Source organism: Thermobia domestica, chromosome 16 (genome assembly GCF_964235325.1).
Source record: "Thermobia domestica chromosome 16, izTheDome1.hap1.1, whole genome shotgun sequence".
NCBI classification, from domain to species: Eukaryota; Metazoa; Arthropoda; class Insecta; order Zygentoma; family Lepismatidae; genus Thermobia; species Thermobia domestica.
The window spans coordinates 188,842,552-188,914,640 of NC_137469.1; the positions used below are offsets into that span (position 1 = coordinate 188,842,552).

The 72,089-nt window shown below is 35.2% G+C and overlaps 1 protein-coding gene across 1 annotated transcript; it reads right to left on the reverse strand.

Annotated features, from left to right (window-relative positions):
* Positions 1-10,369: 10,369 nt before the first annotated feature.
* Positions 10,370-48,744, reverse strand: LOC145673572 (uncharacterized). Its single transcript, XM_081743413.1, has 2 exons — positions 48,173-48,744; positions 10,370-15,920 (listed from the first exon to the last, which is right to left on the reverse strand). Exons 1-2 carry the CDS (start codon positions 48,532-48,534, stop codon positions 14,657-14,659), a joined length of 1,626 nt encoding a protein of 541 aa, XP_081599539.1. The 5' UTR covers positions 48,535-48,744; the 3' UTR covers positions 10,370-14,656.
* Positions 48,745-72,089: the final 23,345 nt, after the last annotated feature.

Consider the following 72,089-nt stretch of genomic DNA (forward strand, 5'->3'; position numbering starts at 1 on the left):
AGATAGAATAATGCTATTCTTATGAAACTTAGAGGGCTTACTAAGTATAAACCAAGCTAACATACAATATAATTTGTGCGTTTATATACCTAAGGTACCCGAGCTACAGGTATGAAAATATTTAAAAAATCGAGGGAAAATTTCCCGAAAACCCCTCTGTCACGGAAAAAGTGAGGGTGATGGAGAAAAACTGATTGCAGATTCGAATTCTACGTGAAAAGTTCTATTAGAATCAGGTATCAAAGATTTTTTGTCGACTAGTGTAATAGGTACCATTTTCAATCTCAGCAACCGTTACTCAAATCGGTTAACGTTGATCGCAGATATTAAAAATACTCACATCCGTATATCATTTAATACAAAGGAAAATTTTACCTATACATTTCTGCACAAACGATGTATAAACTATCGCGACAATTTGTGGTTTAATCGAACATGGTGGGGCTAGCACTTAGACAACTCCCCTTTTTTTCGTTCTGTCGACGCACCTGATAGCGTAGAAACAAAACTTTCGCCTGCGCATTGCTGCTCAAACGATGTACAAAAAATTGAAATAATTTTCTTTTGACTCGGACGTAGGGAGGTGATACCAATTAGGCAGCTTATACTTTGTTATCGTTTTGGCGCGCCCCCAATTGTGTACAAACGAAAATTTCGCCTGCAAATTTCTGTACAAAACCGCACAAACAAGTGCGCAGTTTGTGGTGGAATTCGATATGGTGGGAGGACTATCAGAGAGTCCATAGTTTGTTATCGTTTTGGCGGGGCCACATTTATGTGAAAACGAAAATTTCAGCTACACATTTATGTACAAAGGCGTATAAACAAGTGCGACAGTTTGTGGTTGAATTGAACATGGCGGGAGGGCTACCATTTAGCCAGCCCCCACTTTGTTTTCGAACTTGCGGGGCCCCTAATTGTGTACAAACGAAAATCTCGCCTGCACATTTCTGTATAACTATGTTCAAACGATTGCGACAATTTGTGATTCAATTGCACATGGTGGGAAGACTACCATTTAGACAGCCCCTACATTGTTTTCGTTCTGGCGTAGCCCCTAATTGTGTACAAACGAAAATTTCGCCTGCACAGTTCTGTACAAACGATTGCGACAATTTGTGATTGAATTCGAAATGGAAATGGGGGGCTACCATTTAGACAGCCCTCACATTGTTTTCGTTCTGGCGTCGCCGTTAATTATGCACAAACGAAAATTTCGCCTGCACATTTCTGTAAAAACGATGTAGAAACGGTTCCGACAATTTGTGATTAAATTGGACATGGTAGGGGGGCTATCACTTAGACAACCCCCACTTTGTATTCGTTCTGGCGGCGCCCTTAATTATGTACAAACGAAACTTTATCCTTCACATTTCTGTAGAAACGATGTGGAAACGATTGCGACAATTTGTAATTGAATTGGACATGGTGGGGGCCTACCATTTAGACAGCCCCACTTTGTTTTCGTTCTGGCGGTGCCCCTAATTGTGTACAAACGAAAATTTGGCTTGCACATTTCTGTACAAACGATGTAGAAACGAATGCGACAATTTGTGATTGAATTGGACAATGTGGTGGGCTACCACTTAGACAGCCCCCACATTGTCTTCGTTCCGGCGGCGCTATTAATTGTGTACAAACAAAAATCTCGCCTGCTCATTTCTGTACAAACGATGTAGAAACGATTGTGTCAATTTGTGATTGAATTGGAAATGGGGGGCTACCATTTAGACATCCCTCACATTGTTTTCGTTCTGGCGGCGCCACTAACTGTGTACAAACGAAACTTTTGCCTGCACATTTCTGCAGAAATGATGTACAAACGATTGCGATAATTTGTAATTGAATTGGACACGGTGGGGGGCTATCTCTTAGATAGCCCCCACTTTGTTTTCGTTTTGGCGGCGCTCCTAATTATGTACAAACAAAAATTTTGCCTGCATATTTTTGTACAAACGATGTAGAAACGATTGCAACAATTTTTGCTTGAATTGGACATGGTGGGGGCAACCATTTAGACAGCCTCCACTTTGTTTTTGTTTTGACGGCGCCGCTAATAGTGAACAAACAAAAATTTGGCCTGCACATTTCTGTACAAATGATGTAGAATCAACTGCGACAATTTGTGATTGAATTGGAAATGGGGGGCTACCATTTAGACAGATCCCACTTTGTTTTCTTTCTGGCGGCGCCCCTAATTGTGTAGAAACGAATATTTCGCATGAGCATTTCTGTACAGATGATGTACAAACGATTGAGACGATTTGTGCTTGAATTGGACATGGTGGGGGGCTATCACTTAGACAACCCCCACTTTGTTTTCGTTCTGGCGGCGCCCCTAATTTGTACCAACGAAAATTTATCCTTCACATTTCTGTACAAACGATGTAGAAACGAATGCGACAATTTGTGATTGAATTGGACAATGTGGTGAGCTACCACTTAGACAGCCTCCATATTTTCTTCGTTCCGGCGGCGCTATTAATTGTGTACAAACGAAATTCTCGTCTGCATATTTCTGTACAAACTATGTAGGAACGATTGCGACAATTTGTGATTGAATTGTACATGGTGGAGGGGCTACCATTTAGACAGTCCCCCACGTTGTTTTCGTTCTGCTGGCGCCATTAATTGTGTACAAACGAAAATCTTGCCTGCACATTTCTCTACAAACGATGTAGGAACGATTGCGAGAATTTGTGATTGAATTGGACATGGTGGAGGGGCTACCATTTAGACAGCCTCCACTTTGTTTTCGTTCTGGCGGCGCCCCTAATTGTGTACAAACAAAAAATTCGCCTGCACATTTCTGTACAAAAGGTGTAGGAACGATTGCGATAATTTATGATTCAATTGGGCATGGTGGGGGGCTACCATTTAGAGAGTCCCCCATTTTTTCGTTCTGACGACGCCCCTAATTGTCTAAAAACCAAAATTTTGCTTGCAGATTTCTGTACAAACGATGTACAAACGATTGCGACAATTTCTGATTCAATTGGACATGGTGGGGGACTACCACTTAGACAGGCCCCAATTGTTTTTTTTCTGGCGGCGCCCCTAGTTGTGTACAATCAAAAATTTCGGCTTCATATCTCTGTATAAACGATGTACAAATGATTGCGACAATTTGTGCTTGAATAGTACATGTTCGTGGGGGCTACCATTTAGACAACCCCCACTTTGTTTTCGTTCTGACGGCGCTCCCAATTGTGTACAAACGAAAATTTTGCCTGCACATTTGTGCACAAACGATTTAGACCATTTCCGATTGATTCTGATAAGGTGGGGGGGGGCTGTCTAAATGGACGTCTCCTTGTCACCTCTACTGTAATTAAATTCTTCCTCGAGGAAATCTGTAATCAACACTGTCAGTAGCTACGTCCTCGACTAATATACCTTTACAAGTAAGCTTTATTTTCGTATATTTTTCAACAGTTAACCAATTTAAAACTATCGCAAACAAGAATATAATAGTCAACTCTGTACTTCCTCTCGCAGGAACCCGTTCAGCGCGTGCAACAAGTAAAAACAACATGTTTGGCGTCTCACAAATGACAAAGGAGAAAAAAGAAAAGCAAAAGCAGCACGGCTGTGCCTTATCGCAGTCAGAGCTGACAACATAGTTTCGGTCGTCGCATACGCCAATAGTCCTACAAGAGGTGAACAAGAGTTATACAGTTACAATATACGTTGTGCCACAGTAGCGCTACAGGCGGAATGTGCACGAACTACAAATAAATATGCTTCTTACAAGCATCAGTCACTGTTGCACCCTCTTTACATTCTACACATCCTTTTTCCTCCCAGTTTTTGACCTTGACAAGCAGAAGTACCAGGCTTTCCGAGTTCACAGCCATAAACTGTTTGTGTACAGAGTACGTTTTCAGTTCTTCGAATGACTGTGCGCGCGAACAAGAAGGGGGATGATCGGGCTACCGTATACGGGAGTCAGAAACACCCGGTTTCAATAATAAATGTAAAATACAAATATAGAGGAGCCTTGACAATGCCGTGAGGATATATATGTGTGTGTGTGTGCTTGTGTCAGATTATTATCTAGATCATGATCAAAGGGATTGGATAAACCGTAGTTTGCGGCTTTATCCAGTGTAAAGTTGGATTGAAGCCCATTTTATCCCGTGTATACCTGAGCGTCAAGAGGGACTATATCCTCTAGAGCCCCCCTTGGATCAGCCTATAATATATATATATATATATATATATATATATATATATATATATATATATATATATATATATAGGTATGTTGGTGCACTAGTAAGCTCCCAAGAGTACAGATTAATTCATTCTTGATTTTAATCTACAGAACATATGCTTTTTATGAAAGCAAGGGGACTGCTACCAATAGATGGCTAAATGCCGTAAATAAAATTTAAATTTCAAGTGGAACTGGGGTGGATCGCAGACAGTGGCTAATTTAACACGCTTGATTCTAGCGGGTGTAATGCCTGATTTAAAAGCCTACTTGATATGGCCTCTGTAGCTAAGTGGACAGCATGTGTAACTGTCATTCTGTGGGTCCTCAGTTCGAGTCTCCATTTTTTTCAAGGAATTAAACACTATAAATGATCGCGTTTGATACTGAAAGAGATTCATCCTATGAAGGAATTAAAACCAAGACAAAAAAGGGGAAAGACGGACACTGTTTATCCTTAAATGTTAAGATTTGATTTATTTCGATGTCTTTTGCTCTTTCCTTTCCCTCTTTCCTTCTTCTCATTTTGTTTAGCTTTACATACTTTTTCGATCTCTGCATGATGCGTATTGTTATTTTCGTTTTCTTTGCATTAATTCCTATCTCTTAGAACTTAAAGTGAATGGAATATCTGCAGATTTATCTCGTGATTGTTTCCCTCGTGAGTTACCCCAGTTACACTTCAAGTTTGAATTTTATTTACGACCTTTAGCCATCTACGACAACAGGCCCCATGTTTTCATTAAGAGCATTTGTTCTTGTTCTGTAGATTAAAATTAAGAATAAATTATTCTATACTCTTACTTACTGTTCTCAAAATATTATATATATATATATATATATCGGATTCATTGAGGATTAAAAAGAGTTATTTCGGAAATTTACGAAACGGATCTTGAAGAAAGTCGTCACAACAGTACTGACATCTGGTAGCGTTGTTACGTAACACACGCAATATAAATAAAGCTTCAAAACCCACCGATCCACTCTCTCACCGACCCATTCTGCTCAGTGCATTGTAGACAAATTCTTCTGAGGAATGATGAAATTGTCTACGTTTTACTTTCAGGGCCTTCCTTTTTCTTCTTTTTTCATTTGTTTCTATTGAAGAAAGAACTTCAGGCAATTGACCATATTTGCAATTGGTCATATTTATTATTATTACTTTCTTTCTTGCAATATTTCCTACATTATCTTAGATTAGTTACCGCGGTTTATATAAAGTCAAGTACGGTTATGTATGTTTACACTTTCGTCTCTTCCTTTTAAGATACATCTCTATCTGTTTACGTAGTCCAAAAGTAGGCATATACCTCTGCATTGTTCAACTATAACATTCTAGTTTATGAGTTTACTTGGTTTGACTCTTCTGAGCTCAAAATGTAAGTAAAAACACATTAAAACAAATAATATAGAAACTAAGTCTACCTGATGGATAACAATAAGAAATTATATAAAGTGCAATGAGCTGATCAGTACGGTACTTTTTCCCTTTTTTGGTCCACCCTGTATATTATTAATAATTTATATCTTGCATTTATTAATAACTAGCTGAAATACCCACTTTTCGCAAGGGTCAGATAAAATATCTATGTAAACAAACTGAACAACGAAACGATAAAATATCGGTAATTTTCTACTACTTTAACATATCACTGTAAACGCGCCCTGAGACACCCCTGTTTGAAATTTAAAAAGAACGTCTCTGGTCCCCAGGCGATGGGAGTTGTATTTAGAAGTCAACGCCTCTGGAAGAATCGCCATTCATCTCAGCGACCGTGAAAACTAAGGATTTGACACTAATATTGGTCATTTTGGATTACTTTTATATGTTTCGATATTTGAGCCCCCACCCGGTGACCCCTGGCAAGGAGCCGAATAGCGTGAATTGGGAAGTTTATTGCGAGAGGAGCTTCATTATTGATTTCAGCGACCGCGAGAACTATGAATTCGACACTAATATCGGAAGTTTTCTACTACTTTTACATGTCCCGAAAAACGCCCCCCTGGTTCGAATTTTGTGAAAAACGTTTAACTTTGATCTGGAGCGTAGACCAAGGTATTTGTGACTAAAATTTTGCAACTCCCGGTGTATTTTTATGGTTCCCAAGCCGGTTCCGTTAAAAGCCCCCCTGAGACCACCGCTGTTTCGAAATTTGAAAAAACGGCTTCGTCTTGATCTGGGGCCTGGGCTAGGTACCCGTGACCAAAATTTGGTAACTCTCGGTCCACTCGTCTGGTTCCCAGGTCGCACACAGACAGACAGACAAACAGACATACAAACAAACTGTTTATTTTATTTATATTAAATAATGAGTTAATATACTGCATATCAGCTCTCCAACTTGAACGGCTTGCGAGATACTAAATTTTTCGCAAAAATTCGGACCCTCTTAGAATATGTAATATAATGAAACCGATACATGTATGATAACTTCCTAATTGAGATTGAGGCTTCAGTATATACCAAAAATCATTTCATTTGACTTTGCAATTTGGATATGATGATCATGCACATAATCACATTCAATTTTTTATATAATAATTCATATATTACACATGATTCAAACATTTTCCCCAGTACTTAGCTCCTCTATGAAATCACAGGCTGCGTCTCAAATAAGTCCTATTGCTATTATTACAATTGCAAATATCAATATCTAAAATTGCCTGAAGTTCTTTTGTCAATAGAAATAAAAAGAAAAAGGTTGCCTTGAAAGTAGACAAATTCACCAGTGTTCAGAAGCTGTCTACAATGCACTGACTAGAATGAGTCTGTGGGCCGTAATACGTTGTTAAGTCAGAGTGGGTCCTGGTGGGTGGGGGTTGCAGTGGATCACGTTCTGTTGACCCGCGGCCCCGCGACCCGCTCCATCTCTGGACTGTACATACGGATAAAACAATCATATATATGTATTTTAACCTTCTTGATTTTACTGAACCTTCACTAATTTAAGATAATGTACCAAAATGCAAGAAAGCAATTATTAATAACATATATAAAAACACGGTATAGAAATGTATTTTGAAGGAAAAAGTAATTGGTGTACTCGAGACTCGAACTCAAGTGGCCTACTCAATAAGCAGACACCTTACCGACTTATGCACGGCACAACGTACAACTTGTCGTTTCGAAGCTTTATTTCTAATGTGTGTGTTACGTAACACCGCTACCAGATGTCAGTAGTGGTGCCATCACCGTCTTGGAGACCCATTTTGAAGTTACAAAATCACTCTTTTAACCCCCATTAATCCGATGTTTATATACCTATCTCTCTCTCTCTCTCTCTCCCTTTATATATATATATATTGGCAACAGTAAGTAAGAGTATAGATTAAGTTATTCTTGATTTTAAGCTACAGAACAAATGCTTTTAATGAAAACATGTGCCTGTTACCGTAGATGGCTAAAGGCCGTAAATAAAATTCAAACTTCAAGTGTAACTGGGGTAACTCCCCAATTTGGCTTATTTATGACGTTTGATAACAGCGCGGGTAATGGCTGGTTTATAAACGCAGTTACTATAGCGTGTGTATGTAAGTGGTTACAGCGTCTGAGTGTCATTCTAAGGGTCCGGGGTTCGAGTCTCGGCCTGGACTGAGTTAACTTTTTTCAAGGAATTAAACACTATAAATGACGTTCGCGTTTGATGCTGAATGAGATTTATCCAATGAAGGGAGAAAAACCAGGACGGATACAGGGGGCAGGAGGAAAGACGGACACTGTTTATCCTTAAGTGTTACTATTTAATTTATTCCATATCTTTTGCACTTTCCTTCTTTTCTAATTTTGTTTAGCTTTCCATATTTTTCGGTCTCTTCATGATGCGTATTATTCTTTTCGTTTCCTTTGCATTAATTCCTATCTCTTTGATCTTAAAGTAAATGGAATTTCTGCAGATTTATCTCGTTGTTGTTTCTCTAAGTGATGTTCTCAGATAGTAATACTTTTTCCTCCAAATGGAAGTATTCTTTAAAATACTTCAAAAATAATATTGGTCAGGACTTTCACAGAAATACTCCATTGTGCGATGCTGTTAATAAAGTTGTAACATTGCTATTTAGAGATGTTACTTTAGTAAAGAGACACGAACTTTCCCACGATTGGTACGTTTTTCTTTAGAAGGGAGGGGGAAATATTCTTAGTTTCTCTCCGGGTTTGCCTATATTGAAGCTTGAATTCATCACTCTTATATTTGCCAATATTGTCGATGAGCTTCTGTGGCTTAACGTTTCCTCAAGTGTGTTCGCACGTTTGGGTGCAACTCGGTCGAAAAATGCATAATGTTTCTCAGACCAGTCATCATGACTGTGGATCTCCCTGGGTTTTATTCTACCTACATTCGTATGGCTTTGTATCAATACATAGCAAAATTTACGTTTTAGTTTTCGATAACAGGTATATAGCGCGAATTTCAGTGTAAATACCAAGTCACTAAGCTGTCATGATTCCGAGATATACCGAATTGCAGTTGGAGTTTACCACAAATTTTCTCAACGCCAACGCAAATCATTACGGAATCAGTGTTGTAATCAACGATATCAACATAGAATTTTATGCTTACTACGTTTTCCTTTTCATATTGCAATCCACAAATTTTGCGAGTATCGTTATGGAATAGAAATTCCCTGAAACTTCCGGTTCTAGTTTAACCTACATCATAAAGCAAAGATGCATAAAGGAGTTGTTTTGGGGATCAATTTAGCGTTGTGGGAGTATTTATCATCCTCTCTGTTAAACTCCTAATCAAACCACAAGTGGTGAAAAGGAAAACACTTCCGATTTTTAGTGTTGATAACAATCGGTTTGCCTAGATCAAAAACGGTAAAAGATATCGAAAAGCAGTTTTGTGTAATCAAGTATTTCAAGAATGATCTATCTCGACTCTAACCTTGTACTAAAGCCGAAGGTGGGGAAAATAAAAAAGTTTTGGTTTTAACGTTAACCTCTGAAAATCAATAACAGAACGGACCAACTAAGAGGTACATATACGTACAAGCGCATAGCATGAATTTGGTTAAAAGGAGGGCATAGATAAGTTTTTTGTCTCTCTCTTTGATACATACATATATATATATATATATATATATATATATATATATATATATATATATTCATATGGTGTGTCGGGTATGAGAGAGAGAAAGCTTAATGCTAACCTTCTTGATGATCTTTTAACATGCTTTACGCACTTGGTACCCATGGGTCCTGGCTTGATTCTTCTCAGGAAATCAAGAATTTAGGTGCTGAGACAGTTTAAGTGCTACTTAGAAAAAAAAAACGAGTTTCAGACCGAAGATTTGATAAGACGGGAATTATGGTTATTTTAAGAGAAATAATGTTCTAAACTTGATTTCAGATTGAGTCAGAATTCACACAAAAATATACTCCCATGGAACTACTCTTACAGGATCACCGGAATAGATAGCCTGCTGGGTTATTTGTATCTCAAAATTAGTTCTGATTGTGAACTAACACATGTTCAACATTTAACAATCAAAAGTATATTAATAGTACTTCTTATGTCCAGATATAAAAATTGTGCTACTATTTTTACATTGAAAATTCTTAATAAATAAACTCCATGGTTCTGGATAATCACAATAATAATTTAAAACACATTTTTCTGTTTATTAAATAATTCATTTTGTTCTGGTCAGAAAAATGTGTTTTAAAATGAAAATTCTTGTTTCAGTTTTTGTATAGATAAAAAATCATTTCTGATTATTTACTAGGTAAAATAATGGAAAGTCAATTATTTTCCTAAGGCGATTGAAGTTTTCGACATTTTTTGAAGACTAAGTTATTGGATGCTTGGTCTATACCTAAGCAGACACGTGATCTTCAAACCTTACAACAAGTGTGCTACGCAAGGAGTACAAAATATGCTCTTGCAAATGCTAGGAAGCAATATACGATATGTTTGAAATAGCTACTTCTGGAGTACGTAGGTCCGCATCCAGGATATCTGAAAAGGTGTTTGATTCTCTTAGACCAGCTTTTTATATCTTGTTGAATAATCACCTACATAAAGAACAAAGATGGAATCCTGTCCTTAGCAATTAACTGATATAGGTTACCAATCATAAACGGAGAAATATAACAACTAGGGTTCGAATCTCTATGACCACCAAAGTTGGAAATGTGCATGTTTTATGACCGAAAAAATAGCAAACTATGACTTAAAATGTGCTCAAATACACACGAAGTAAATCTTTTTTACTGAAAATTTATTTAAACTTGAATTTTTAACAAATATATTTCTAAGAGTATCATTTGTTAAGACATTTACGTAGTTAGTTTGGCCTGAATGAATATCTGTAAGCTCTGAAGAATAGATCACAGCATATTACTGACATTATAAGACAAAAGCTGGATGACCATCTGCTCATTCCTAATGATGAGAGATATCTATTTGAACGAAAATGAAACCCGTCTAAAATATGATCAAAAATAAGCATTTGTATCACTTCAAGCCAACAAGACGTTACGCCAAAATATGGTTCAAATATGTGTATATATAACAAACAAAAACATTTTTTTGATGACAACATTCCGAAATATGTTGATATCTAATTATACATATAAAAGGATAACAGGATGATGATATCACCTCATAGAAATCCGAGCGTTAATGAAAAACTGTATTTGTAATTTGCATCTTAACTCCGATGTTGTGACTGCTTTTACAACATAATATTCAGCCGACGTTTGTCTCTGATGAGGAGACAGAAAATATTGTACATTGATTTCAATGTCACTGTTCGTTGAAAAGCGTCTCAGATTATTTACTGTGTCCTCTGTCATAGAAAAGAATGGTATGCTATGCTTATCTTCATAATGTACCCGCAAACTCTTTCCGTAATAATTTACTTTTTTCCGCAAATATGGAGCCAGGCAGTATTTGGGCATGGAAATATAGGAAGAATTCGCACTATACACAGCTCATTTACAATAGACGATTCAATTTTTAAAGTTGAAAAATACAGAAGGAAAGTATTTTATTAATAACTAACAGAACAACTAAATGCTCTTAATTTTTCATATATGATTGTTTGGCAAACTTATGAATCTCTGGAAAAAATGATGTACCCGGTAAATAAGAACTAAGCCGTGGTGAGGTGGCACGTTCTTGGGTGTCCCAAACCCCTTGATTAAGGCACTGTATTCGTACATTGAATCTCCACTCGACGTATTTAGGCATATGTATGCTGCATGTGTTGTGTCTTCTTATTCATGCCAATTATCTGTTTAATTTCAATTATAACTATAATAATGAATGTGTATGTGTAACTGAATGTGCAGAAATTAATGACATTATCGATGTCTTAATAAGCGATTTTTTTTAGTTCAGTTGGTGAAGGCAGCCAGTTGAAAATCACAAAAAAGAAAAAAAATCCTTTCGAGGACATTTTTGATGTTTAAGTATGTTTACTATATTTTTGACAAAAAAAAGAAAGGTTTATTTGTAGGTCAAAAATTGTGAAGCAAGTGGACAAAATAACCAAAATTGAAGTCAATTTTGTACATTCAATCACGTAAACACAGTCACTCCTATTATAATTTAATTACATGGAATCTATGTATTCATAATTATACAATCACGCTTTGCCTGCACGTGTTCTAGAATTACACGTATTATAGGCGCGTGTAATTGGTGTTTAATTCTTGGTTTTGTAGTAGATATTTTCTTGAAGAGTAAAGCCAAACCATAGCGTATATACTTTTTTCTTTGTTATGGAAGATTTTTAAAATGTAGTTGAGTGATTCTTAACAGTCGTTTAGTTATTTAAGGTATTCCAGAGTTAATGTAATACAAATATAATATCCGCGTAAAAATCAAAAATCTGATTGCTGAACTACATTTTACAATGTTTCTACAAGTACTGCTCGATTGGTATCCATTTTTATATAGCTTTTATTGTAGAATTTAATATTCTTATTATTTGATTTTTGTTTCCAGAGGTATGTTGATATAACGAGCTGTGTTTTACCTGTACAGACGTCGGATGTAGCCAAAATTAGAGGCGTCTTTTAAGGGAAAGCATTTCGGTAAAATCAAAAGGTTTTTTGACTGGATTTAAGGAAAGAAAAGCAACCTCTTCTACTGAATTAATGTTATATATTGTAATATTAAAATATACGTTTAGTGGATGAGTTCGACGCGAGAAAATTTTAGTTTTCCAGGTATGATTTCCCTTACGATCTGCCTTTAATTTGGACATTCGACGTCCATTCACATTCATAGCCACACACACACACATATTGTCTAGTAGACGTCCCTCTATATACTTATGAAACGTCCCTCGATATAAATATGAATCGTCCAGTGGACGTGCCTCTACATACCTAGGAACGTCCAGTGGATGTACACTAAACGTTCTTTTTACCTGCGTTTTACGTCTATGGCAGAATAATGGCCGTCTGTGTACGTTCATAAAACTGTTACTGACATCCACACGCCATACATTGCACTTTTATACAGGTACGTATCGGGTGTCGACTGGGCACACATTTGACTTTTTGAAGGTTTACTGGACAAATTTTTGACAAAAGATTTACCTCTATTAAGGTTCACATCGATGACAAGTGAACGTCTATAAACGTACACATTGATGTCTTCATGGCATATACTGAATATCTACTTACGTCCGTAATGTCCCTCACTGAAGCACTGGCTCTCCAAAAAGCGGACATGTAATGGACATTACATGTGGTACTATTAAGATCTATACAAACTTTCAGTGGAGAAGCTCTTAGTGTTCTGTTAAGGTACACTACATGTTCATGGTGAAGTATTAAAGGATGTTTACTTTCTCATACACGGAGTTTGCACGTAACATGTTGATCCATCTTACATTCATACGACCTGAATCGGCTAAATTCCTGGATCATATTTGGACGTTCCTGTGCTGTGTGTGTTTTGCAAAATTTGAATTTGCGAGCAAATTTTATAAACTCATGGCACTTGTGAGCTTTATAACCTTCATCTTTTAATATCATTTGCAGTGTTTCATCTTTTCCAAAATCTTTCTTCTCCAAACTCCTTCGATATCAGCTATCTCATTAGTGTGTGCTAACATATGCTTTGCCAAAATTGAACTTAAACTAAATCTTTTTTCACACACTGAGCTCTTTTTCGTTTGTTAATTAACGCCTTCTGCCGAATGTTAGTTTTGGACAAATTGTTTCCTACATTTTTGGCATGGGAGCTCCCTCGTGGCTAAGCGGTTACCATACGCACCTTTTTTGTGGGAATCCCGGGTTGGATTCCCGGCGGTAGCTCGTCGCTTAGATAGCACGCTAATAAGAAGGTCAACATAGTCTCCCTGCCGAGCGGGACGTTGAAGTCAAAATTAACTCCCAACTCTTTGCTTGGATGAGAATTTTCATCTATATATAGTAACGTATGTATAAACAATCAAGCTTGCCGAAATATCTACTCACAGTCTTGCTGCGCTGCGTATGTGCGAAGATATGTATAGTTAAGTTTGAACGTCGACAAAATCTCCCACACCGTTGGCGTAAGTAATGTTTTTAACAAGCATGTATCAACGTACGTTTAACCAAGTTTGATCGTTCACTGAATTTCTTTCCACTCTTTGCACATTTGAGATTTTCCACCTGTATATATTAACATGTGTGAGCTGAATTTATCTTCGACTAAATTTAGTCCCACACTCTTGGATTGTGTGAGGTTTTTGACCTGCATGTATTAACATGTGCAACTAAATTTGAACGCTGACAAAATTAGTATCCACACTCTTGGCATGTGTGAGGTTATGTACCTGTATGTCTTAGCATGTGTCTAGCTAAATTTGAACGGTGATTAAATTCGTTTTCACAGTCTTGGCAAGTCTGCGCTTTTTTGCACCAGAATGTAGTAACATGTGTGCAGTTAAACTTGAACGGCGATTAAATTTGTATCCACCCTCTACGCATGTGTGAGATTTTTCACCAGTATGTATTGACATGTGTGAGATTAAATTTGAACGTTGACTAAATTTCCTGCCGCACTAATGGCATGTGTGAGGTTTTTCACCTGTATGGATTTTCATGTGTGTAGCTAAACTTGAACGCCGACTATATTTGTTCCCACACTTTTGTCATGTGTACGGTTATGTACCAGTATGTTTTAACAAGTGTCTAGCTAAATGTGAACGCTGATTAAATTTGTTTCCACATTCTTGGTATGTGTGCGGTTTTTTAACAGTATGTTTTAGCATGTGCCTAGCTAAACTTGAACGGTGTTTAAATTTGTTTCCACACTCTTGCCATGTGTGAGGTTATTCATTTCTATGTATTAACATGTGTTTAGCTAAATATGAACGTAGACCAAAATTCTTACCACACTCTACGCGTTTGTGAGGTTTTTCACCTGAATGGATTAACATGTGTCTAGCTAAATTTCAACGGTGATTAAATTTGTTTCCACAGTCTTAGCAAGTGTGCGGTTTTGCACCAGTATGTAGTAACATGTGTGCAAATAAACTTGAACGGCGAAATTTGTTTCCACACTCTACGCATGTGTGAGAGTTTTCACCTGTATGTATTGACATGTGTGAGATTAAATTTGAACGTTGACTAAATTTCCGGCCGCACTCATGGCATGTATGAGGTTTTTCACCTGTATGGATTAACATGTGTGTAGCTAAACTTGAACGCCGACTAAATTTGTTCCCACACTCTTGGCATTTGTGCGGTTTTGCACCAGTATGTTTTAACATGTGTGTAGCTAAACTTGAACGCCGACTAAATTTGTTCCCACACTCTTGGCATGTGTACGGTTTTGCACCAGTATGTTTTAGCATATGTCTTGCTAAACATGAACGACGATTAAATTTCTTTCCACACTCTTGGCATGTGTAAGGTTTTTCATTTCTATGTATTAATGTGTGTTTAACCAAATATGAACGTAGACCAAAATTCCTACCACACTCGTGGCATGTGTGAGATTTTTCACCTGTATGTAGTAACATGTGTGCAGATAAATTTGAACGGTCATTAAACTTGCTTCCACACTCTATGCATGTGTGACATTTTTCACCTGTATGTATTGACATGTGTCTAGTTAAACTTGAGCGCTGACTAAATTTGTTTCCACAGTCGTGGCATGTGTACGGTTTTGCACAAGTATGTTTTAACATGTGTCTAGCTAAACTTGAACGCCGACTAAATTTGTTTCCACATTCTTGGCATGTGTGCGGTTTTGCACCAGTATGTTTTAACATGTGTCTAGCTAAAATTGAACGGTGATTAAATTTGTTTCCACACTCTTGGCATGTGTGAGGTTTTTTATTTCTATGTATTGACATGTGTTCAGCTAAACATGAACGCCGACTAAATTTCTTACCACACTCTTCGCATGTTACATTCTTTAAACCTGTATCTAGGACCATCTGTGTAACCGAAATTGAAGAGTCAATTAATCCCTTTAAACACTCTTGGTTCATGTGAGTTTCTTCACTGGTATGTATTAACATGTCTCTTGTCAAATTTGAATTTCGACAAAATACTTTTTCACACTTAGGGTAAGGAAAATGTTTAACACTGTCATCTGTTAACGTACGTCCTGCTGTATGTGATCTACTATTTCCAGGGTTAAATTCCTTGCAAGCATGAGATTTTTCATCTGAATGAGAAATTATTACCTTTTGTGTTCTGAACATATTCGCTTTTGTGGAGGAAGAATGTGTATGAACCCTGTAACAAATTCAGTAAACTAGAAAGTGGAATCTAGGTACACTATAGGGAACAACAAGCAACAAAGAAATGCAGAAGATTGCATCTAAAATAAAAAAAAATTTTGCATTTTCAATGTGAAACTTTTCAAGGTAATCATAAATTTTACAATTTCGAAAGTGCTAAATCTCCTAACTCATCAAAACCAAACTTTCAGGAGAGCAATAAATCTGTTCTGCTTTTATACTATCTTACATGCGATATCTAGGTTTTAAAAGTTAATTTTTTCACGTTTTTTTTATCGGGTTTTCTTTTACGAGCTTTCAAACGCACGTAGAATCAGATGTGGGGAACAGAATGCAACCGAAACCTAAATTCCATGAAAAGTGGAGATACGAAGTTTTGCAATTTCCCCCGATAAACTGATTTATAATACTATTGTAATATTACATAAAATCTTTTAGATATTAAGACCTATTGAGGTGTTTCAGTATCATTTCTACTCTCCAAAGAATAGGATGTCCTTTCATTTGAAATCTCAAATCGTATCTACATTTATCTATCAGTTATCGGATTTAACTCAAATACATACTAACATACACTATGGAATGAACATCTGATTATTACAGGTGAAAATGGTGGTACGCTCTCACAGACACTGCTTGTGTACTATATCATTAATTTTTGTGCTATATAACATTTAGTAATTGCGCGAGACTTTTGCAATTACAACTACCATAAACTGTTCGTATTATGACAAAGAAAGAAAACAAGACTATAACCATTTAAAAAATTTTGCACAAAATACGTAATTTCAAACAGCATACTAATCTCTACTAGTGCTTCTAATATCATTTGTATGCTCTGAGATATTAAGTTTCAAACCCTTATGCAATCTTTAAGACTATTGATATACATCTAAGTGAAAAAAACACTCTTCTTAAATAAAAACTTTTGAGAATGCTACGCCCTGAATATCAAGAAAATGAAAGAAACTTGGTATATATTTAATTATAAAAGAAAAGCAGCTCTACTATTTGAAACAGGTTAGCTATTTTGTTGAGTACCAAACTTTACCTGAGTTTTTATCATGTTACTTTCATTCAAATTGGTATCATAAGGAGAGAAGGAGGATCAAGAAATATACGTCAAAGATTATCAGCTCACGTGTCTCTCTTGTTAAAGAAGGAAAATTTAACATAAGCTTATCGTTCAAAATAAACGGTTGCATGCATAGGTGTACTGGAAAATGCTATAATTAAGAGGTAGAATAATAACATAAAACATAACATTTATCAGTACTTACAGTTGAGCTTTTCTGCTATAATTTCAGGAAACGTGTGGATAGCTTGAAAGTATACTTAAAACAGATGAGCACTCTGTCTCCCCGTTTTGTTACTCTTTATTGTCTTTTTACGTTACTATTATTAGAATCAGAGTTTTATGAGTAACAGAACACTTATAAATTCTACGCCAAAGCAGAGTGTCTGACAAGTGGATTACGTTACGAAGATCAAACTTACAATATACGAAGTCCGAAAATAAAGTAATAAGAACATTGTTCTAGCTTTTTCTGGCAACGCTGGAGTGTAAAATTGTCGCCAGCCTGTGGCCTTGGGCCTGCTCCAATAGCACAGCACGTGGCACGCACACGTAATATTGTCCAGTGCACCGCAATTTTTGTCTCTATGAAACTTGGTGAGACTGCCTCGGTAACTTACCGGAAGATTCAGAAGGCCTTTGGAAATAAACTGTTATCAATGGCAGAGGTGTATTGTTGGTACAAAATGTTTGCGGAAGGCGGAACAGAAATCGAATATGAACATTGTAGTGGGCGACTCACAACAATATGAATGGAAGAGAGCACATAAACAGAGAGAGAGAGAGAGAAAAAACTTCTCTCAGAGGATAGACGATTAACCGTGAAAATGTTTGCGGATGAACTGAACATAAATCGAGAAAATGTGCGTCTGATATTAACTACCTCGCACAAGTTTCCTCGCCCCGTTTGTAGTTTAAGTTTCCAGGGTTGCCATCACCAGCTAAAAAAATACATTCTTCTTACGTTATTGTCGGGCCTCGTAATTAAAGTCTTTACTGAAAACCAGTGGACAAATGTTATTGGCTTTAAGGAAGGAAAACGGGAAATTCCCGTTGTTTCCTTAATACATAAAATTACCATATGATTAAAATTCGAGGGCAGATTGTAAACCACAATAATTTTTTTCTCCCCAGGTATTCCAGCTGGAATGGTGAAATTGCATGACGAGAGAGGTTGAAATTTGCACTAGAGAGATTTCTTTGTTTTTCTATGTAGCTCTAGCGACACAAACTTGAACTACGAAAGAAATGTGGAGTCCTGTTGCTGTCCCCACATGTGAAGAGAAGTCAGTTATGCTTAGATTTGAATGAATCAAAGGCCATACAAAAAGACAAAATGACTGTAACATGCGTCCCGTATATAGGGACGATTATACGGACTGTTGCAATGTTTCCAGTTATTGTGGATTCCGCCACACTCTGGGCACCCGGTAACAGCTTCAACAAAGCAGATTATCAGCGCCATCCAGCCACCAATTCCTAGTGACCCTCGTGTGCACCTGCGAACCTTTTCGCAGAAATTCAACATATCCTATGCTGTAGTGTACGACCTTGCTCAGGACACGTTGCAATTCCGTAAAGTTGGTGCTCGCTAGGTTCTTAAGAACCTGACAGGTAACCACGAAGATCAGGGAATGGCGACATGCTTGGATCACCTAACGCGTTATGCCATCTGTAAGCAATCGTCAATGGTGATATGTCTTGGGCATACTATTAGACGCCGAGACCAAGCCGGTCTTTTATGGAGTGGAAACATACTGGTTCCCAACACGACAAAAACTAAACGTCATTCAATTTGCGAGAAAGGTGCTTGTGACAGTGTTCTGGGATGTTTGGTATTTTATTCGAGGATTGGTTAAACACGGGACCACTGTAAATGCTCCAGCCTAAATTCAAAATTTGGTTAATGTTGCGCCGTGAACTGCGTGACAAACGCCGCTACAATACTGCTGACAACCTCAAACTTCATCATTACTGCCAGTCCACAAGTCTCTTTTGTTCCACACTTTCACATCCCTTTGGTCTCATGAAGAAATTTCCCACCGGTCAAAATTTGCGATAGATGAGGAAGTGAAAACAGCAGTCCGCACATTCCTATACTCCACCGTAAATGACTTTCACGAACAGGGCAACTTGAAACTGGTGCCACGCTGATAGAAACGTATTGAGAAAGTTGGTAACTGTACAAAAGTGGATCTAATACGTAACTTTATTCGTGCTTTGTTTGGTTTTGGTATATTATTTTTTTTTGGGGGGGGGGAGAATATTGCGCGTTGCTTTCCCATCTGCCCTCGTAATAATATGTATTGCACTGATATCCATTACACATCATCTGAGGCAGTTTAGTGATCACAGCTTTGCCAGCATATAAAAAAACTAGCATACCTACATTTCCATTGGAATGTCACGAAAAATTATTCAGCTGTGAACACATATATATTAAACACAACAAATAGACTAGTTTCGGTATTCTAATATGGGAAACGTCTAAAACTGAAGAAGGTCTCGTGGCACAAAAGTTTAAAAAAAATTCAGGCAAACAAAGTATTTTCATCATTTTTCATCTAAATAACGCAATTTCCCGTTTACTTATGTGAAATGGAAAAATATGTCACAGAATCACAATTTCTTCTTGAGTAAATCTAGTTCAAATTACCGATTTTGTTCTCGAGTTAATACACAAAAATGTTCAAGGGAGAACACCTTGTGGAAAATTTTTCTTTAGTACATCTACATAGTTTTAAAGGTTTATACATGGTATAACCTTTTGAACACGATAGAGGGATTGAAAATTATGATACAATATTCTTAATGTTGTGATTAACACTTAACCTATTATATATAAGTTATTAAAAGGCTGAAACTAGAAAAGAAGTAAACATTTAAAATAAAAAAATTAAAAAATATCTTATTTCGAGGCTTCGCCAACGCATTCTGAAGAAAGTAGACATTACGCTTATATTTTCTTAGTTAAAGTTTCTTTTTTTTTTTTTTTTTTTTTTTTGTAGAAATGCGTCTTAAAAGTGGTCAATACTTCAATCCAGCCAAAAGAAAGATTGTGAAAATGCAACGATCCTGAGTTAGTGTACAATTAGCTTAACCTGGCTGTATATACCGAACGATCTGTGGAATTCAAAAGCTACAGTTAAGCATTGGTATTTTTGACATACTGTTGTAGAGATATAGCCCTCACTATCAGGTGTTTGTTTCGCTGGCTACAAGCAAAGAGCTTATTGTGCATACGCTCACGAAAGCATGAATGAAGACCTAAAGAGTTAAATATTTCCAACAGACCCGAGTTGCATTAGAAGTTTTGAAAGTAATTTTTGCTGTTATTTTACCTGCATATGTGAAAACTGAAGAAAATGCAATACACTCTTCATCGTTAAACTTAGGTATACATACGGTAATATACAAAACACAGACACCCTGTGATTAAGTGGTCCCGTAGGCTCATGGCGTCAGAAAAAAAAAATCATCTCTACTGGGTATAATCCACGATTAAAACAAGCTACCCTGGATTCCTATCACCCACATTAATAGGCTCCTGTAGTATAATAATCTCTTGTCGCTTCTGATTTACAAACCCGCCTACATAGTTTTATACTTTCAGAAGAATATTATAATTCCTATGCATATTTCTGTCGTAAACAAAGTGAAACAATTAGCTTAGACATTTTGATTGCATTACTTACGTAAATATATGTGATAACTTTCTTTTGTAAACATCGACTACGCATTTAACGACGTGAACCTTCATTTACTTCACATAACGTTAAGTAACTTACTCAAATTTTGTTTTGAAAATTCGTAGGTCTTCTTTCCTGCATGTTATTAACCATCTATATAATACAATATATTGCACAATGTAATGTTATTCAGCTTAATTAAAGGCGAGATAGTTGGATAAATGATTTTTTTTCAACGTAATATTGCATGGGCATTATTTACAGTTGAGATATCTTGTGAATCTGGTCAACAGACAGTATCTTCTTTCTACTCGATTGCAAGTAATGTTTACAGGCCATATGTTAAAAATACAACTGTAGCTGTGTGATAGGTCTATACAAATATCTACATTTATCTCCATGATTACATCAACAACTATCAGTTACATAAATTACTATACATCCAAAGAAAATTTCTTGTACATCACATCACTGGCATTTTGCTTTAGAATTTTACAAGATGGTAAACTTTGGTAACACACACACGAATAAAATTCATTGAACGGGACGAAAGTTTACTGATATAATTACACATGTACTAATGAATATACCATTGCATACCAAATAATGTGACCCAAATTAGAATCGATCTCACGACCTTACACTTGTAAGTCCGGTGCTTTACCGCAAGTTAATTCAGAGTTGTTTTGACGTATGATTACTGTCATACTAGAGGCCGTCGAACTCTTCAGCATGGCTCTAATGACACGTCAGAACGACTCTGCATAACGCCCAAAGGCTTTAACTTTTATTTATAAATTACTTAGCAGAATGATACAAGCGTGCAAAGTATTGCGTACATATGAAAATGAGGAATACAAAGTAACTGAAAATCTCATCGATATATTTTGTTTACAGTAAGAGAACTACAAATGATCAAGTAAACGAGTTTGTAAAATACTTTTAATTGATTGAATAAGTGATAGAATGTTAGCTAACCTGTGAGATATACAAGGTAAATGTCGAAATGGTAAGAACGTGGCGTGGGTAATACATATATCATTGTCTTAACGACGAATTAAATATCGTTGCTTTACTTTAGGATAGTAGTTAAAATAACAATAACTGGTGGCACTGGAAAAAGAAAGGGTGAAAGCTACATCTCGTTCAACAATTCGCACGTCTACCACATATCTCTTACACTGCTCGAATTTTTTCACCTATGACTAGTAGTCAACCTAGTGACATACATCAGTACCAATACCCAAGATAAACAAGTAAATATAGTTTTAGTGTGAAACAAAGCGAATTCAATATTCAGACTGGAGGTAATACATTTGTAAATACTGGTTGCAATAGAGAACAAGGTCAAAGATAGCGTTTGTTCCTTGGACACTAATCCCATGTAAAGGAGGCGTTATTTTCCCTTACTCTATTAATTCTATGCAGATAAATGTTCAAAACTATCGTTAATTTGAAGCACTTCCAATTTGAATAGAGGGTGGAGGGATGAGATAGAAGCTACACTTGGGACGCTGAAAAGGTCGCAAAAAACATTTCTCTACATCTTTTCGAGTTTTTCTCTATGAAAATCTGATACCAGAACTACTAATAAATTCAACCATTTCGGTTTCAATATGCTGCTCCTGGTTGTGCGGTTTTACATAAGAAACAAAAGTTATATGCATTCCAATTATAATTTGTCGACATGTATTATCATTTAGGTTCTATTATGACAACCTTTGAAACCAGAAATGGACAATTTCAACCTCTTCCGGTTTCATCTTAGAGTTAACGTAAAACATAAAAACAATTCTTCTCAAACTAAATGAATTAAAAAACACTCAAGTAGTAGAAAATGGATCGATCTGGAACATACTAGAACAACTCAGGAGCCCCTGGGAAAATGACCACCGTACACCGTGAGCCCACGGTCTTTTACGACCTCCATTTTAGGGGTGAATTTATTCCCTTTTATGACCACTTTTAGGGGTGTATTCATTCTCTTTTACGAGCACATTTTAGGGGGTGAAATCGTTCACTTTTATGAGCATATTTTCCAACCCCTACGAACATCAGACTACGTAACATAACAGAAGATCCGATAACAGATAAGAATATGAAACATAGAAGGGGTGTATTCATTCCCTTTTATGAGCACTTTTTAGGGGGTGTATTCGTTCTCTTTTACGAGCACATTTTAGGGGGTGAACTCGTTCCCTTTTCCAACCCTTATTTTAACATAGCAGAAATTACACTGAGATAGAAGAGCACATAAGATTATGAACACACAGCAGATACATAAGACTCGTTCCACCCTTATTTAGAGTATGGTATATTTTCCAACCCCTATTTGAACCCATGGTCTTTTACGACCTCCATTTTAGGGGTGTACTCGTTCTCTTTTATAAGCACATTTTTCAACCCCTTAGCATCAGACTACATAGCACATCAGACATTGTAGAGAATAGACTAGAGAGTAGACTACATAGCAGAGAATAGGGGTGGACTCGATTACGAACACACAGCAGTTGAACAGAGCACAGCTAATAAAAGAGTATGGTATATTTGAACATAGCATGGCTTACGTGAAGCCATGGTCTTTTACGACCTCCATTTTAAGGGTGAACTCGTTCCCTTTTCCAACCCCTATCTGAACATAGTAGAAATTACATAAATCTAAGACAATAATGAGGTTGTATTCGTTCCACCCCTATTTTAACATAGCGCATCAGACAGAAACTACGAAACATAGTGAAGATCATATACGGGTGTACTCGTTCTCTTTTATGAGCATATTTTTAGGGGTGAACTCGTTCCCTTTTCCAACCCCTATTTGAACATAGTAGAAATTACATAAAACTAAGACAATAATGAGGTTGTATTCGTTCCATCGAAAATTAAACATAGTCCATTTTAAAGGGTGAACTCGTTCTCCAACCCCTATTTTAACATAGCAGAAATTACATAAGACTACGGGGGGGTGTATTCCACCCCTATTTGAACATAGCAGAGAATAGAAGTGTACTCGTTTCCAACCCCTATTTTAATGTAACATTATTTTCTTTTACGGGGGTAGCAACACCCCCAACCCTCCTCCTTTCTCATCCAGGGCTTGGGACCGGCAATGGCGGAGTTTAAAAAAATAACATCATCATACTCTCATAAATGAATAAAGCATAATATCATTAGCATCAATAGTAGTGAGTGAGAATTTGTTTAAAAAATCGTGCAATGAATACCCAGATGCACGACATGCTAGATATAGAAAACAGTAATATCCACAAAATTGAGATAAATCACCTTGAATACGTCTATTATTCCATGTATAATACAGACAGTTTCGTTTTAAAAACCTTATATGATGTTGTATATAGGGAGGTATACCATAGCTATCGAAATACTCTCCCACACACATATTAGATATATAAACAGCAACCCAATGTTCACCAGGCGTATCACTAGAATCAGTATTTATAATTATGGTGGCTGGAAATGTATAAATAAACAAAGGTAACTCATCAGCAGCATATACACCAATAAAATGATCTTTAGGCAAATTTTGTTGTAATGCTTCATAAAGCTCAATTGTATTTAACATTTTCTTTAATTAATATATATTTTTCTCTGGAAATCAATTTCTAATTCTGAAGAGAATTCACCATAAATAATTGTTGTTACAGGAGATGGCACTGCTTCTTTAAAATGAACCTCTAAACGTACACTTCCTTGCCGTTGCGGACTAGTGTGAAATGCAGCACTTGCGCTTGAATCAGGAGTTAAATCAAACACCAGTAGAGTATAACCATTAGGATATTCGGCGAGTGAAATATTATTACCTTGATTAGAATAATAAATACCTGAACCTGTAAATAACGTGGAATATGCTTGTACATATAGCTTATTATCAAAATCTGGTTGTAAAGGTTGAAGGGCATTGGAGTTCCATCAACATACAGTGTAAAAAATTACATATTAAATGTTGAAAATTGAATGGATTTGTTTGATAAGTACCATTGAAAGCAGCATTAGTAACAAAACCAATAATAATACGTTTAGGCACTATGCCTGAAAACAGATCTGGAAGTGTACTATCCATAATTCCTTGTGGCAGAGTTTCTGTCTTCACCTGCACCTTTGTTATAGGATATTTTATTCTAAATTTAGGATTTTGTAATACTTTATCTTGTGCTATTTTAACTGCTGGTGATACATCAAAATTTTTCACAAGCAATGTTGCATCTGTAATTACAACTTTTCCATCAGCATCTGCGTCACCCATTAGACAAAATGTAGGTTTAGCTGGAATTAGTTTAATACGCAATTGTACACCATTCAGTAAAAATTTCTCCTGATTGAAAATATCAGCATGAATATAACCCAATAATTCAAATGACTGACTTAAAGAGTGAGAAGAAAACGTTGTTTAAATCCTACATTAGCATCGGCCACACTGTCCATATGCCCTGCAGTATCTTTAAACCACATCGATGTTTGAAGATGCGTTGTTTGAGCTTCAGCATTATAATTTGGTAGTTTTTCAATATACGATCGATATGGATATGTATGTGGAGTAGGAAATAATTTGATTATTTAAATATAATTGCACTTCACTGAACATTGCATTGAGAAAATCATTTACAGGGCCAATTTTCTTCTCGGCAGAAGTTAAATTAGAACCATCTGATTTAGTAATTTTACCTTTAACATATAACATTGTGTGCGGTAAGTCAATATAGTCATCCCCATGACCGGGGACTACAAATTCTATTGGTGCATTATCAGCTATTGTAATGGAACAGGCTTATATGGAACTATTTTATTACCTATAATACTGGTTTGAGTGGGTAAACCAGCAAATAGACCTAATTCTGATTTCATACACTCACACTGCACTTTTCTCTTTTCTTACTATTAATATTCACACATGGTAAAATTTACAATAACATATTACGTCTACGAAAATGTAATTTTACACATACACTGCCATATTGGAAAGGAAGTGGATTACCTGTACTATCTCTTAAATCAATAATAATTTGATCAAATTGTTTACGTTGCACAGTGACATAATGAGGATTATCAAAAATATGTGCATTATTAATACCATGCTCTGTAATATTTGTATTTATAATACGTAACAATGGAGCTACGGTGTCACCCACCATTTGTGGCTCAACAATATCACAATAAATATACATAAGTGTAGGTAGCGCTTTTTGTAAATCAAGTGGATAACGAGCATGATGAACAACTGCAATATCTTCTTGCTGTATGTGATCAAAGCCTACTATTCTGGCTAGTTCAGGAGATAGGCGTACTTCTATATGCTTCTCTTGATCTTTTATTACTCCATTAACCTCAATTCGTTTCACTGATGCTTTGACTTTTAATTGTAAATTTAATATATCACTTTTATGATTAATTTGAGATAGAATATCATCAACATGATAATAGTGGCCTGGTAAGATTTGAGTTATGTTCCAGTTTTTTGTATTCATGAAACGGTAATAAATATTATTTGTATATTTGGAAACATTCTGAAATGAACTTGTATAATGTACTTCAACAACAGCTGTTTCCCACACTCCCTTCTCCAGTGCAATAGGTTGATATAATTTAGTAGTATAACAAGCAAGAGTATTTTGAGGAAAATATTTCATAGAACTATTGCTAGGAAGTGTGAGATAAAAAACTATCACTTTGCTCCATAATTAATCAAAAATATCTTTGGATCTTTTTATCTGTTTCACACCACCACCACCACCACTAAAATGAACTTTCTTTCATTTTCTTCTTCCAGATCCTTCCAACACCTGATTTAATTTATTTTGAGCTTTATTTTTTAAATTTGTTTTAGCTTCTTGCCATCGATCATGCAAAGACTCTTCAATAGGTCTATTATTATCTAGTACATCTCCTGCTACATTAATTCCTGTACGTATCAATAATAATTAAGGTAGGGCTCATTCATCTTTCTTTCTTTCTTTCTTTCTATATACTTAAAAATATCATGGAGTACAATAGAATATTATTATTATTGCTTATAAGTACACCATTTGCGTTTACGGGGTGGAGGACCATCCTCTTCGTCCTCTTCGTCTTCTGTTAGTTTTCTAATATAATCTATTCGTTGAGGATTACCAAGGTACTCTAAAGGTATATTGGCTTTTGCTAATAATGTAGCAAAACGTTTCCAGCCAGCAACTGAAATATTTTTCTTACGACATCTAACAAAATCGGATATCAAATCCACTATATTTGCACCTGGAATTAATTCATTATTAATATTCACATTTCCATTATCGTCCCATTGAATATTTGGATTTTGTTTCTATTTACGTAATAAAGGTCTCGCTTTACGTTTACAAATTTCAGGGAGAGTAGATATTATTTCATCATCATCCTCCTCCTCATCATTATCCTCTTCTTCTTCCTCCGTAGTAGTAGTAGTAGTAGTAGTAGTAGTAGTTGCTGTTGTTGTAACTGCTGCCGGTTTTTGAATAATATTTAAATATTTTCGTAAGACTTCTCTATATCTTGTCCATTTTTCTTCTGCATTTAAACTTTTATTATTTAAAATTTCTTTCATTTCATCATCAAGATTAGATATCGTTTGATACTGACGTAATTTTTCTGGTGAGATTAAAATAAGTTTTTGTGCGTTTTGCATAATTATTTAATTAAACTAGATAGTATACCTCCAATAATAGGTGCAAGCAATGCAGTAAGAAAACCACCTTTTTGTATAATTATTCGTTTTTTCTTTTGTTTTAACGACGGACCTTTTTCCACCAAATATCTCAGTTCCTTTTTATATTTTTTTTAGCTTATTTATCTCTGTTTTATTTAATGGAACATTTCCCTGTAATACGTTATAGGAACATTCACAAATAGAGCGAATTAAATCAGGATCTGCATTTTGTAAAATTGCCTTACGTGCTTTCGGTTTTGACTTTGCTAAAAGTTTTAACAAATGTGCATTTTCCTTACTAATCATTTTTTACGGCTATTAAAGCACAAATAGTTGTTAGAATATAAACCATATTACAATTATTTTTTACAGGTACATAAGCATAAATAAAGGAATCTGTTGGAAAGATATTTGTTCGAACTCGCTGCTCATCAGGAGTATTTTGTTTTAAATCAAAGAGTAAATAATCATGTGCAATTCGAGTTGCATCTTGATATGCTTCTTGAATAAATTTTGTATTACCTGGATACAACTGTCGTGCGAGATAATTTGAGCTTGGTCTCTAGGATTTTTAAAACAAACAATATAATGACAATTTACCGAAATATCCCGCATTCCTTTTTGTTGATGGAAAATATTCTCTGTTATAAATATTACACTTATATTTCTATGATGGCTACCCTTAGTAAAAATATCTACAATCCGATGGTCACACTCACGCATTAAATCATCAATAATGACCAGATGTGGACCTTCGTGTGCTCGAAATTCATTATTTTGAGGTAAACCTTCTTTAAACGTACAGTTTGAAAGAGTATCATACAACGGTTGCCATTCACCATAACATTATACAATATTTTCAAATAGCTTACTATAATGGTCAAGAAATGTTTTAACAAAATATGATTTTCCACAGCCTGTAGGACCTGCTACCATACATGTAAAAGGAATTTTATATTCCATCTCTATTACAGATATATTGAATTTATTTTAAATAGCGTTTTTACATATTTTGCTTTCTTTTCTCCTTTACATAAAAAACAGCGTTTGTGGAAGAACAAATTTGATTTAATATACTTTTTACTTTTGATACTGATAGACCTCGTGATGATGATGATGACAATTTAACTAAGCAACGAAAATTTACAGTGTTGCTAGAATTGAAAATATAAAATTCACCTTATTGAAATTATAAAATCTGCAAGAAACACTTGTGACGACATGCTTCACCTATAAATTCTTGACTTCTCTTTTTTTTACAATATAGTATGTTTTAAATCGATCCAAGAATTTTCGCTTTTTGGCAGACTTAACCATTTCACATAGGCCTTATTATTTTTCTTTCGCAACAATTAAATATGTTTTTGGGAATTTCGTTAATTGTAATTCGTGTCCGTAAAATCTTTCTTCAATAGGTTTATTATTTGAGTCTACTAAGTGATATGTCGGAGGATTAGTGAAGAGAACTTTAGCAATTCGAAAAATTTCTGTATTCCAATTGCGTGTAAAACCTCTATCAAAACCAGGACGCTTAAGTTTACTAATTCTTACATATTCACCTATCTTAAATTTACTTTTTCTTTTTATCACAGAAAACTTTTTGCAATAGATGTTTGTCAATAGATGTTTTTCATTTTCTTTTTTAATAGCGTCGATAGGTTTCATTTTAATAGTGGAATGAATAGTATTATTATATTTATGTAGTAATTCCAGCAGAATGCCAATCCATTTACAATTTCCCTGCAGTGTAAATTTTCTCCACATTAAATTACGTAATGGTCTATTAAATCTTTCAATAATACTTGCTTTCACATCACTGTACGTGGAATAATGTTTAATGTTATTTTGGTTCATCGCCTTCTGAAACTCTGAATTATAAAGTTCTCGACCCCTGTCAGTTTGTAAAAATTTAGGGCTTTTGTTTGCTTTTCTCAGTACTGTTATAAATGCTTGTGTAATTTCTTTCCCAGTTTTATTTTTCACAGGAATAGCCCAAGCATATTTAGAGAATGTATCTATCACAGTTAATAAATATTTGTAATTTCGATTAATTTTTGCTAGACCTTTCAATTTTCCACTATTCATTTCAACTAAATCAGCTTGCCATAAGTCATAAATCCCTTTCGTTATAACGGGTATTCGATGATAGTTTCGTCTTGCACTTTTATGTAATTCTGCAACTATTTGTTCTCGAACTGATTGTGACATCATTTCTATATATTTCTCCTAAAATATTATTTACTTATTTTACATTGATTATCATTATGCTGTTTTCGATTGAAAAAATTATTTTACATTTTACACTTAATACAATATTTCAATGGTAACTGATAATGTCCCCATGGCATTGTATGAATGTTACAATTAAGAATACATCGCTTGTCATCATACGGATCTAACGCTAATTTTGTCACCTGATTTGTTGTTAAATTATGGTATTTGCTTTTAATTTCAAATTCTGTTTTACGAATCGTTTCGTTTTGAAATAGACATGATTTATAATCGTCAAACGTAATTTGTTCTTTAACTACATTTTTCTTGATCCCTTTACATTTTTTCAATTCTTTATTTTCACCAGTTTTTATTGCATAATTTTTTGCTCCTAACCCAACATATTCAATCATAGGAACTCCACCTAATTCGTCTTTCATTTTACCCAAAATGTGTTTATTTTTTGTGCTATATAAAGGATTATTTTCAGGATAATTTGAGGTATCAAAATAGTCATTCATATTTTTATATCGTTATAAATATTGTTAGTTTTAATATAGTAAATGAAAGAGTCAGTATCCATATACGAAATTCTAATTTTATCTCTATATTGAGGTTTCATTATATTATAGTGGAAGTTATATATTGCTAATTTTGATAATTCTAAAACTGTCGCTCCTACGTAAATTGGTTTATTAAGGGTTACAGATTTTTTTACCATATGAAACATTGTCAAATTATCAGCCAATTTTACCCAATTTTGAAACTGATCTTGCGCTACTAATTTTTTACACTTTTTTTCATTGTTAATTAATTTTATATCAATTCGTTTTCGTACATTCTTCATTGTCTTTCCGTATACAGAATTATTTAATAACTTATAGAAATCTTTTTCAAATTCAATTGTAGCATTTGCACGGAGTTGAGTATTTTCTTGTATATAAGATGCAAGCCATTTAGATTGACGAAACCATAATATTTTATGTACTTTTACCAATATTAAACCTTGTTTTAGATAAAATTGTAATACTCTATAATGCAAGATATAATTCGATTTCGATTTAAGTGTCAATAGTAATTTTGAGTATTTACCATTCGGTGGAACTTCATTAGTGGGAGAACACGGAAAATCAGAATGGTATTCGTGTAAATAATTTGGATACTCTAAGTCCACTTCTAGAAAAAAAAACATTCACTATCCGTGGGCCAATTGATAATTGTATTTTTGTCTTGCCAATTGTCAATTTTATCCTCCCACCGAAAACCACCATATGGTAAATAGTCAATCATTGATAGTCCGTACAGATTGTTCATGTCAATATAGAGTAAATAAGATTTTTCTTTTTCCGCATCAAAATCATGTACGTAAGGATTATTATCTTTGGCATATCTTAACACAGCTTGAGTAATACCTCCGCGAATCGATTTTTCTACAAACATATACATATTGATATCTGATAAAAGTTGAAGTTCAATTTTTGTTCTATATAACATGGCTTGCCATGCCAACCCAGGTGCAGTAAAACAATTAATGGGATCAATACAAAAAGCATTTAAACATGTCTTTCTAAAATTCTCCAACACATCTGCTGTGAGAAGTACATCACATTTTAAACATAGATCGTGGTAGTCCCTTAAATTTTCACATTTAAACACACGCCAAATCAGTTTTGCATATTGATAATCAGTCTCGGAAATTTGTGTTCCATTCAATTTGCTACTAAACGCCTCTCTTCCAGGAAATTCAGTTTCTTTAAATGTATCTAAATTTGTTATGTATTCATAAAAATAAATTCAATTACGGAGATTTAAAGGAAACTTATCATCAGAAAAATATTGCCTTGTATAGACAAACTGCTCAGGTTTTAATTTTGACACCAAATTTTCGAGACTATACGGCAGGAATTTAAATAAGTCTACAAAACGTAACTCGATAGGTCTACCATTAAAATTAAAGTGTTTAGAGAATGTGATGTATTTCTCAGTGCTTTCGGCAATTACCGAAATATTGCCAGGGGTGCAACCTAATTATTTCACAAATAAATGTGCATCATACCCAGACAAATTATGGAAGAAGACAGGGATAAAATTACTTTGACGTTTAATTTGTAAATTACAATTGTTGCACACCGTGGCAATAAATTGACCAGTTAAATGGTTATGATGTTTAACTTTTCTATTGTTACTCGTATATTTACTATCGCAAACCGAGCATTCAGTGGATAGGTTAAACTCCTGTAACTGAGAACTATTTAATGGTATTAATGGTTTTTGTTGATCTAATATGTTTATGATTTTTCTTAATTCATTCTCCATAGCAGACATAAACTTCATCGATACATTTTCTCCCCGATAAATAACTAAATCTGGTTTCATATAGTTGTTACTCCAACATACAATATAACCAAAACTGCATGGTATATGTTGGTAAATTTGTATTGTATGAGATCCACTTTGTTTATTTATAAGTTTTAATAAACTTTCCAAATCTGCAATTATTATCACATCATTCTGTAATAACAATTTCAAATTTCGAAATTTTAAAACTTCTTCTTGTTTCGGCATGTTAATTTTGGTTGGAGTGTGTTCTTTACATAGTTTGTCATGTTCATCTAATTTTGATTTGTTATAAAAAGATACTAAACATCGTCTACAATTAAATGTTTGGTGAGTACCTAACTGGTGTCTAACTAAACCATTTAAATTTGTAATTAAACAATAATGAGAGTTTAAATATAATAAATCTATATGTTTAAATACACCTTTATTTTCGCTTATACGTAACGGAAAAATTGTTTTATTATCATAATCAATGCCATATATATTAATAGAAATTTGTTCCTTAGTAAATACAGAATTATACATATGTTCAAATTTGCTTATGTGTGCTATTTCGACTGGAAATTTTATATTCGGTTTTTCAAATAATGGTAATAAAGTATTAATATATTGTATGTAATTATTCACACGATGTGTATTATCTTTTGCGGGATGCAACGCAGCTAGAATACTATACATAAAACATCTATTATCGTTATTTTGAATATTTAGAACACATTTTTTGGATAAAATGCATTGAGGTAATTTTATAAAAGAAGAAGTTGACAGAGGATCATATTTACTGATTTTAATTTCTAAGTGATGGTTTGGTTCAGAACATAAAGACCACCCTGATTTCTTAATTGCTCTATTTTCTTGTTCAACTAAAATTTTATTAAATAGTTTTTCTATTATAGAATTCACATCTGTACTCGGTAAAATAATTTCGTTACCACTATTTACAAAAAATCTACATGTTTCTAAATCTACTGGTTTTACAAAAGTTGTAGCCAAAGAAAAATTTACTTCAAACGATGTGTTAGTTTGTTCTTGTTTTAATATATCTAAACAGTCTTTTCTTTTATTATTTAAAAAACATCCACTATCCTCATTTAAAACAGTATCATATTTTAAAATGATTTTTTTCAAATTATTATTAAACAGAGTATCAGTTGGTGAATTGATAGTATTTGATTTAACCTTTTTTGTTGCCATTTTTTTAAATAACTCAGTGTTACTATAATAATTCTGAAGTGAGTTTTTATAATATAATATTATTATTATAAAATGTCTTACATAAAAAAGAAAACAAAACCACACTAATAATATAAACGCACACACACACACAAAAAAAAATATCTGAACTTTACGCTTCAAACACTAAACAGGAAGTGATTACAAAAAAAACATGTCGGTCAGTCTTTTATACCTGTCTGACCGCATTACGTCATATTGCGCAATAGGTATGAGTCATGCTCGGGGATTCCCCTCTTTTTTTATATACCTTTGTGATTGATTACATTACGTTCAGGGATTCCTATCGTTGAATGACAAGTTATTGTCTGTTAAAGAGAAAACTAGTTCAATGTTTTTAAAATCCGGATGAATGACGTAATGAGAATTATCCACATATGGCGGAAGTTATTATGTAACTGATAACAAAACACGGAAGTTTCGCATTCCTCTGCAATCTTTAAATAATCTTTGTTATGTTCAAATATAGGTTAGAACAAGTTCACTCCTTAAATGATTATATTTACTATAGAGGGCTAGAACGAGTTTACCCCTTAAAAATGAAATATGCTCAAATAGGGGTTGAAAAATAGACCAACTGCTATGTTACATTAGAACGAACACACCCTTAAAAGGGAACGTACTCTCTGCTATGTTCAATTAAGGGTGGAATCCAAAACGAATACACCCCTATTCTCTGCTATGTTCATTATGTTCAAATAGGGTGGAATACACCACCGTTTGCTATCTTCAATTAAGGGTTGGAAAATAAGTCATACTCTTTTACTAGTTCTGCTATGTTAAAATAAGGGTTGAAAGGGAACGAGTTCACCCCTTAAAAAGTGGTTATAAAAGAGAATGAATACACCCTTAAAAGGGAACGTACTCTCTGCTATATTCAATTAAGGGTGGAATCCAAAACGAATACACCCCTATTCTCTGCTATGTTAAAATAAGGGTTGGAAAAGAGAACGAGTTCACCCTTTAAAATGGACTATGTTTAATCTTCGCTATATTTCTACTATGTTAAAATAAGGGTTGGAAACGAGTTCACCCCCTAAAAAGTGGTCATAAAAGAGAATGAATACACCCTTGTGTGTTACGTATTCTTATGTATTATGTGTTCTGCTGTATGTTCATAGTCTCAGTGGTCATAAAAGAGAACTAGTACACCCTTGTTATGTTACGTACTCTTATGTGTTATCTGTACTGCTGTATGTTCATAGTCTCAGTGTAATTTCTGCTATGTTAAAATTAGCTGATGATCTGCTATGTTAAAATAGGGGTTGGGAAAAGGGAACGAGTTCACCGCTTAAAATGTGGTCACAAAAGAGAACGAGTCTTATGTATTATCTGTTCTGTTGTGTGTTCGTAATTTCTGCTATGTTAAAATAGGGGTTGAAAAATATGCTCATAAAAGGGAACGAGTTCACCCCTAAAATGTGCTCGTAAAAGAGAATGAATACACCCCCTAAAAAGTGGTCATAAAAGGGAATAAATTCACCCCTAAAATGGAGGTCGTAAAAGACCGTGGGCTCACGGTGTACGGTGGTCATTTTCCCAGGGGCTCCTGAGTTGTTCTAGTATGTTCCAGATCGATCCATTTTCTACTACTCACTCATATCGATATGTTATAACGTTTTTCTTCTATAGATGTAAGTGTTAAAACTGGTAATAATGGTAAGTTTGAAACAATTTCTGTTTTGGATCAGTGTTGTCGAAAGTTATGCTAACTTGTCCTGAGACGCTGAAAATGGCTGAAATCTTTTTAAGTAAAATAATTACACGCTATTTGTTACAATTTTCGCTTTATGTCTATAAAAGTTGAAACTGGAAATGGTAAATTTAAACACCTATGGTTTGAATAGAGCTTCAACGGGAAAACGTAACGTTTTCTTCACAAGCAAACTCGACTCGAAGAACTCATCCCTATTCCTTAGCGTTTTGGCTCTACGGAAATCAGTGTTCAAACCACAATGGTAAATCTAAGACCTTGTTTCTCGTATAGTGCTGTAATAGTCACGTTGAACCGTTGGAAGAAAATATTTCTCCCTATTTATTACCGTGTTTGTTGTGTAGCGATAAATGTTGGAACCACACATCGTTATTTCTAATCACTTCTTGTTTGAATAGAATCTCAACAGAGGAATTGAACTGTTATTTAAATGCCAAATCGATTGCAAGAAATCGCAAGTTAATAGCTTTCAGCACTTTTGCTGCAAGAATATCAGTTTTGAAATTGGATGTAATTGTAAATGTGATCAACTTCCTATTTTAAAATTCTTTAAGATTTATGTTCTACGTTTCCGCCGGCTAGGCTAAAAAGACTGATGATACGAAATGAAAGAAATTGTGGAATGATAGTAGAGGGATGGGGGGATAAGCCCGACATAATCCACGCACACGACGTTTGTCCAACACAAAGTTCACTTGGCACGACTTGCGGTCGAAACAAGGACCCATGCACCAGAAGCGAACGCTCTACTACTGAGCCAGTGCAGTCTCACTTTAAGATTGTTGAGGATAGTCATTATATATTGTGTTGCGAAGCTGAATCCTCTGCACAAAAGTGTTTCTCGTTATCATATGTTGCAATCAAACGCCAAATTGTTTTAAGAGACCCGAGTTACCGTATCTGCAACCGTTTTCATTTGATACGAAAATGAAATCTAAGTGTTATGTCACACGCTTATGTCGACCAGGCTAAACGAGACAGTGATTATGAGAAATGGATGAAATATTGAAACAAAGAAAATAGGAGAACCCCAAGGAAACCTACTTACACGGTGTTTGTCTACCACAAGGTCTGATTGGCGCGAGCTGGGATCGTAGCACGGCCCCAGTGTATCAGAGGTGAATGTTCACCCGATGACCCGTTTTCATTCAAAATTAAATTAAATGATTTTTTTAGTTTCACGTCTCACGGATATGTCGGCTAGGCTAAAGGACAAAGGAATGATGAGAAAGGAATGAAATATTGTAATGAACAAAAAAGAAGAACCAAGAAAAATCCACACACACATGCTTGTCTGTCTTTGTTCAGAAGCAATAATGTTGAAACTGGAAATGGTCGTTTATAAAAACTAGCGGTTTGAATAGAGGCTTAACGGAGAAAATGGAACCTACATTTGGAAGCTGAACCGACTGAAACAAAGCATATCTCCATATCCCTTACCGTCTTTAGTATATAGAAGTCAGTATAGAAACGAATTATATTATTAAATTTCAAACACTTCCGAATTTGCTAGAGTGTTGCGCGTCTAGTATGTCCTCTTTAAACAGCCTGTTGAGTGTAGAAAATTGTTTGTCAATATCTGTTATCGTTCCCGTTCTATGATGACAAATATTTAAACCGAAATGCATCATACTCGGTTTTAATCGCTCCGGTTTGAACAGGAGTTAGCAGAAACTGTGAAAGCTGAAGTAATAGTGAATTTTAACACTAACCGGTTTTGACAGAGTTATAGACAGTCATCATACGTATGTTATATATAGATATGGAATTGTTTACAAACAATTGCTTATCGTTGTGTGTTACAGATACATTCTGTGGCAATAAAGGCTAAAATCAAGATGACTAAACTGAATAAAGTACCGTTTGGAAACAGGGTTAAGAGACGAAAAGGGACCTATTCTTAAGACACTGAAATAATTATAAGAAAAATTATCTTGAAAGCATTGACCGTTTATATTGTACGGGAATTAGTCACGAACTGGACGTATTAGTAAATTTGAACTACTTCCGGTTTCGGGAGAACGGAGCGAAATAGCTCAAGTAGTAGAGCGTTGGCTTCGAAATGGGGAGCTCGTGGGTTCGATTCCCGTTGAGGACCATCCTGACTGGGGTTTCCCTGTCTCCCTCAGTGCTATACTAGGCAAATATCGCGATAGTACAAACTAAATAGGCCCTGGCCGAAATCTTCCCAATTCCTCTTGTTTTTTATTGTTGTTGTTACGTATCAACTATAAAATGGCCTCTGAGCTATAACTAGTGATTGCAAATAAATAATCTGAATAGCCTTGAATGTTCTGCTAAGACGATGAATCATGCACAAACATTCGCTTCTCGTTATATTAAAATTTTCGTCTTCTGGGAATAAACGTTCGAATTGAAAATGAAAAATTTTAACCACTTCAGGCTTGAATAGAGTAAACACAGGAGATGAAACCTAGTCTTCGGACGCTCAACCGATTCCGAAATCCATTTCTCGGTTCTTCTCCAATTCTTGTTCTGACAGCAGTTGACAGACGAACGGACAGACAAACCGTTCTACAAGCCTTCTGTAACTTATGCACGTAACAGCTTAAAAGTCTCAAAAGCAGTCTTTTGTTTTATGCACATTATGTACTATAACTTACCAAACAGACTTCTGTATACAGTTCAAAAATTTAGAGCTGGTATTATGTCAGATTCGAAACAAGAAGTAACAATTTTCGAATTTCACATTCGAAACCATTTTAAGAAATGGAACAAAAATCCTTGATTTTACAATATATTTTCTACTAAAGCATACAAGAAACATTTCTACAAAATGCAGAGTGTGATTCATTTACTGTTAAGAGATCAGAAAAATATGTATTTCACTCGTACAGTAAAAGTAAAATAAGACCGAAACTACATATAGTTACAAGCTACAAGGGAGAAAATAATCCGCATAATGTCACTAGACTTTTGAAACGAAACAGGCAAAAAAAAATTGATTGTTCTGTATCTAGGGTCATTTTCACGTCCAAAATCTAGAAAAAAAACACATAACTTATAATCTAGTAAGGAAGACAGTACCTCAGGTTCCATTTTCTGGACTTAGAAGAAAAAAATGCACTACAGTAGCTGGTCGAAGCTCAAAATATACTTGAAATAGAGCGGCCGAGAAATTTTTTGTGGCTTGTATAGGGATCTTTTACGTTTCCGAAATTCCCAAAAATAATATCAATTTATGTCACTCACCGAAAAAATGACAGGATCTCAATTTGAAGCATCCGCAGTTACAAGCCGAAAAGAAGCATTTTAGATGCCCAACCGTGCAACAAGATTATATACAACGATCCAGAAATTTCTTATAGCTTGCCAGTAGAGTTAGCATGATATCAAATATATATTTCGAGGATAGGTTCCAATAAAAAGCAAACAAGATATTCTAATCCCGAATGTGTTTGAAATAGAACGAACTACTCTCTTTGTAACTTGTAGCTAGGTACATTCTTACATTTTTCACATTTCCGGAAAGGTTTAAGCTCGAAATTTACCACACATATCTCATAAAAATTACAAGATAAAAAATCATACATTTCGCACTTTTCAGTAGAATGGTTCCGATTAAAAACTACAAGTGCAGAAAACGTTACGAAAAAGTTACCAATCATTCTATTTGAAATGTTACGAAACTTCGAATTTGTAATGATAGCTTTTCTGCTTCTCAACGCAAAGGATATAATTCAAAATTTTGTTATACCTATTACCTGAGTGAAAAAAAAATATTTCCTATAATTTTATGCAATCTACTGTAAAAATATCATTAGGTACCACCAACGAAAATTTTTTCTTCCTTCTATTTTCCATTTATTCTAAATTTTGACCTGTCATTTACGCCAATATGAGAAACTATCATGGAAGTCTTTCATTTTAAATAATCATACTGACATTTCAAGAATGAAATAATTTTTTTTTTTTTTTAGAATTTGAAAAAGTGTAAGAATGCATAGGTGTGAGGCATGAAAAAAATACCAATAGTTCTATTAGTTACACGCCTTGAATTTTGAACAAAAATTGGCGGATATTCTTTTTTAATATAGGGTACAATTTGAAATCACGTCAATTTTGTTAGAACAATGAAATGGGTTAATATCTTTTCTAGAATCTATAGGAGTGTAAATATCGACCTAGATATGTCAGGAACTATTTGCTAGCTTTTCCTCCTTGAAACGGGTTTCGAAACATTACGGATCATTGGCGCTATTCTCAATATTAAAGAGGGAGAGTATTTCTGAGATTTGTTCTTCATATCAGTAAATAAACACTATGCTGTGTTTCCTCAATTACTCAACGAGTATGATTATCAATATACATTTTGCAATTATATTTCTTGTGTGCTTTGTTCAAAACTATTTTAAAATAAAGAATTTTTATTGCATTTGGTTAGCTAAAAATTACTATTTTGAACGACATTAACTTCTATTTCATCATCTCCAGTTGAAACACCAGCAGTTGCATGAAAATAATTTTAAAAAAAAACTGACGAAAATAAACACAGAAGAGTAATATTTTTGCGTTATCCATGTCTAATCCGGTAAAATTACAACTCACTATTAATAATAACAATAATAAGTATTATTATTTTACTATTATTATAAATGACCAAAATAAATATCAATGTGAAAGTGAGATTGTTCTTGACGTAATTTGGGATTAGTGTTACTGAATCTACCACCGTTTAGTTTAGTGAACTCCAAGACAATGGATTCGATACTGACAGCTGCCCTTTTCGATTATTTTCATATCTCCCCAGATTCCAAACCCTAGGTGGTCTCTCACCTTGATAGTACTCTTCTCCTGATTTGTAAGTTACTTGTGTACTTCAACTCATTGATTGAAACCAGATTACGAACCGAGTTTCATGTTTGACACGTGATTGATTTGTTCTATATATATATATATAAGTGCGAGTGTGTGTAAATTTTGAACTAAGCTTACTTCTTTGATGTTTCCTTCTCTCCAGTTAAAGTTTACAATCAAGCATTTATATAAAGGCTACGATTTCTTCCAAACTATGATGTTTTCGATACAGCTACTTTAAAATTTTCAAACTCTACTCTGTGAATTTCTATATCAGAGGAATCAACTCGCAAGCATTCATTTTTTTAAAGATTTACTGTAAAATTCACAGAATTGTAAACAATATATAACAAATTCGGGCAAGCTTTTACTTTGACTCGCACAATGCAACCGATTTCTCTGACACGGTTCCCGGAGCAGTTTAGGAATTACATTCCAGTCGCTCCACCCGATCGTGACGTAACGCCGTGTGGTATTATCATGGTGGTAAACGTGCAATGAAAATAAACCTGCGTGGCATTTAACTCCCTTCGAACGCTTAGCTGATTCGTACCGTAAATATGTAACTTTTTCGTTAACCGTTTAGGTACCATTCTTCCCTTTTAGAAACAGGAAATTTTCAGTGCTCTAGCGTTGTATATCTTCTATATTTCTGCCCGACATTAAGTGGTATAAATGAATGGTTAATTGTTTTATTTCCCTTAATTTCACAACAATGTATATTAAATAATTTCTTTCTATTTTTTTACAATTGAAGTTTTCGTGCTTTTTACAAGAGGTTGCAATACTGCGTCCTTACGAGGTAATATAGAAGTTGACAAGACTGTTTGTGGACAGTTGAGGGTTCAATGTGTGTGTTCCTTTGTATCTTCTTATTACGCAACTGAAATAGTTTGATGTTCCTTTTTGGGAACATATATACGTAGCGACTTAGTTTGAATATTTGTTGCCTAAGATCGCGAAATGGCAAGGAAATTTCTTACGCTAGATGAAACAGTAGACACGTTGGACATTTTGTGTGTTTCTGATAATGAGGAAACGGATGCTTGCATTCTCCCTCCAGATGAAACAGATGACATATCAGACGAGGAGCACATAAATGAAGACGAATTAGTTCCTGTTATGCCTAAAAACGTATGTGGTGAGTTGATAGTAGAAGTGAATAATGACATCTATGACCCAAATGAGCTCGAAAATACACCACCAACTTCATCATCTAAAACGAAAAGGAAGCAGTGTGTGCCTAAGTGGAAAAATCTTGCGAAAACTAGCCTCAATCCCATTTCCTGTTCACCAGAAAAACTTGTGGTTTCTCATCCTCATCTTGACGGTAGTTCTCCGATAGATATTTTCTTCAAGATTTTGCCTCCATCATACATTGAGCACTTTGTTCAAATGTCTAATTTGTACGCGCACCACACATAAAAATATCATATGAACAGTTACTACAATTTTTTGGTTTATTACTTCTCAGTGGTTATCATATTCTCCTTCTGAGAAGTCCTACTGGAGTACAGTAGACGACCCGTGTAAACCGATTGTGTCATCCGTAATGCCAAGAGCCCGTTTCGAACAAACAAAGAAATATTTCCATATTGTTGACAATTCTAACTTACCAAGAGGTGACAAATTTATGAAAATAAGACCTATATACGATGAACAACAGAAGAATCTGCAGCAGGTTGGTATCTTTCACCAATCTCTGAGCATTGATGAAAGCATGGTTCCGTATTATGGGCATCACACCTGCAAAATATTTATTAGAGGGAAACCAATCCGTTTGGGTTACAAAATATGTTTTTTATGTTCTTCTGACGGTTATCCATATACAATGGACCTCTATGGTGGAAAAGACAATAGTACTGATAACCTTAGTGAGAATATCCCATCAGGAACGAGCAGTGTTGGGTAAGTTACTTGTAAAAATGTAACGCGTTACAAGGTACTTTACTTTCTCTTAAAATATAACGCGTTAGTAACGCGTTACTTGCCCCCAAAAAGTAACTGTTACTTTACTTCGAAAATAACGCGTTACTAACGCGTTACTTTTAGGTCCGAAACTTTAAAAATGCGAAAAAATTATGACTTCAATTTTCCGTACTACTATTACTACTACTACTACTATTATTATTACTATTATTATTATTATTATTATTATTATTATTATTATTATTATTATTATTGCACGTTCTGAATCGCTTTATGCAAATAAAAGGAAAAATTTTTACTTGATACATGAACATTTTCTTATAATGTAACATTGATAAAATGCCAGACTGCGTTACTCGTAGAGATGGACACGAGCGAGTTCGAGCGAGTTTTCTTTGAAACTCGATTCGAATAGAAACAGACATCTTTGAGCTCGACCCGAGAACTCGACTGGAAAAATTTCCTCCAACTCGACTCGAATTGGGGTCGAGTATCGAGTCGAGTCGAGCCAAATCCGGTGTGTAGTTTCGAGTACATTCTTCAAGTATATTACATAGACAGTATAATTATTATCAATGACACTACCACAACTTTTATTATTATTATTATTATTATTATTATTATTATTATTATTATTATTTATTATAACAATACTGTATATAAAAATGAAAGATAGGCGGTTTGTATTTGAATACTAAAAGACTAGTTGATTGCCTACCTCGGTAGTCGTGTAGTTTAGGAGTCAAGGACATTGTTCACAAGCTTTTGAATTTGGGTTGAGAGTCTAGGTTGAGTATTCGGGCTCGAGCCAAACACTATTAAAAGTTATAGGGCACTGGCCAAATATCTTCAAAACTGCTCGGCCCGGATTTAGAATTGTTAACGACTCGAGCAGCTCGGCTCACAGCTCATTTACTATCGACCCGAACCGAGAAGTGAGCCGAGCCAACAGCTCACCCAACCGACTCGGCTAGAGCCCTCGGCTCAGTTGAGCCGAACCGAGCAGACGGATCATCCCTACCAAGCCAGTTCGAGCCGATGGTTCACCCCAAGTGAGCCGGCTCGAGCCATCTTCTCAGTTGAGCTGAGCCGAGCTGAGCTTATAAAAAATCTCTTGAGTTCTCGCTATCAAGATGAGACGAGATGCGAGCAGTGTCCCCTCTCGTGAGCAACACTAAAATTATTCCATATTACTGTTTAGCTTACATTTCTCATGACTTTCGTTTCCCAGTGTAATCAGGCCATGATTTCAAGACGACTTAAAACGAACGAGCCATTTATCAAACTCGACTGGAGTCGAAACTCGACGCGAAAATCTGAATCGACTCGGAACTTGACTCGAGGATATTACCTTTGACTTGACTTGAAACTCGACTTGAATTCGAGTCGAGTCGAGTTTTAGCTTGACTCGTGCTCATCCCTATGCGTTAGAAAAAATGGTTGCTTATTATTATTCTGCTAAACTAATTATATAATAATAAAGTTGTTATGTAAACTTAAAAATACAGAATATAGAGAAACATTACACTACAACTAATAAAATGAGAACACATGAACTGGGAGTGAATCAAAACTTGCCAGTAACTAAAATCGATACATGCTTTTCAAAGCTAGTTTCAAACTCTATAATCAAAGGGACTCTAGGATAAGCAAACTGATCTGAATGAACTCCAATATTAGATACCATCGGCAAACTATTTTCTAGTAATAAAGTAGGCCTGCTCATCAGAACACAGTATATTCATATTAACCCCTTACTGTAAATCGTTAATTATGGCACCCTAGTTGTTGATAAATATTTTCCGCCGGGGCGCTTCAGACACTTTACTTTTAAATTCTGTCCACCATCATCCTCAGCTCCTAAGAAAAAAGTATTCTTTCAAATGTTCGAACGGTAAAATATTTTCGTTCTCCATCTTTATAAAAAAACACCAATCAAAGTAATGATAGACTAATGGTATCATTGCACTCCTAGTTCACTCACTGAATGTATTGATTTGCAGCTGTCAAAATCTACGACAAAATCATCCAGGTGCTTGCAATCAGTACAAGTGATTTCCCTAACGCTGTCCTCATCTTGAACAGCAAGTGACACTACGAACTTACCTGTTTATCTGTGTGTCTGTGACTGTTGGTCACTGACATACGTAGTTCATGGTCGATTGTTTCATTCTGAGAAATTCACTTACAGGAAAGAAACATTTTGTTTCCGAAAAAATATACATATATTGTAGTTACTCATCCGAAATGTAACGCGAAAAAAGTAACGCATACTAGGTACGTTACTTAAAAATTTGTAACGCGTTACCGTTACAGTTACTTTGGAAAAAATGTAACGCGTTACTAGGAAACGTTACTAAAAAGTAACGCGTTACAAGTAACGCGTTACTTGCGCTACGTTACTTCCCAAGACTGGGAACGAGTTATTTGTAGTCTCACATCAATCATAGAAAATAATGACCAGCACGAAGTCTTTATCTTTAATTTCTTCATGTCTTATGATGTTCTTTTAAAATTAGGAGGAAAAGGCAATCGAGCAACTAGGAGAGTACGAGATAATCGTGTTCAACAGCGTCCTCTGACCCCAAAGAAAAACTTCCAAAGAACGAGAGAGGAAAGTTTGACGTCAAAAGTGATGGTAATGTGTGCTTTTTAAGGTGGAATTACAGTGCGGTTGTAACTGTTGGTTCAAACTGTTTTACACATTTGCCAGTAGGATCAGTGAGGAGATACTCTCATGTACATAAGATAAAGATTCCAATTAGTCGACCAATCGTTATTCAAAAGTACAATGAAGGAATGGGAGGAGTTGATGTTATGGATCGTCTTCTTGCATCATACACACCCAAACTCAGATCCAAGAAATCGTTGTGGAATTCTTTTAATATTGCGCTTATTTTAGCAGTTGTTCCTTCTTGGAAATTGCCTTGCGAATTCAACACGAACAATGATCTCACACATCTACAGTTTTTGAGGGAAGTTACCATGCGTCTTCTTCGCATTGGAAACATGACATCAATTAGGCCAAATCCAAGATAGCAATTGCCTATCGAAGCTCGAAAACCTGACACGCATTACATTGTAGATGCATCATAAGAACGCTGAATAGTGTGCAAATCTAATACAAGAAAAATGTGTTTTCTGTGCGAAAAGAGGTTACATCAGAAGTGTTTTCCAAAGTACAATGAGTTGTAAGCATCTTTTCAAAGATCTGAAAAAAGACTGTTAGCTTATGCTCAGCAAAATTCACGACTAGTATCGAATTGGAGACTTTTTTTTTTTTTTTTTTTGCAAACATACGTTTTTCAATCTTTTAAAAAGTACTAGTTAAACACACCTTACAAAAATACTAATAAATTCATGTACATATACTACGAGTAAGTGAATAGCAAGAATAGTAAATATATATCCTAAAATAAAAGCTCGTAGGTATTCAAGTGTACTCATACGTAAAAGCATCGAGCCCTTCAACATATATTTACCCTCATATGTACCACAAATATAACAAGAGAAGAAATGTTAGACATATTTGAATTTGCTCTGTGTAAAAACAGTCTTATTTTACTTCTAAGTATTAATATATGTAATGTGTAGGGAAGATATGCAAATCGTATTTCGTATATATATATATATATATATATATATATATATATATATATATATATATATGCTTGTGTTTGTGTAACGGAGTCATAGGAATGTAGTCCGTATGAAATTAATTAATGTATATAATTAATCATAGAAAGTATTGTGAAAGTAAAAAACAAAGATACAGAGGCGAGGCACCAATATTCCCGAAAGGGACCATCACGTCACAAAACGGTACGCGATAAATGAAAACAGAAATTTAATTAGGGGTGAAAAAAAAAAAACAAATTGAAAATTTTGAAGAATTCGCACCGGTGGATCCATGACCGGTCCTTAAACGGTTAATGAATTTGCGTGTGAAAAGTGGACTATATACCACGTGAAAGCACCAAAGGCACAAACAGTACCAACAACTGACTGAGGCAGAAACAGTTCCAGGAAGTGACTGAACCCATAAGAACTGATTGAAGTCATTGCCTCAGTCAAAGTAAAATCTTGACCCAATTCGAAAAATCATTTTAATAGACTAGTACATAGATATCGTAAATATGTTGTGTTCTTACTTGTAAGATGCCTACCTTCATAAAAATAAAATAATCAAGATCGAACCTGTTATGCGCGGATTCACACACAAAGTAGCTAGTAACCATTCTAAATGAAATAAAGTATAAATGTCGCGGCACTAGAGAAATGTCCGAGACTTAAGGGATCAACATAATTGCAAAATTTACGTTAGTAACGTATTATATTGGTACAAAAATTTGTAAGCAATGACATCATATTGGAATGTTTCATATAACATCTTTACTAGCGTAAAAATACACAAATAAGCATGAACAATAATTACACTTTATGCCATATACGTGTTTTGTCCTATGCTTGTTCACATGTATATTGACCTCTAGTGACGCGCCTATCCCCTACCGACGCAACACTTCGCTTCCTTTCCGGCCAACATGCTGCGGTCCTGCTCTGACTCACATAGCCATACTTCTTTCAAGTGGCGACCTAGCACAATTTGATTCGTGTCTTTTAATAATAATTCTTATATTGTACGTACACTGGAGCGCTATGATGAGAAACTACATTGATGAGTGCAACTCCGTCCCCCAAAAATGATTGTTGAAAACAAAAACAGCCGACTTTCAGAAAATGAAGTAAAATATGTAGTGAATTTATGTATAGGTTTTTCAATAAATATCCACCTATTTTTTGACTTATACCTTATGTTTTATTAATGTCTTTGGAAGACCTTCGGAAAAGGAGCATACTCGGGATAACTTGGGGTAAAGTTACAAACATCTATGCGTTTGGCCCGGTATAAAAAATATCACGTTTGTATTTCGGAAATTTTCAGATTCCATTCAGCCACGGAAGTTTTCTCTTAAACAGCCCTCTATATATGGAACACTATCGCAAAGTACCCATATCAAAATATCTACAAGAATTGGTTTGAAATGTGTATTCAATAATTAGGTAATCATAGTGATGGGCAGTGGGAAGGAATTTAAAAATGGGAATATTCCCGGGTTTTTTCCCTGGCCTATAAATTCCCGGAAAGGAATTTATTTCCATTTCTCCACTTTATCTTCCAAATTATGGGAGGCCAAAACTAGCAAAAAGTAGGATGAAATGAGTTGATAGTGATGTTCAATTAGTCAAGAAAGTATCGAACACAATTTTTTTTAGAACAGTAGGGGATTTATACAAAACGGAAAGGTAAGTAGAAGTTATTTATGTGAGAAAAGAAAGTGAATTGATGGTAACGAAGATAGAAAACAACGTGCCATGCGGGGCTCTAACCAGCCTTCATTCTCTAACGCTCGCTCTGGAATACTGTCTGAATTTAATGTTGGTAACGTAATTTAACGTATGAAACCATAACACAACCGCATCGGAATAAAATATCGCAAAAATGTAGGTGCAAAAGCTGACCCCAATGCTAAAGAACAGCCAAAATTAGCAAAGTACCGGTACTAATTTACAAATGATGAAAAGGAATTATTTTGTAAAGTCATTTAGAATTATGTAGAAATAGAGATGAAGTACTATTAATAAACCCTGAACCACCGTTAGTAATAGACGTCGGTTTGTCTCCTCTCTCTGACTCGAATTTCTGAAGAGGTACTCGGACTTCTTTTACATGTGAATTAACGTATTGAATTTCGAGAAATAGGTAGAATGAGAGGTCGTGTATGGCAATGTTACGTGCTAAAATATAAAGATAAGCAGGCATAAGTATCTTGAAAATTTTGCGAACATAAATCTGTATGCGCAAATGTTGATAAATTGATGAGACATGTATCTTCTAGCATTTACCCAATCTATTTGGTTTATAACATTTATAAATTTAATGCGTTTATAATATCAGTAATAAAGTCAAGTTGAGCAAACCCACCTACATATAAATTTAAACTGTTTAGTGGTTTAAAAGTATTATTTTTTTCACACATAATTAATTGATAGAACATATTGTAAATAAATATACATTTATGCGTACTCTCTAAATATAATAAAATGTTAATAAAGTAACATAGTACCGTTCAGAATATACATTTTAAAGAATCCTCTGTGGACAACAGTAATAATATGCTGTAATATAAAAATTAATTCAACTTTGAAATCATAATGTAGTAATAGAATGCAATTTTCTATCTGATTGTACATAAATTCCCGGATAAATTTCTATGTTGGGAACCTTCCAGGGAATATTCCCGAAAAATATCTTCCCGGGAATTTACCCATCACTAGGTAATCATTCCTTCATTAAGATAGGAGCACTCACTTGTGTTTGTGGGTACAACTAGTCTATGTGTACTGCACCACTTCCAAACTGTTGATTATTAATTTACATTCGACATAGGCCTAATTCCCGTAACTATTTCTCGAAAAGTATTCCTTACAACTATTAAATTTCGTACCCATGTTACTCTATTATCAATCTGAACCAGTCAGTGTATATAAAATTTAACATTACCTTTCTGGTCCAACTGAATTTGAACTACTTGTCGTTAATTGCTTGTAGTCATCACAGTAAGAAGCGCAAGTCTCTTCTACTTCTATTTTTCTTAGTGTTTCTGCATTACTTTCAAAGGCAGGGTCTTTTACTGCAAATTCAGATTTCACCGTATCAATGTTTAATTTGACATCCGAAGAATACATAGCTACATCCTTCTCTATTGTTTGCTCTCCTTCGGTTGTAGATAATATCAATTCCTTGTTGTCAGTTATCATTTCGTATGTCCATCCTTTCCCTTCGAGTGGATCTTCCTGAGGAAAACCATAATCAATTTCTTCTTTGCACACAAATTCCAACTTAACACACGCTTCACCATCCATTATGGCTCCAAATTTAATACGAATTTGCTACTGTGCTTTATACTTCCATTTTATTTTAAGCTCCAATTTCAAATCCAATTCCAATTCAAGGTCTCTCTGCCAAGTGAAAGAAATACGACCCGCTCGGGAGAGTATATTCCTGGTAGTACGTTTTTCCGCGCTCCACTTTAGCCAGCTGTTTTACGCGCTATCCTAGGCAGTTGTTTTAAGTTGGTCGCGAAATTTATATCATGGAGTACAAGGGGAACAAAACCAGCCCTATATCATGGAGTACAAGGGGCCTGCGGGGCTTCTAACCTATCCCTACTACTACTACTACTTATCTGCACAAAAAAAAAATAAATAACTTTTTTGAGTATTATTTCCATATTATTTTAATTTAATAAGTGTTATAAAAATGTAAAAAAAAAATGTTAAAATAACGTTCCTCGGGCCGGATTTGAACTCACGCCAAAAGAAATTTTTGTTACTAGCATATAACGCTAGCCCACTCGGCCACGAAAACCGACAGCAACAAGCGTTTGATTTCTGCTATTTTTACTCCAACGTGGGAAGAAGTGGATAACGCCAACCAATCAGAATTGTTTTTCTCGTTGCTACTTCCGGGAGCATTACTCTCCTGAGCTAGTCCTAAAGAGATCACCAGTTAGGAACAGGGTTTCTCGTTCATAAACGTATGTTACCAGCAATTAAACAGGTTGAATTTATTACTAACAAACTTTTTTTATTACTCTTAAGGGACGGTGGTGTGATATTATTGTTTTGAATGTTCATGCCCAAAGTGAAGATAAGGTTGACGATATAAAAGACAGTTTTTACGAAGAAGTGGAACCGATATTTGACCAACTCCCGCGATACCATATGAAAATTCTATTAGGGGACTTCAATGCGAAGGTAGGACGAGAGGATATTTTCAAACCGATTGTAGGGAACGAAAGTCTACATAAGGAAAGTAATAACAACGGTGTTAGACTCGTGAACTTTGCAACATCCAAAAACCTAATTGTGAAGAGTACAAAATTCCCACATCGCGACATTCATAAATACACTTGGACATCACCAGACGGGAAAACACATAATCAAATTGATCATGTTTTAGTAGATAGAAGAAGGCAATCTAGCATAATTCATGTCCGGTCGTTTAGAGGGGCTGATTGTGACACTGATCACTACCTGGTAGCAGCGGCAATACGAGAGAGGTTATCGTTCAATAAAGGTAATATTCATTGTCCGAAAACGGAGAGATTCGATTTAAAGAAATTAGAAGAGAGCCAGGTAAGAGAAAAATACCAGATTGAAGTTTCGAATAGATTCTCGATTTTAGAAGATTCGGAGTGCACTGGTGTTGAGGATACCTGGATTGAAATTAGAAATAGCATTAAAAGTTCAGAAAAAGAAAAATTGGGACACGCGGAAATACGTAGGAACAAAGCATGGTTCGACCAGGAATACATAAAACTAGCAGAGAAGGAAAACAGGCAAAATTACGACGGCTACAAAATCCGAATGAAATAACTACACAAAATTTCGCAGATATCAAGCGGGAAACTTCCAAAACTTTTAGAACAAAGAAACGCGATTTTCTGAAAGCTAAAATTAAGGAACTTGAAGATAATAGTAAAAATAAAAACATCCGGGACATGTATAAGGGAATCAACGAATTTAAGATAGGTTACCAACCTCGTGCTTATATATTAAAGAAATCTGACGGTGCAATTCTCACTGACACGGATAGCATCTTAAATAGATGGAAAGATTTCTTTGACGATTTGCTTAACACGTAACCTAAAACTGGTGTGCGTGGAGAAAAGGAGATACACACCGCAGAACCGTATATTCTAGAACCCAACCAAATAGAAGTAGAAACCGCTATAAAGAAATTAAAGAAATACAAATTTCCGGGTGTAGATGAAATTCCGGCTGAGTTGATTTTAGCTGGAGGCGAGAAATTGTGGAACAAGATACACAAACTCATTCTCCTTATCTGGAACAAGGAACAATTGCCACGAGAGTGGAAAGAATCAATCATTGTTCCAATTCACAAGAAAGGCGACAAACTGACTGTAATGATTATCGAGGCATTTCTCTTCTGTCAACATCCTATAAAATCCTGTCAAACAGATTGTATTAGCAAGATTGACCCCATACGCAGATGAAATTATTGGAGATTATCAGTGCGGATTTAGACGAAATCGATCAACTATCGACCAAATATTTACCATTGAACAAACACTCCGAAAGAAGTGGGAATATAATACCCTATTACATAATCTATTTATTGATTTTAGGAAGGCCTACGACTCGGTTAGGAGCGAAGCATTGTACAACGTTCTTACAGAACTTGGAATACCGAGAAAGCTAATTACATTAATTAAGATATGTTTAAATGAATCCCAAAGTAAAGTCCGGGTAGGAAAATTTTTGTCCACGAGCTTTCACGTCGAAAATGGCCTGAGAAAAGGAGATGCGTTGTCGCCATTATTATTTAACTTCGTTCTGGAATACGCTATAAGGAAAATCAAAGATAGCAATCAGGGCCTACAGTTGAACGGTATTCACCAGGTTTTGGCATGTGATGATGATGTAAATTTAATAGGTGATGATAGGAGAACAATAGAAAGAAATGCAGAGATCTTATTAAACGCTTGCAGGGACATCGGTGTAGAAGTAAATGCAGAGAAAACTAAACACGTGGAAGTGCGTCGGAACCGGAATACAACTAATTATGGATGTGTTAAAATATTAAATAATACTTTTGATAAAGTGGATAGTTTCAAATATCTAGGATAGCAGTATTGGCCTGACTTGACCTAACTCTTAATAATCCAATTTTGGGTCTCCATGGACCATAGTGAATGAATCAGGGATGCTTTGGCCCGGGATTGCGTCACCTATTGAAAGTTTGCTTATGCTTATTCAGGGGCCGCATGTTGGTGTAAATGAATCAGAGGTACCTTGGTCCTGCTATGACGTCATTGAATTGGGAGTATTGGATCAGAGGTCATGATGATTCTTTAAAATTACTAAAAATATGTTCTTGATGATTCATTACGTTATGAAATAGTACAGGTTTACGAATGCTTTCGTTCCCTTTTATGGCATAAAATTTGGAGATTGTTATATCTTTGATGAGATGGACTAACACGGATGCAAATGAAATCTTTTAGTTTTACGTCCCACGTTTATACCGTTTAGGCTAAAGGAGACGGTGACGATAAGAAAGGAATGAAAGTGTGGGAGAAAATTGGAGCATAATGTTGCCCACCACAAAACTATTTTCGAGGTGTTTAAATCAGGGACCACATACAGCAGAGGTGAACGCTCTACCACTGAGCCACCGCACCTCTACTGGTATGAATGAATTAGAGGTGGTTGGTTCGAGCTAATATGTTCGTTTGACGTCACTGAACTGGGATTTTTAGCTTGGAACTTATGGTGGCTTGTTTCGTTCCCTTTTATGGGTATAAAATTACCAAAACAAGGTTTGATCTCTTTCTTGATGACCAATTACAGTATGGATTAGTAGACCCCAGTAATAGTATAAATTAGTATTAATATGAAACTCGAAAACTTTGGAGTTCCTTTGTGGCTAACCGGTTAGCGTGTGTGCCTTTAACGTGGGAGACCAGGGTTCGATTCCCGGAAGGAGCTCATGCGGTTTGGATTGTTATCCCTTTGATGAGATGGACTAACACTGGTGCAAATGGAAATCTTTAGTTTTACGTCCCACGATTAGGCTAAAGGAGACGGTAACGATGAGAAAGGAATGAAAGTGTGGGAGAAAATTGGAGCATAATGTTGTCCACAACAAAACTATTTTTCGCGGGGTTTGAACCAGAGACCCCATACAGCAGAGATGAACGCTCTACCACTGAGCCACCACGTCCCTTATTATTGCGAATGAAGTAGAGGTATTTGGTTTGAGGTAATGTGATTGTTTGATGTCGGGGTGATCTTATTTCACTTTTGGGACCCCCCACATGGACTATAGTGAATGAGTTAGAGATGTTTTGGCCCGGGATTGCATTACCTATTGAAATTTTTGCTTATGTTTACTCAGGAGGCAGAGATCACTCAGGACACATATGATCACATTGATTTACATCAGGAATTGGGGGGGGAAATGGAGGGGAGTATCGCACCTCGTACTCTTTGATGAGTATAAAAATATTAAAATTTGGACGTTTTTAACTTATCCTATTATCTTTCACGAGACATTTTTCGTTATATAATAGAGTACAATGATTTACTTTTTGGGAGTTATCGTTCCCTTTGGAGCCTTATTACGTTATATGGAGACATATTTAAAATTATTCCATTAAATTTGATAAGTACTTTGTGATCCATTTTGTTCCGCTTCAGGGGTGAACATGGATACCTTGCAATCGTCCCGAGTTCAATTGTTGGTGCTAGTTTAGGAAATGTTGAATTTAATGCCCCCGCCGATGATGAGAAATGATGAAATGAGAAAACATGAACTTGCTTGCGGATTGAAGCAGAGACCTCACACATCAGAAAAAAAACGCTGAGCCACCATACCCCATTGAGAAGTTGAGTTTGTTGATTACTATGTAATGGTCCCGAGTTCGATTTTTGTGTTAGTTTCAGGAAATGTTGAGTTTAACGTCCCCTTGAAACGATAATGAAAAAATGATAGGAGGAAACATGAACTTACTTCGTTGTGGATTGAAGCAGGAACCTCACACGTTAGAGACAAGCGCTGAGTCACCGTACTCCATTCAGTGCGAACAGTTTCGCGTATGAAAAGAAGACGAGCAGATTATGTTACATTACACATTTCAGTGCGAGCAGTTTTCACACTAGGTTTATGTTTCATATAGAAAGATAGAAGATCTGTGTTGTCATCTTTTTACTTCGTGTGCGACTTTGACCTTGAAGAAAAACCTTGCTGACTCAGTGCTAAGCATTAACGTATACACATAATCTTATTGTTTAGTTGGCTGTATTTAGAGATGAATCAGACATTTAAGGTTGTTGGTTCGAATCTAGTTGTGTTCGCTGTAACTCAGTGCCTGAGCGATACTTACCGAAATTTTTCCAGTGTTGCCAACACTATCAGGGTGAACCGATTCATTTAGTCGGAGCAGTTTCGTGACGAAAACTGATTTTTTTTGTACACAAATTTTTTTCTGAAACAGAATTTTGTTTGTACATAAATTTTTTTTCTGAAACAGTTTTTGTTTTGTACACAAAAAAATTTCTGAAACAGAATTTTGTTTTCGTACACAAAAAATTTTTCTGAAAACATTTTTTTTCGCACACAAAAATTTTCTGAATCAGTTTTTGTTTCGTACACTAAAAATTTTCTGAAACAGAATTTTATTTTGTACACAATTTTTTTTATTTCGTACATGAAAAAAAGTTCTGAAACAAAAATTTAGTTTGATTTTTTTTTTCGTAAAACATTGATTTATTTTACTGGTAAACTGATTCAGAAAATCTAAATTGAAATCGCAGTACAGGAAAAAGAATTTGATTTTAGGATGTGAAATAAAACACAGAATCATGTTTCTGTACATTTATTTTAGCATGTGAAATAGAATACAGAATTTCTTTTTCTTCAAAGGAAGACGTGTCCGTGACGGGTACAAATTCTGTAAAGAGAAAATAAAACATATGAATATACATGGTAATATTTATTTTTTTCCTGTGAAAGAAAAAACAGATTATTAACATAAACTAACTGATCAAGAGAGTAATGTGAGAAAAAGAAAAGCAAATGTGACGTACCTGAATTCCTTTTTTTTTCTCCACTCGTTTCTGCAAGGTGATGTCATCTGAGTTTGTCTCTCCGCTGTGGCCTCGTTGAAGCATGTCCCGTGTTGCGGTTGATTCTTTGCACCGTCTTTGGGAAGTGATGTTGGTGGAATTAGGGAAAAATATGGCTGTTATTCTGTTCTGGCTTTTTTATACCCATAGGGCAATGTCTCGTATGTGTCTGGTATTAATCAGCGTTTTTTATAGTTGAAACTGTACTTCTTTTCTTCAGATTTTGTGACAAGATGATGATCGTGGGTTCTGTAAATTTTGTGCGGCGTGCTAATGGAGATTTTTTCACTCGATTGATTTATGATCATTTGCTCCAGACTATTGAAATTTAACTTTTGACTTGCAGTATAATTGAGTGTGAATCCACGAATTTTGCATACATAACTGGTTGATTTCGTGTCGGGGTCGTAGATTTCCAAGGCGTACTGTTTTGGGCCACCATGACACAAATTTTTTAATGTATGCTTTTGGTCCAATTGATTCCAGTTCATTTGACATTGAACCAAGAAATACTTCTGGTTCTATTGTGGGCTGTGTTGGTCGCTGCGTGAATATCACAGAATCTGTATCGAAATATAGTACTCTTTCTTGCAGCAATTCTAAATATTTGTAGAGTTCCAGACGAGCTTGACACGTTGTAAATGCTCCAAGGACAACATTAGCATTGTTATTTTGTACTGGAACATCATCTTCATACTGCCAATAAAGGTATAACAACGAATCATTAACAGGTAAAATTTGGTTGACTTTTTTATCTGGAGCAGTTAATTTCTGATACAGTTCTTTGGGGTCGTTAATGATGGTCGTTTGGCTGAAATTGTCTCTTATAGCGAGTCGTCCCCAGAAGGCATTCAAACAGAGTTTTGCAAGACTACGACGTGCTGAATTTGAAATTATATTTGCTGCATCCAAAGTTATGCCTTCCCGTTGTTGTACCACTTGAATATACTGCTGCTTTTCTTCTTCGGTGACGCAATTGGCAGGCCAACCAGAAGCTTCCAGCTTAGATTTCAAAAATGTGTTAATGTATTCGCTGAATAATCCGCCAGTCTTGGTTTCTGGATCATATACAGTGATGTCGTAATCCCAAATTTCGTAAATTTCAATGACTTGATACCCAAGTTCAATGGCTTTTTGAATTTCATAGGACACCCACGTTCCTGTTAGACTTCGTTCAGTGTCGGTATGTGTACATTCAGAATCTTGATTTAATGCTGTGGCACAGGCAGCACAAAGTGGAAACAACAACTTCTTATTTGAGCGAAATGGCAGTACTGGATGAAACACATTTCTGCTAGGCAAAATCTTCAACTTGACTAATCCGTTGACATCTTGAATGTCGGGTATTTCTGGATCTCCCTGTAGATATATTCGTGGGTACCCTATTGGATACCGTCCACATTTATTTTTTCCACCGGAACATAATGTGCAGGATTAAAGATTTGTACTGCATGACTTCCAAAAGTATGATTCACAGGATCCATGTTGACAATTCGTAGCAAGGGTACCATTGTATCTCCAACAATGACAGATTCAATAATGTCACAGTAGACGTACATTTGTGATGGTAAACCTAATCGTATTTCCGGTGTATATTGTCCTTTTTGCATATCTTTTAAATCACTTTTTGGTTCAAATCCAAGCATTAAACTAACACTTGGTGAGATTTGTACAGAAGTATGGATTTCCTTATTGGGATGTCTTATGAGGCATATATTATTAGTTGCATCATGGGATATAAATAAATTGGTTTCTTTATGATGTATATTGATTGCATGAATAAGATCTCGTATATTGTTATAATAGCGAACAGGGATCGTTACAACCTTCCACGGTTCCTGATCATTACTACTTGATGATTTGTAATATATTTTATTGTTTTCACTGTTAATGTTCAGCAAAGAATGTGGATAATGAATCTCCACAATTGCCACATCCCATTTCTGGCGAAACTCTACACGTCGTTGTAATTTCGTAATATATGAAGTCAATGTATTTTCTGGAAAATAATCCATGGAACTATTACTGGGAAGTGTAACGTAAAAATCTTGATCAGGTTCCATTCTTCTTCTTCTTCAATGAAGTTGCAGGGATCCACGACTTGAATGAGGAAGGATATCCTTTCCACTGGACGAGATACTCCTTTCTGCGACCTTTTGTTCTTGTACGTAATATTTTATCGATGAGGAACGTCGAAGGGAGCGGTACTGGTTGTAATTCTTCTCTGTAGAAAACACCATCGATGAGTTGATGATTTAAATCCTCTAGTCGATACACTGGTGAGTTTCTTGGTACAATTTCTTTTACTCTGAATATTTCCCAAGTCCAGTTCTCGAGGTAACCCTTGTCAAAGATACGTTTTGTTTTACTTATACGAACAGTATCACCAACAGATAAATCCGTATCTGGTTTTGAACGTTGTAGCTTTTTGTCGTATAAGTTATGCCACACCTCCAGTAAATTGTCCTGAGAAACGTTTGCAGGTGCCAATTTAATACTGGAATGCCGACTTTCATTGTATTCTTTTACAAGTAAAGGCAATACTTTGATGTAATTGTATGTTTGATATTTGGTAAAGTATTTCCACATACGATGTTTCAATGTCTGATTAAATCTTTCTGCGATGCTGGCTTTAATATCTGGATCCTTTGTTGTAACATGTTGCACGTTGTATTTCCTGAGAAACTTTTGTACTGTCTTGTTGGTAAATTCAGTTCCTTGATCACTACGTAGCACAATTGGTTTCCTTTCCTGGAAAATCATTTCAAATGCATTCACTATATCCTCGGCACTTTTTGATTTTAGTGGTACAGCCCACCCGTACCGACTAAACACATCAATCACTGTAAGAATATAGCGGTAATTGTCATTATAGTTTTGAAGTGATTGTAAATCATTTAAATCACATTCCCATTGATCATCAATATTGTTGACAAGATAAAAATCTCTACGGAAACGACGACGTACAGGACGATGTAACGTGTAGGTAGGTTGTTTGTTTAACCAAAATTTTATTTTGGCTAGAGGTATAGATTTTCCTGTGGCTTGCCATAATTTCCTTGCAGTAGAAAACGATGCAGGATGTGCTGGATTGTAATAAATGGATTTCAACTTTTTGTTCATGGTTTGTACGTTGACCATTGTGGAATGATACGTTTTCTTTTTGGTCGGACTTCTAAAATATCATCATCTTCTTCTTCTTCTTCTTCTTCTCCGGAAGAAAATAATTCAGGTGCCGGTTTTGGTGGTGCAGATCCTTCAGATGCTGTTGTACTATTATGCTTGATAATATAGTTTAATCTTCGTGGATTACCAATCAATTCTTGAGGTGTGTTTGACGATGCAAGGTAGTTGCAAAACAATTCCCAGCCTTGAGGATTAGAATGTTTCCTCGGTCGAGTCACATCGCATATTAAATCTACAATATTGGATCCATGTAGTTTATTGTCGTTGATGTACACTGTTCCTTTATGATCCCACATAATTGCGTCATCTTGTTTTAAACGACGGAATAGTAGTTCGGCTTTCTTACGATACATTTGTGGTATTGCGGCTAAAATTTCTTGTTTCGTGCTATCGTCAACATTCGGGACGTCACCATCAGGTTTCATTGATGTAATTGTAAGTGGTATTTCTTCTTCTTGTTTACGTATCACATAAAGATATTTCTGTAATATTCTATTGTACTGATTCCATTTTTCTTCATCACTTGGATACGATGTGTTCAATATAGATTGCATTTCACGATCGAGATTAGATTCTCGATTTTCACTCGCACGGGATGATGATGCATGCATTCGTTGAAGCATTTCTGGTGGGACTAAAACCATCTTCTTGCTATGTTCCATGATGTTTAATGTTTAAACAAAATACTGGATAACACACTTCCTGCAATAGGTGCAAGTAATGCAGGTAAGAATCCTCCTTGTTGTACGGCTAAATGTTTCTTCTTTTTATCCAATGATTTTGTATTGTCTACGAGATAGCGGAGCGTGTTCTTGTAACGCTTTAATCTTGACTTCTGCGCACTTGTCAGTGGAACATTGCCTTTTAAGACATTGTAACAACATTCACAAATACTATGAATTAATGAAGCGTCTGCATTGGCAATAATAGCTTTACGCAATCTTGGTTTAGCTTTGTGCAGAGCACGTAGCAGATCAGCGTGTTTCACTGTAGGAGACATCGTGACAGACTAAGTCATTCTTTTCACATGCACAATAATTTAAACATGTTTTGTTGGTACGTAAACATAATGATGCAAATCGTCGGGAAAAATATTTGTACGAAATCGCATTTCATCGGGTGTATCTTGTTTAAGATCCATCAGTAAATAGCCATGTGGATTTCTTGTTGCGTCTGCATAACTTTCTTGTAGAAACAGTGGATGTTCAGGCATGATTTGATAACTCATATGCTTGATTTGTGACTTGTCACGTGGATTTTTAAACAACACCAAATACGAACAATTTAAACTCATATTTCTATTTGCTTTACTTTGATGAAATACATTTTGTGTTATAAAAATCACACTAATATTTCGATGATGTGATCCTTTTGTGAACATATCAACAATATCACTGTTCACTTCTCGCATATGGTCATCAATAATAATCAAATGTGGTCCATCTTGAGGCTGAAAATCTTTCATTCGTGGAAGTCCTTCGTGAAATTCTACTGGAACCGGCATTGTTGAATACACGTCTTGCCATTCTGCATAATACCAGTATATCTTACGAAATTTTGCATTGATCATGGTTGGGAGATGTGACAGTAATCGCTTCACAAAATACGTTTTTCCACATCCACTAGGCCCTGTGAGAATACAGGTAAATGGATGTTTCCACTGTGTATCCATGATGAACACTAACACCTTGTTTCAAAAATGATGCGTATTTAAAGCGAGTACAATTTTTTTTTGTTTTAGTTTGTAAATTCTTGCACTCACTGGTGTGAAAAGGAAAAATCCGTTCATCTGTTTATTGAATAGTTGAAAACCGTTTATTTGTTAATCGAATAGTTGAAAACCGTTTATTTGTTAATCGAATAGTTGAAAACCGTTTATTTGTTAATCGAATAGTTAAAAACCGGATAAAGTTTAACGGTTAACCGTGAAAGTTGATCACTGTTTGATTTAAATTCTAATTGAAAATTTTTCGTTTGAAATTTGTTTTGAAATTTTCGTTTCAAAAATTTTGTTTGAAAATTTTTTGTTTCAAATTTTTAGTTTGAAAATTTTTTCGTTTCAAAAAAATATTGTTTCAAACTTTTTTGTTTCCAAAATTCTTTAGTTTGAAAAAAAAATTTTCGTTTCAAAATTTTTGGTTGAAAATTTTTCGTTTCAAAATTTTTGTTTGAAAACTTTTAGTTTGAAATTTTTTTGTTTGAAAATTTTTGAAAATTTTTCGTATCAAAATTTTTGTTTTGAAAAATTTTTAGTTTCAAGATTTTCGTTTAAAAGTTTTCGTTTCAATTTTTGTTTTGAAAAACTTTGGTTTGATTTTTTAGTTTGAAAGTTGAAAAAAAATTAAATGCCATGAATCTTTCCTATCAAAGTTTCCACCTAATTCCTAGAGAACATTGACCAGGGACCTCGTCGCGCATCAAAAACAAATCATCGATCACGTGACCGTACTACACCCGAAGGGTTATACCAAATTGAAAGGGGATACCCGTCCATACCTTATCAAATAGGATACATTGAGTCAATAACCAAACACGTGGTTGTACTAAAAAATTTGGTAATAGGACCACCGAAACATATTGAGGTCCTGTACTATGCTTAAATTGGACAATTTCAGTGTTCCCCTTGCCAAATTTTAAGAAGGGTGTAACAATATACCCATGTCTTATGATAGGAAATAGATCCCTGTAATCATAGGATCTCATCCAAGGGGATAAAATGGACCCCAAAAAAACCAAACACGTAGTACAACATATTTCTTACGTTTATATTTTGGCAATTTTGTACCCCTAAAAGGGAACGAGGTGGACCACCCAAATTTATCATAATACATATTAGGGTCCTGTACTATAATACCCAATGTTTAAATTGGGCAATTTCCAAAATTTAAGGGGGTGGGCCAAGGTACCTCTCCCAAATTTTTCAAGGGGTGCATTAATATACACATGTCTTATGAAAGGTAATGGACCCCTGTATACGCCCATATAACCATATAAGGTATTAACACCTCATCAAAGGGGATAAAATAGGTCAAAAACCTCCGAAATTTGAATTTTTGGCAATTTTTTACCCATAAAAGGGAACGACATAGACACCCAATACTTATAGAGGTACATACTGTGGTCCTAGGCTACCATACCCAATTTTTAGATTTGGCAATTTCCAAAATTTAAGGGGGGTTGTCCTATGTACCCCTGCCAAAATTTAGGGGGTGGGCCAAGGTACCCCTGCCAAAATTTAGAGGGGGTGGTCCTATGTACCCCTAGGTCATTGACCCCGGGCCTTGGGGCCCCTCATTGAGAATAATCAAAAACGCGATCAAGTGGGGCCAATACTACTAGGATCAATATTAACAGACGAAAATAATGTTCACGAAAAAATTAAATGTCGAGTAAAAGCAGAGAATTCGTGTTACTATTCGGTTCAAAATCTCTTGTCGTCGCGAATTCTGTCGAGGAATTTGCAGCTTAAAATATACAAAATGATAATCATGCCTGTTGTTTTGTATGGCTGCGAAACATGGTCACTTACTCTGACGGTGAGGGAAGAACATAGACTTAAAGTATTTGAGAACAAGATTCTGAGACGAATATTCGGACCCAAGAGGAACGGGAATGGGGAATGGCGGAAACTTCATAACGAGGAACTTCATAATGTATATGGTTTACCCAACATTGTTAGGGTCATCAAGCCTAGGAGGCTTAGGTGGGCGGGTCATGTAGCTAGAATGGAAGAAAGTAGAAACGCTTTCAAAGTCTAGACTGGAAGACCAATCGGAAAATGGCCATTAGATAGACCTAGGCGCAGATGGGAGGACAATATTAAGATGGATCTCGCAGAGATTGGAATGCAAAGTAGAAACTGGATGTAGTTAGCTAAGGATAGAAGTCACTGGAGAGCTTTTCTGAACGCGGCATTGAACCTCCGGGTTCCATAGAGTTAGTCAGTTAGTTAGTGTGAATGAAATGGCTTACAAGAACGTTCATAGAAGCAAATTGGGAATAATTTAGTTTCCGGGGGTGAGGTATAATCATCAACGAAGCATATAAAATTTATATATTAAACGATTGAGCTTGACAAAACAAATCGATCGATACCAAATTTAACTACTTCCGGTTAACCACTTCCGGTTTACTGAGCCTAATTTAGTTAACAGGGGTGAGGCATAATCAGCAACAAAACATACACAATCTATATATTAATCGATTCAACTTGACAAAACAAATCGATCGATACAAAATTTAACTACTTCCGGTTAACCACTTCTGGTTTACTGAGCCTAATTTAGTTAACAGGGGTGGGGCATAATCAGCAACGAAACATATACAATCTATATAGGCCTATCAATCGATTCAGCTTGACAAAACAAATCCATCGATACCAAATTTAACTACTTCTGGTTTACTGAGCCTAATTTAGTTTCCGGGAGTGAGGTATAATCAGCAACGAAACATATACAATCTATATATCAATCGATTCAGCTTAACAAAACAAATCGATTGATACCAATCTTAACTACTTCCGGTTAACCGGTTCCCGTTTGCTAAGCCTAATTTAGTTTCCGGGGTCGGGTTATGGAAATGTAAAAATTCAAAGAATTCTTTCAATAAAGTGGATACTTTCAAATATCTACCATAACAGCACAAGATGTGCTAGGCATGTGCCATTTACGTGTCTCAGCTACTTTTAGGTACCCGACACTTGGTACATATGGTACTCATGTGTTAAGTATGTACTTCAGCTAGTTTTAGGAGTTTGTTACACCTAATTGATATTTGTGACTATGTATCACAAATGTAGCATTTATATACCTGGCTCAGTTTAGCACTGTGATAATCATTTATTTTTATATCGTCACTTGGAACATATATCTTTCATGTTGGAGGTACTTTAGGTGCATACTTTTTCAGATACTTATGATATAATTGATATCTGCAACGACACACACATGACAGTCAGCTCTTTGCATTTGCTCATGCGCAGTAACATGCAATGGTTTCTCTCGCTTTTTGCTCCAATTTCTGTCCTAGTACACAATCGCTTAGAAAAAAGCAACAAATGCATGAAATTTGGGACATGAGTGTAGAAGAAAGGAATGACATAACTGATGAATAAAAATTTAGATGAATCTTTCATACATATGTGAACAGTTAATTATTTACGTAGTTAGGGATAAAGATTTGTATTTTTTAGATGCCAACTGTTGCCTATCATTTGAAAGTGAAAATGGAAGAACCATGAAATAAAGTAAAGAGAAGCGCCGCATTATTTTGTTATAAAATTACGTGGCGAGGAAATTTTATCTGATCTCAAATGATTATCGTCGTTATATACAGGGTTACAACAGCACTCTGATTAGCCAAATTTAAAAAACCTCAAGGATTTATCTCTCTACAAGAAACATTTTCCCCATCGACTTCGTGACCATGTCGGATGAGAACGCGCCTAATAAATGGTTAGGTGGTTCACGCCCAGCCTACGGCATATTTTTTTACTTGCTTAAAGTGTTTTTTAGACTCACCTTAATGGAAACATATTACGCATATAGGCGATTTAACATATTTTTTGTTAATAATTATGTGGGTCATTGATGCTTGCGGCATGGGGAACCTACTTGGAACATACTAGGTAAATTTCCCAGGTACATATGAGGCATCTGTTTAGGGGCGGATATAGACTGTGACTATCACTTTGCCATCCATGTGGTTTCTCTCTCACAGGTACATAAGGCACATACTGGACACATGTCCATGTACCTGAAGGAACATGATAGGCATATGCCTGCTATATAATTGTGCTGTTAGGGTAGAATCAATATTAACAGACCAAAACGATATTTACGAAGAAATAAGATGTCGACTGAAAGCAGGGAATTTGTGTTATTATTCAGATCAGAATCTTTTATCTTCAAGAATTCTGTCTTAGATTTTGAAGCTTAACATCTACAAAACGATAATCATCCCTGTTGTTTTGTATCGTTTTGAAACTGGTTGCTTACTCTGAGAGAAGAACACAGACTGAGAGTATTGGAGAATAAAATCCCTAAGTGAATATTCGGTCCCAAGAACGACAGGAATGGGAAATGGCGGAAATTTCATAACGAGGAACTGCATAACTTACATTGTTTACCAAACATTGTTAAGGTTATGAAATCTAGGTAGCTCAAGTGGGCAGGTCATGTAGCCAGAATAGAAGAAAATAGGAGTGGTTTGAAAGTTTTAACTGGAAATCCAATTGGAAAAAGACCAATAGGAAGATCCTAGGTGAAGATAGGGGGACAATCTTAAGACTGATCTCACAAAATTGGAGTATAAAGTAGAAAGTGGATCCTGTTGCCTAAGGAGAGAAGTTAATGGAGAGTTTTTGTGAATGCAGCATTCAACCTTCAGCCTCTATAGTCTATAGAGTTACTTACTTAGCAGGCCTTTTTGCTTAAGAACAAAACAGAAACACGAAAAAGCATTACATGAACAGAGAACATTAAGAATTTCGATGTTTTTATTTCTGTTATGTAGTTACATCTACGTGAAGATAGCCCTTGCTTTCAAATTTCGATTCGATACCAAAATCTTTTGTTATTAATTGTTTTAAAGAAAACCTCGTTTGTTTCGAAAAATAAAGAGATATTTACAAAATAAAGTTAAGGGGGAAGGACAACTTTACACTGGCCCAGTACTTTCAAATATCAATTCGAAATCGAAGCCAATCATTTGTGTTTTGTTTGATATTGATTGTTTTGAAGAAAAAATGTTTTAAAAAAACGTAAGGGTTACAAAATACAGTTGGGGGAGCAACTTCACACTGGCCCCTCCTACTTTCAAATTTTGATTCGAAAACGAAGTCAAGACTTTGTTTATCGTTTGTTATTCTTTGTTTGAAGTAAAAATCATTTGTTTCGGAAAACGTAATGAGATATTTATCCAATAATCGAGGGAGTTCCGAAGCAACTTCACAACGGCCTCTCCAATACTTTCAAATTTTGCTTTAAAAGTGAAGCCAATCATTTGTTTTCTGTTTCGTATTAATTGAAGAAAAAAATTGCTTGTTTTGAAAATAGTAAGAAGATATTTACAAAATAAAGTTGAGATGTGGCCAAATTTAGCCAGGTCCCTATACTTACAAATTTCGATTGAATTGTATGTTCGATTGTTGATTATTTTGAAGAAAACACAGTTTTCGAAAAACATAAAAAGTATTTACAAAAGAAATGGGTGATGAAACTTCACACTGTAAAAAATCGTTGTGTCATTTCAACGACATGCCTATGTGTTAATACGATTGTCTTAAAATATAACACAAACAAGTGGTTAGAACTACTCTCTCCATTTGGAGTTTCGTGTCAAATGCCAATAGTAGAAATGACACACACCCTGTGTGTTAAATTAACACAAGTGTAGGATCTTCGGTGTTGTTTTCTGCGTGATTGCCAAATATGTTGGGCATGTAATTATAGTAGAATACAGGCTGGATAGACGGCTGTCAGCAAAAAATTATCTTGTTTTCCTAGAATTTGATTTTTCCCCCACGGGAACGTGGCATGGGCGCTGCTGCTAAGCTGGTATACGTATGTTCATACTCTTGGACGCCTACCGGCTCTAGAATCAAGATAAAACATGCCTTTTCCTCTTCATCTTCTTTTCGTTGTGTATTGGCTAGTTATTTGATTCCTCCAACCCCCCAGGCCCCCTCTTGCAAAGTTAAGAACGGAAAGAAGCTAATAGCATTGGATCCCCACACCAACTCTTTGATATTCAGTGACCGAAGCTTCAAAATTGATTGGTCTTCGTCTTCTCGTCTTGTATCGGATAGCTATTTTGGATCCCCTGAGCCCTCTGTCGAAGAGTATATTTATATATTGATTGACGTTATTCCCTCCTGTAGTATAGCATATGATATTTATCGTTCAAAGCTCTAGGAAGCTTCTCATAGCATTGGGTAGCTATTTTGGACCATCCCCGCCTCTCAGCCCCGAATTTCGTACGTAGAGCATAAGTGATTTAGCCCTTGGTTCTATTCCCCCGAAATGCCTGTAGGTTATGTGTTAATTAGTATTCAAAGTCAGTTTTGCAGATAAGCCAAGTATGAAATTATGTTAATCGAACTTAGGAAAGATGTGTTAATGATTGTATGTATAATCGAACGTCCCGAGAGAAAGAGAAAGAGAGAGAAGCTATGAACACTATGTTGTTTACCATAAAATTAATCCAACTTGAGGTGAGCACTCTATCATTGAGCGTCAGTGCCGTGCATATAGATTAGATTTTTATTTAAGAAAAAGCTTCGAAACAAAAACATATATCACTTTTGCAGATAGAGCAAGTATGAAATTACGTTAATCGAGCATAGGAAAGATGTGTTAGTGATTGTACGTATGTATAATTGAACTATCTAATGCTGAACAAAGTGATATTAAAACGTAAAAAACAATATATATGTTTTGCTTTCAACTCGAATCGAACTTAGACCGTAAATAACAAATAAAAAATAAATCAAAAATACAGCATCCCATTATTATTATTATTATTATTATTATTATTATTATTATTATTATTATTATTATTATTATTATTATTATTATTATTATTATTATTATTATTATTATTATTATTATTTTGAGGAAGTGAAAAGTGAAGCAGACAACTAACCTTGATTGTAGCTTCGTTAACTTACGATATAAATATTCCGTACACAAAAATCCATTTTGGTTGGAGACGGGATCGAATTTAGGACTTCACGATTTTGAGTTGAAGTAATCCCTGCATGAAAAAAAGAATTTCATATATATAGCACTTCGCATTCATTGTCGTTTCACGACATAAAAGAAACGAATTAACTTAATGTCTTAAAATATTCAATGCTTTCTCATCGAGAATCCAACCCGGACCCCAAGGGACGTGGTTCTTAGTAAGTGTATGGGACATGTATAAACATTTTCGAAGAAAAATACGAATTGTGGGAGATTAAGAATGGAACTGCGACCGAATTCTACATCTGAAAGAAAGTGGACTTCTGTTCATAAAGAAGAAGAAAATATTTTTTCATTTATACCGAGCAGTGTAGTACAAAATCTAGTGCATTTAATAATAATAATAATAATAATAATAATAATAATAATAATAATAATAATAATAATAATAATAATAATAATAATAATAATAATAATATAGTGAAATTGAAATCTTTTATTTTCACAAAATTTGTATTTTGTGATCGTTTAATACTTTTAAATATGATAGGATTGTTTATTTATATACTAATGTTGTTGTTATTCCGATACTTCTCTTTTAGGAATTAAGAAACTTCATTTAGAATGGTTGATCTGAAAAGAAAGAGTACGGACGTCTTTTTTTTTACTAAGGAAACGCTGTACACTTATTTCTATTGCGGCAGTCTTTAGTACGATCACAGTACAACGTACGTTTACGGTGAACAACATTGAGTTCGTAGACTTTTTGAAATTCATCAGGAAGTCCCCACGACACGAACTGTTATCAAATCAGGGATCCAAAGTCCTGGATGTAAACCCTCTACCACTGGGGTTACATGCACAGGACCGACACGGCGTAGGATCGACACGGCATAGGATCGACACGGCATAGGATAGACACGGCACAGAACCGAAACGGCACAGAATCGAAACAGCATAGGATCGACAGCAGAACTTTCATACGATCGAAATAATAAAAAATACATTATTTTATAATTACGCAATATAAAGTAACAATTATTTTCTTAAGGATAAATAGGAGAGAACCGTCATACGATCGAAACGGCATAGGACGGAAACGGCACAGGGCCGACACAGCATAGGACCGAAACGGCACAGGATCGACACGGCACAGGACCGAAACGGCATAGGATCGACACGGCACAGGACCGAAACGGCATAGGATCGACATTCTGTAGGGTGGTCAACACTTTCTGAATATATGAATATCGCATATCCCTCACCTTGAATTTGGGGATATAAAAATTGTAAGGATAAATAATTCTAAATGGTCTATTTTAAAAAAATTATATATATATAATATATATACAAATTATATATATACAAATTGTATAAAAATACTGTTTGTAATATATCCATGTCCCACACCTTTAATTTTGTGATATTAAAAAAATGACGCTAAATAACTCCAATAGTTGATTCGAGGTTTTCAATACCGAATAAATAATATTATTTGTCTGATATTTTTATAATGTTGTAATTTTTTAAGTATACTAAGTTGAAGTATGTACATGTAACTGCAATTTTAAAACTGTAGATTTAGAATTTGCGTTTGGAAATTTGGAATTTTTTAAGCGAATCAATGCACCTATGTGAAGTTGCCTCCTTTCAAATTTCGAATTGAAATCGGAAGCCAATCGTTTGTTTTTCGTTTGTTATTGACTTTTTTGAAGAAAAAAATCGTCAAAATCGTATCTTTCTTAAAACATAAAGAGATATTTACAAAATAAAGTTCGTATATGGCCAAATTTACCCTTGTTCCTCCACTTAAAATTTTGATTGAAAATCAAAATCAATTGTTTGATATGCGTATGCTATTAATTATTTTGAAAAAGAATCGTCTGTTTCGAAAAACATAAAGAGTCTTTTCAAGAGAAATGGGTGATGGAATTTCATATTGGCTCCACTTTAAAGTCTCGAATCAAAACCGAAGCCAAGCGTTTCTTATTGGTTGTTTTTAAGAGCAAATCGCTTGTTTCGAAAAAATAGAGAAAGAGATTTACAAAATAAATTTAGAATGTGATCAAATTCAATCTGATTCCTTTACTTACAAATTTCGATTCAAGACCAAAATCAATCGTTTGATATGGATTTGTTGTTGCTTGTTTGGAAGAAAAGTAATTTGATTCGAAAAACATAAGAATATAATTAAGAAATAATGTTGATGAAGGTGATTTGTTTCGGAGCGGGTTGTTTATTTTGAAGAAAAAATCACTTGTTTCAAAACAACCAGTAAAATATATCTATTTGCAGGATACATTTGGTGGTCAACTTCATACTGTTTTTTCTGCTCTTAAATATCGATTCAATACTCAAGCTAATAACGTGTTTTCCTTTCTTATTGATTGGTTTGAAGAGAAAATAGTTTGTTTTGAAAATTATTAAGAGGCATTTACAAAATAAGGTTGGGTGGGCCAACTTTTTGGTGGTATTTCAAATTTTGATTCAAAATCAAACTCAATCATTTATTTTTCGTTCGTTGTTGATTGTTTTGAAGAAAAACTGAGAACCATTAAAGAAATTTTGATAGTAAAGGTGGTCACCTTCACAGGGTCCCTGCACTTCAAATTTCGTTCAAAGCATAAAACGGTTAAAATAATAAGAGAAACACAATCAGTACTCTACGCAAATGTTTAGGGGGTTCAGGGGCTTTAGGAACACAAGTTTATATAATATCAAGTGTTTATATATATAAACGTGCTAATATGATAAACGTGCTTAATTTTGTATAATACCTTGCTCAAGGGGGGTTTCAAAGTCCGAAATCCCTTTCCTTCAGTACGCCACTAAACATCAATTATAAATCATTCGTTATCCAAATTGTACTTCTTGTACTGATTCAATTCTTAATTTCAAAGTTTAAAATTATATGAGCACTTATTATGCTATTGGAAAAGAGCACATATTTTATGACAGTGCAAGGAAGTTTCTTGTTTTAACAATTGAAAGAAAGGAAAACACCAATAAAAGTAATAATAATACCTGACAGGAATTCCGATAGTAAATCATATTTCATTATCTTATTTGAAACTTTGAGAAAATTGAAGCTCTACACCGAATACAAATTGGATAATAAGCAATGCTTTATAATTGCTTGATACATTTCAAATTGAGAACAAAGAGAGTGATACTATTTAAAAGAAAGATTGGATAAAAACAAGAATTTTAGGAATGATCTAAAAAATGGATCAAAATATTATGATCTATGCTAATATTAACTTTTGGATCAGTTACCATAAATTATTCGAACGGTTTCTAAATCGAGTTTTCTCCAGATAAGTAGTTCTCCAGGTATAAGGAGTACAAGAAAAATTTCGATTAATGAAATATTTTGGATTTTTTTTTATAATGGGCCACAAAATTTTTGGACGGTCCCTAAATCGACTTTTCATATTTTTTTTTTTACGCAATAAGCATATCACACTGAGTTAAGTGATATCTTGGGTTGGGTTACACTATATTTAGTTCTCCATATATAAGACATACAATAAAATTATTGATTGAATGAAATATATTGGACTTTTTGGATCAGGGGCTACAAACGCTTGGACGGTCCCTAAATCAAGGTTTCGTATTTCTTTCGGAATAAGCACATCATGCTGAGTTAAGTGATAGTTTTGGTTTGGCTGCACTATATGTAGTTCTTCAGATATAAGACGTACAAGATTTATTTTTTATTGAATGAAATATATTAGATTTTTTGGATCAAGGGCAACAGAATTTTTGAATGACCACCTAAATCGAGTTTTCGTATTTTTCAGGCACTAAGCACGTCATACTGAGTTCAGTCATAGTTTAGGTTTGGGTACAATATATGTTGTTCTCCAGATATAAAGCCTACAAGAAATTTTTTGTCTGAAATATATTGGATCTTTTGGGGCTTAAAATATATAAAACAATAATCATACCTGTTGTTCTGTATGGTTTAGAAACATGGTCGCTTACTCTGAGGGAAGAACATAGACTGAAAGTATTTGAGAACAAGAAACTCAGACGAATATTCGGACCCAAGAGGAATGGGAATGGGGAATGGAGGAAACTTCATAACGATGAACTACATAAATTATACGGCTTACCAAACATTGTTAGGATCATCAAGTCTAGGAGGCTTAGGTGGGCAGGACATATAGCCAGACAGGGATGAATTCAGGGGATAGCCCGGGGGGAATCTTCCCCCGAACAAAATTCATCCCCCCCGGAGAAATTCAAAAAAAATCAGTCACAAAATGTAAAAATTACTTCACCCAATTATTTGCTTTTCTTTCCGTGCACGTGCAGATAAAATCCGATATCTCAATATACATATAAATGACGCAGACCCATTCTATATAAGTATTAATCATATAACATCTAAGATAGAATACCAACAGTGTTGGGAAGTAACGTAACGCAAGTAACGCGTTACTTGTAACGCGTTACTTTTTAAGTAACATTTCCTAGTAACGCGTTACATTTTTTGCAAAGTAACTGTAACGGTAACGCGTTACAAATTTTTAAGTAACGTACCTAGTTTGTGTTACTTTTTTTGCATTACATTTCGGATGAGTAACTACAATATATGTATTGTTTTGGGGAAACAAATGTTTCTTTCCTTTAAGTGAATTTCTCAGAATGAAACAATCGAGCATGACCTATGTATGTCAGTGACCGACAGTCATAGACACACAGAGAAACAGATAAGTTCGTAGTGCCACTTGCTGTTTTTTGAAGATGAGGACAGCCTTAAGGAAATCACCTGTACTGATTGCAAGCACCTGGAAGATTTTGTCGTAGATTTTGACAGCTCCAAATCAATACATTCAGTGAGTGAAGAAGGAGTGCAGTGATACCGGTAGTATATTTTACTTTGATTGGTGTTGTTTTTATAAAGATGGAGAACGAAAATATTTTGCCGTTCGAACATTTGAAAGAACACTTTTTTCTTAAGAGCTGAGGATGATGGTGGACAGAATTTAAAAGTGTTTGAAGTGCCCTGGCGGAAAATATTTATCAACAACTAGGGTGCCATAATTAACGATTTACAGTAAGGGGTTAATATGAATAAACTGTGTTCTGACGAGCAGGCCTACTTTATTACTAGAAAATAGTTTGCTGATGGTATGTAATATTGGAGTTCTTTCAGATCAGTTTTCTTATCCTAGAGTCCCGTTGATTATAGAGTAGTGTAATCTTTCTCTATATTCTGTATTTTTAATTTTACATAACATTGTTATTATTATATAATTAGTTTAGCAGAATAATAATAAGCAACCATTTTTTCTAACGCAAAGGGATAAGCACGAATCAAGCTAAAACTCGACTCGACTCGAATTGAAGTCGAATTTCGAACCAAGTCAAGGTTAATATCCTCGAGTCGAGTTCCGAGCCGATTCAGTTTTTCGCGCCGAGTTTCGAGTCCAGTCGAGTTTGATAAATGGCTTGTTCGTTTTAAGTCGTCTTGAGATTATGGCCTGATTACACTGGAAAACGAAAACCATGAGAAATGTAAGCTAAACAGTATTATGGAATACTTCTAGCATTGCTCACGAGAGGAGACACTGCTCGCATCTCGTCTCGTCTCAATAGCGAGACCGCAAGAGATTTTTTATAACAAGTTCAGCTCGGCTCGGCTCAACTGAGAAGAAGATGGCTCGAGCCGGCTCACTTGGGGTGAACCATCGGCTCGAGCTGCCTTGGTAGGGATGACCCATTTGCTCGGTTCGGCTCAACTGAGCCGAGGGCTCTAGCCGAGTCGGTTGGATGAACTGTTGGCTCGGCTCACTTCTCGGTTGGGGTCGATAGTGAATGAGCTGTGAGCTGAGCTGCTCAAGTCGTTGACAATTCTAAACCTAGGCCGAGCAGTTTTGGAGATAT

What these genes read in the sequence shown, in the direction of transcription:
- LOC145673572 (XM_081743413.1), bottom strand. Translation starts at nt 48,534, where the DNA reads ATGGATGGTGAAGCGTGTGTTAAGTTGGAATTTGTGTGCAAAGAAGAA. An exon ending in AATTCAGTTGGACCAGAAAG is followed by an intron (nt 15,921 to 48,172) that starts GTAATGTTAAAT and finishes AATTTGTTACAG; the next exon opens with GGTTCATACACATTCTTCCT.